The following is a 72,089-nucleotide window of genomic DNA, read 5'->3' as shown; positions in this document are numbered from 1 at the left end:
AAAAAATAGAAACCTTCAGACTGCGGTATTTTATTTCAGATTGCTGTGAAAGGTCTGTCTCAGTCCTTGCACACTGCACACCATTTTACATGTACAGATGTATTTTTAATAGGAAACACTGGGGTTTCCATTTTGCGTGTGCTTCCAGCCATGCTAATTGTCTTGCTATTTTCTCTTTCAGTGAACTACATGAAGGATAGTGTATTCTAATTTTCTGTAAAATACGTAAGAAAAATACTTAAGAATCCCTGTATCATTAAAAAACCCCAAACATTTCTGAATGCAGAAAAAATATAGAATATAAGCCTTGAAGGCTCAAAATCATAGACAAATAAAAAAGACACAAACACAGATGACAACAACCTCATGTACATGTGTTGGCCTAATAAAATGTTTTATCTTTTCTATATCCCTCCATCTCCTTTAAAAAACAACAGGATATTTAAGGCTCTGTCACAATTTTAAAATAGTCTGTTTGGTTATGGTGGGTTTGACTGAAGGGAAAGGATTGTTTTTCGAAGTTTATTGCAGAAAAATTACATTGTTGCTCATCTGTAGTCAGCTGGAATACAACTCCATACATTCCTTATCGTTATGTCTGCCAACTGACGGGTATACAGGCTCAGTGGCAAGTCACAGTCTTCTCTCCTCTCCATTTCTTGTTGTTTTTTTTACAATAGTGTTATTCCAAGATGTTTTTGCAGTCATGAAGGGGCCATGTCTGTAATGATATACGATTTTTATAATCTTTTCCCAAGACCTTTCATTTACTTACGTTTAAGACCAGGGGTCTAACTTCAGTCTGTGTTTTTCCATGTTAAATAACTAAGGCTGAGGTCTCTATTTCAGTATTATGAGCAGACTAGAATTTTATCATTATACTGCCATGACTAAATAAAATCTACAGAATGATCTTGATCTGTTTTGAGAAGAAAGTTTAAGAAATTGCAAGTGTCAGTTGTACCAGCGGGTGAAGCATTACGGCAACACAATGTTTTTTAAATTTTCCATGCACACAAAACAGTAACACTCCTCACAATACACAGTTTCAAGGTTTGAGTGATTTTTGCTTTGCTATTGAGTTGTAATAAACTATTTTGTAATCTTTCTTAAATTTTATCTGGATGCTCAGGAAATCTTCAGTGAAATTGGAAGCCTGATACTTCTTCAAATGTCATAAATATATGGTACATATAACAAATTCTCAAAAAGAACAGTGTTAATAACAACTAAACACTGATCACAGTATTCCAATACTTAAAGGCTGGCTATAAAGAGGACAGAGGCTCTCTCTTCACAAGGAGCTACAAGCAGAAGACAAGGGGCAATGGGTACAAGTTGCACTGGGAGAGGTTTCATCTCGACGTAAGAAAAATTTTTTTACAGCAAGAACAATCAATTACTGGAACAACCTCCCCAGGGATGTGGTAGAGTCCCCATCGCTGGAGGTTTTCAAGATGCAGTTGGACAGTGTGCTGGATAATCTCATCTAGGCTCCCTTTCCCATGAAAGGCTAGACCAGGTGATCTTTCAAGGTCCCTCCCAACCCAGGCTATTCTATGATTCTATGATTCAATCAAAGCTTACTTTGAGTTTTACATTGAATATTTAAATTCCACACAAGGCCACATTGTGCGTTAGAGAGGGTATGAGCAACAACTGAGAGGATTCAGTCTGGCTGCAGAGATGCTAATGCTCTTAAGAAACAAGGTCCAAAGATCCTTCCTATCTCAACATAGAAACAGAGTGAAATGAAGAAAATGATGTAACTTAAAATAATACTTTTCTTATGGATAAATATTAAGGGCTTTCTTGGCCTCTGTGTGCTTGACCTAGACAGAGAAGGTGTCAATTCTATGTTCACATTACATCTGAGACAGCTGGCCTCCAAAGCAATTTGAACACGTAGCATATTCTGGATAGCTGGCATCTCATGTCCATATTGACCTTATGGGCAACTGATGCTCAGTTTGAATTTTGGAACATTACAGATCCCAGCTATCTTTTCAGTCCTCACCATTGGTCTTTTCTAGCAGGAAGGCATGCCAGACTGTCTTGTCCTTCTGGAGTGGGTTACAGGGCAGCAGCACACAGAGAGTTTAGATGGAGGCTGTTGGGCCAGACAAAGAGCAAAAACCAGTTTGGGTATTTTGCACATGGATAGTGTTTTCATGGGGACCAAGGGTGCTCCTGGAGGGCAGATAAAGTGGATGAGGAACTTGGATTTGATCCTGGTAGTTTTCTAACATAGAGATGTAGAAGTAGGCAATGATTCTTACCTTAAGCTGAGGTTGAACTTCCTATTTTTATCTGGAGGAGTAAGGGAGCTAGGGAAGAGAGGAAAGGCTGGTTTTCAAAGGTAAAGTAGGATTTCTCTTAAAGCAAAACTAATTTTAAAATAGCAGAAGTGCATTGTTTGGAGTTAAAACTGTAATACTGAGCATCTAAAATTACAAATGCTAGATCTTTCTAACTAATGAGTCTATATTTAAAAATTTTTATAAATCTTTATAAATAGGAATTTTTTTGATGACTCCACCCTACCACTATTTTACATTTGCCCTTGCCCTTCCACGATCCACCTTCCTGGTCTAGTGTCTGTTGTGTTTCTTGATGGCACTTGAACAGCCAGCCAATCAGTTGACTTCCATCCCTCCCCACTTGCAAAGTAGTTCTTAAAGACTATGGAAGGCCTTCACACAGGGGGATGGGAGGTATCTCGTCTTCAGGTGGGCAGACCAAACACTACCTCTGTCAGTGTAAATATTCCCTTTTACTTCAGTGGCCTTTGTACAACTCCGTAGGATGGACATACCAACAATGCTCATGGAAGTTGAGCTTATTTTCAATGGCTTCTAATTTCTTTCCTTTTCCTGAAGACTATGTTACTCACCTATATTTATACACGTATTTAGAAGACCACATATGTAGCTTTGTAAGCTGTAAATGTTCTTTCTTCTCTTCTTTACTTTTTTTTTTCTTACTTAGCAATTGCAAGCACACTGCAAGAAGACAGACTAAGGCATGAAAGATGAGGAAGGAAAAGATGTTTGCTGTGATCCAGCTGACAGTCGTGCAATTAAACTGCCAGGAAAAAAAATACATGCTTTAGTTGTCTAAAGAATGGTTTCAAGCCAAGCACATTTTGTACTGCACATTCAAGGAAGTAATTAGCATATCTGGCATTGTAATAGCTTAGGTGATGGGCAACAAGATATTAGTCACTGCAAATAGCTGCAGTAGGGGACTAAAGTACATTACATGGACGGTTGTTTGACACCATTTATCTGAGGAGAAAGAACATATAAATGTATCTAAATAAATTAGAATGCAAAATTATGTTTCTCCTTCCTTTTGAAAACAGGATTAAATTTATTGAAATAATTTTTACATGCTTGCCTTACATTGCCTTGTTTATTTTTTTAGAATAAATGGGCTGAGGACAGTGGGTAGTCACAGATCTCCTAGCCTGTGCATTAGCCCATCCTCTCTAGGGGAGCAGCAGAGATGGGGATTACTGTATCTGAGTCCATGCTTTGCAGTGATGATATAGACAAATCCAGTCTATCCAAAATATCATTTTGTTTGTGTAGGACCCCATGTTCCTTAGATAAGAAACAATTCATCTGAATCAGTTAACCATGAAAATACAGGTGTAATACAAGATCCAGTGTGGAGTAATGTCAAGGTAAGGAAATTGTTGCAAGGAACTACGCTCAGGTCCCAAGTCTCAGTGGCAGCCGGGAGGCAAGTCAGCCTCTGTACTCACACTGGACAGCCTGAGATCAAGGACAACCACATTATTTTTGTCTGGTAGGAAAAAAACCAAAACACAACAGAAGTCAAACTGTCAAAAGGAAATTCTTGCCTGGGGTCCTGTCTTCTTTCCAAGTATTGCCCTCCATAAATTTTCCACTGAGGGTAATTATTTGAGTCTTCAAAAACTCTGTGTCCCCCTCTGTATCCTACTCAAGGATAGCACATGCTCAGCTAACACAATATCAATGGCAGATCTGATACATAGCACTAAGTAGGTGTCAGCTCAGATGTGGCAGCAAGTTCGGAATTAAATTATCCATCAGCACTCACTAGATGGGTCTCTGTAAAAGTAAGGTCACAACTGGATAGCAGTCCTTTGTGCATTGCAGATACTAACAAAAGCTCATTGCTAAAATAGCACTGTTGATATAGAGGCCTTGATGTTGGCCCATGGCTGTAAAATGTGCATATCACCTTTTACAAGATGCTAATCTTGGATAAAACTTGCCATAGACTAAGTGGTAGAAAGGACCTATCAAACACTTCTATATCCAGGAATGTAGAGATTTTTTTTTTTCAGCTACAAAAAAAAAATAATCTGATTTTAGGCACACAGTGAAATGTCAACTGTGATTATCAAGATTACTACTGTAAGCAAGTATCCAAAGGCTAATTGTAGAAAATGGCTAACGCAGCATATTACCTACATCTGTTATTGATTATGTGAAGAAACTCTGGGTATATATGGGGGTCTGAAGAAGGCATCCAAGGGGGATATGTTTACTTTTCCTAAGTCTCTCAAAAGGTATCAAATCAGTTTAGCTGTTTGTCAGAGCACTCGTTTTCATATTATTGACCAAATCAGACTAGATCAAATTGAACGTCGGTAGTCTTAGGTACAGTGTTCTTGGACTAGTCATCTATTGGGAATCTATCTGTATCGTTAACTAGTAGTTGTTGGCACAAATGGTAGTATTTTTTGTGGAGAAACACAGACATAGAACTGAAGACTTGCAGGTGGAATTACAGTTTATATGTAAGGAGGAACCACAGGGGAAATTTAATCCTCTTCAGGGGAAAAATTCTCTTCAGAAAGGATTGCATTCTTTTTTATTTCTCAAGAACTTCTCTCCTCCTGCTGTTTTTATTTTGATTTTTTTTTGGCTCTCTGCTACAGTTTATGCTTTATAAATTGGCAGTGGGAATACTGCATGCTTCCAGATTCTCACTACTGCAAATGTTCTCATTGTTCATTCAAGAATTAATCCTGCATCTGGAATACAGTTATACTCCTATTCCTAGCCCAGGTAGCCACTGTGGACCGAACTATTCAGCTTTTCACTAATGACGTGTACAAAAGTATTATGACTTGCTCTGAATATTAGGACATGTTCAAATATACATAGTCCTTGTGGCTGGGGTCTCTCCTGGAAGAGCATGGCATGACCGAAAGATGTGGGGTGCTGTCCTGAAATAATTGATTTGGGTGCTGTCACTGGGGTCTGTTCATATTAAAGATGATTGTCCCACTGCTTTGTCCCAGGCCCTCTCTGGGACATCCTCTCTGGGATGGCACAAAATCCTTTCTACTGTAGTCAGAGATAAATGGGCATTTTGTACATATATAAATGTCTGTACAAACTGTAACACGAGAGGCAGGCTGAAGGAGTTTTTTTTGCTTGCTCTATTTTTTTTGAGCCTATAGAATGACTTTTGAACTTTTTCAAGTAATACATGGGTAAATCTCAAATAATTATTTGCTGTTATGATGCCACATTACCAAATCATATATTACCCATGGCTAGTATTAAATTCTGCTGGTTTAAGGTTTCTGGGTTTGTTGGGGGTTATGGTTTTTTTTCTGGTTGAGCTGCCTAAAGTGATCATCTTATAATCTGTAATCTACACTGCTTCCACATATAGTTGCTTTGGTGCAACTTAGCAGGTGAAATTGGTCACTGCTGTTTGAGTTGGTGGAGGCACCACCAGGTATGCTAGCTGGCAACTAGTTCCATACTATGTGCTGTGCCCAGGAGCTTATTTTTAAGCTAAACTTAAATTCAATCTTTTTGCAGGATTCTTTTACAGTGAAAAAATTAGTGAAAAGTAAAAAAGTGTAAGAAGAAAAGCGATAACAAAAAGTATTCAAAATGTCTTCAGTGACTGAAGTACACACGTGAATATAGGAGTTAGCATAAGTTAAGCCTATCTGCCAACAGTGTCAGCATAAGTAGACAGGGTTTAGTTAGCCCCTTAGAAACAGGGAGTAGCTTAGTCATAAGAGACAGGAGTAACTTAAGCATAAACTATCTGTTATTCACTGTGAATGCTGCAAAGGTGTCAAGACCCTTTGAGACAAGCAGATCATGAGCATCACTGGTGGTAGCAGCCAGTTGTGGGGTCTAAGTGTAAGAATGAGTCAACTAAGGATGAAGTATTCCCTATGCCATCCCGTAACGCTTGATGCCTGGAGTCACTGGGGAAGAGACTAGTAAAAAGGCAGAAGAAAGGCCATGTCTGTAATAGTCAGGTCTACAATTTTCATGTCCAATCTTCTGAGATTTACTGTATAGGAAGCTTCAGAATCATTTTAATGGAAACAAACAGATTGTTCTAAGCATGTATGTGTGAAATGAAGAAAACATGGTTATTTGTTAGTAACAAGCAGTTTGTCATTATGTTAAATGAGACGGAAAAAAGGAGTTTGAAAGAGATTGTTCAGCTGTGGCTTTTGTTCAGTTTCGACAAAGTAAACGATTCTTTAAACAGCAAGAGGTCACAAAGAACATGGGATATAAGTATCACACATTTAGAAATCAACATGCACTGCTCAACGTTGTCAGAGTGTGGGGACAAGTAGAGGAAAACCCAGTCACTAGTTATGGTGATGGTTTGATTTTACACATATATTCTCAGAAAATGAAGGAATGATTTCTTCATCCTAATTACAGCATGACACAAGTTACCTTCATCTACATGTGCCTATTAGGTGACTGTAGTGCATGAGGAAATGTACAGGACAGCCAGCCTTGTCCTGGTAGTGTTCCCAAGTTTAGACACAAGGGAAGATGGAGCAAAGGGAAAAGGAAAATTTTCCTTTTTCTGTGACAAAGGGGGAAGAAGCTACTTTTATATTTGTTAAATAAGTGCTCAGCAGGTTGAGGAATATGAAGTTGATGCAGCTGAGGGAGGCAATGGAGGACTGAGGGGCTTCAGAGGCTGCCACTGTGAGAAATAGTTTCAGACCCTCAGGGATAAGCAGAACAGGAACTATTTGTCCAGGAGGTGGGTAGGACAGGGAATGAATAAGAGAACCTTGGCTCTGCTCACACTCTCTACAGCTCAGGACGCTTAATACTGCCTTTCATAAAAAAGGAGCTATCCTGCAAACTCTTGCACGTGATCTCTCTAATAACCCAGCCAGCAAATCCTTAGCTTTAGTTGCCATATTTCTTCAAAAGTGAAGGAAACTGCAGAATTTTCAGGAGTGTAAATGCAGTACTCCCAATCCAAATAGTCACAAATTCACAGGACTACTTAAAACTGTACGTGGTATGTACTTGTGGGTGGTGAATGTAAACATTTACACATATCTGAATTAGTAGTCTTCCAGGTATGCTTCAGTTGCACTTTCAAATTTATGGCACAATAATAATGATAACATTTGCTTTAATAAAAGCCTCAAAGTTAGCACCTTCTTGTGGGGCCAAAGGCTGTGGTTTTGGGAAACAAAACAAAACCAAACCGTCAGAACAAATACTGTAGGATTCCTAAGAAACCTGACATATCTAGCAACTCCCAGTTCAAAAGGACCAGGTCTGTGTTTTCATTTATACCTTGTACAGACAAAAGCCCTATACCAAGGTTAAAAGAAAGGCTATGGTAATCTTGACAGACAATAATTAAATCTATCAGTTTGCAAATCCTTTACAGATTGTATACAACAGCCAGTGCTCTGTGTCAGTGCACCAGAGCTCCTCAGAAACAAGGACTGAACAATGTTGGCTTGGCCTTGCTCATCACAGAGAGCTTTTGTTTTGGAACCAGTCAGGACTGCAAACTGTAATGAATCCACCTGCATATTCAGAAACTCTCCTTTGGATGCAGAGAACAAGAGCACTCCTCTTCCAGGGGAAACTACATCCTTTTTCATCACCATGGAGAGATGTTATATCTTTTTGTATAGCTCATTTGTTTCTCTGGAAGGCATAGTTATATTAGAATCAAAATGTTTGCAATTTGAACGTATGGTCCAAAATAAGAAGTTTCATTGGTTTATTAAATCCAAATAATACAAAGTGACACTAAACTCTCAAAGTAATTTGTCTGACTGCTGTCACCAAGCATTGCTACTGAAGATGCGTCCTGGTTTCAGCTGGAATAAAGTTAATTTTCTTCCTAGTGGCTGGTATAGTGCTGTGTTTTGGATTTAGGATGAGAATACTGTTGATAACCCACTGATGTTTTAGTTGTTGCTAAGCAGCGTTTTTACTAAGTAAAGGACTTTTCAGCTTTTCATACTGCCTTGCCAGTGGACGCTGGGAGTGCACAAGAACCTGGGAAGGGACACAGCAAGGACAGCTGACCCAAATGAACCAAAGGGGTATTCCATACCATATGACATCATGCCGACTATATAAGTGAGAGCAAGCAGCTGTGTGGTGCTTAGTTGCCAGCTGGGGTTAAACCATGACAAGATGGATGATAAAACTCATTGAGTTTTTCTGTTTCCTAGGTAAACAGCTGAAGGAAATGTGTCTGTGTTCCTCTATTCTAGCCCCAGGGCATTTTGATTAATATTGACATCATCAAGCCTTGTGCCAGTGGACCAAAAGACAAATAATGTATTCCGGTGACTAATCCAATACTGACAGCAGCAGGCAGCCTGTATTCAGCACAGAAAAATATTTTTAGTGGATTTCTCCTGAGCCTAGGACTGAAGCCAGCACTTGGCAAGAGTCATCACTCACCAGACAATCAGCTGTAACTCTGAAAGCTTTTGAAGATATGAAACAATATATTCTTACTCTTCAGCATCTCACCTTGCACAATCAGTTTTAAAGATAGCTCCGTTTTTTAATTCAACTTCTTTGGACAAAACAATTATTTAGAAATCTGCCAGTCTGCAGTGTTGAGCACATGAAGTTGTATGAACAAAACCAAGCAACACCAGCTGTGGTACACTTACAGAATCAAACCTGCATGACTTTCACCAGAATTTTGTGCGTTCCATTTCCCTCCCTTTCCCTTCCCCTTCCCCTTTTTTGCTGACTCCTTGTCATTCTTGTTAGGTTGGAAGTGTCGTTTAAGAAGAGCAGATACTGATGGGCAAGGCAGATAGTCACCCTTGCAACTGAAAATTATGTTGGTGGGAGACAACGTGCTTCTGGGATGTGCTGGTGGGACTCTGCTTTTGCGTGGAATAGAGGAGTTGGGCGTAGCCGGTTGCTTTGAGAAGAGGACATGGTCTTGCTTACACAGTAGAGGAAGATAGACCAGCATCCCACAGTACCTTCTACAAGTGCTGTATGTCGGGGCTGCAGTCATTCGGAGGAAAGTGGGGGTTTCATGTCATGTTCTTCCTGCTCGTGCAGGTAGGGAGGTAGAGGAGACAGGAAAAGGGCTAAGCTTTGGCTTTTTTGAAGTATCATTTCAAATGGAAATTACCTGGGTTGAGGAGAGTCGCCACATGTGCTTTCCTTCCTGAAGCAAAAAGAGAAGCCATGAAGACAGTGAAATGTCACAGATTACACTTACTTCCCCAGGCCGATCCTGGATTTTGTAAGTTCTGCCCCTGGGGAGAGAAGCGAGCCTCCGTCCAGTCACCTAAATATCAACCATGAAGGGTGAAGGAAAGGACCTGATTGAATGCAGAAGGCTTTTGGGTGACGTGCCTGAAAGGGAACAATACCATAGTTCCTTCCAGTACAATCCCACAGCTTGCTGTAATAGGGTCTCTAGCTGAAACAACAAAGAAATTCATATTCATTGGGAAACAGGAAAGAATCTAGATGTGAGCTTCCTAGCCACATGTACTATTCCGGAGGCAGGAGAAAAAAATAAACACTTTAAAAGAATTTAATTTCATAATATGCTTACACATGCAGCATGCACTTTTAAAACATTACTTACAGATTTTCAATTAGATTTCTGAAAGCTATGCTTGATATCATTTTACTTGAGTATGCAGGCTGTATTTGTCTGCATAATACAACTTAAATATCCAAATTCAATTAGAACTCAATGTAAATATTTAAATGCAATTATTACTAGCAGGTAAGCACTCAGATAAATATTACCAGACAACAGTGTCAGTCAAAATTACACGTAATTCACTGCACTTGGAAGACAATCAGAGTTTATATGAGCTTGCGAGTTCTTTATGCAATAAAATGGATACCAAAATTAGCTTGTATTACCACACTGTAGGCAGGTTATCACAATCAGCTAGCTAAGACCCCATGTGGCACTATGGATGGGTAGCGTCAGACAGCTTTCCTTCTCTCATTTGAAAGAATTAGAAACCAGGCTCTACTGCTATTCAGATAAATGGTTCTATCTGCCTGACTGACATTTGTTTTTCTGCTAGAAATATTTATGTGAAGTCACTTTAAAATCAGGCCAAGGGAACTAATGGGAGTCAGCTGAGAGCAACCAAACATTGTGCAGTTTGACAATACATTTTGTTTTCTTCTTCTTATCTATCTTGGAATTCTTCCGTCTGTCTCACCCCAAAGGCTGCTTCTCTGAAACATCCTGAATGGTGGTTGAATTTATGGTTATGCTGATCTCGTTAAGGAGCAGTTGTGCTGCAGCTAGAGCATGTGAACCAGTTTCTGCTGCCAGTGAAAATGTTTGTGAGACAATGAGAATGAACCCCGTGTTATTGCAGTGGGTGGTCATTTTGAATACATAAGTGATTTCATGGAGCTTGGGAAGAAGAGGAGGGAATATTTTTTCTGATGCTTGCCACTGTTGTATGCTTGTGTGCCGGCTTCAATTTTCAACCTTTAAACTTAGTGGATTGATTTTATCAGGTTTTAGGAATAAAGAACTGATCAACAGTTTAGGAATAATGTTTTAGGAATAAAGAACAGACATATATTTCATAGAACATCTACATCCACTTTTTAGCCAGCAGCCACAAATCCAAATCAAAGTTTTGCTACAATTTCCTACAATTTCCTCCTGTGAAACAATTCTCCTTCTGATTGTACACACAGAAGAAACCAAGCTGCCAATTCCCCATGCTAGTGAGCTGCGTGGAGGTGATGCTCTCCAGCCAGGTGGTTCCCATGCCCACCTCACCAGTTAGAAGGCCTGGCATTATTTGTCTAAATCTCAGCACATTTAAGTCAGAAGCACGATCCACAAAGGAAAATCAGTGAGAAATTGCTTGATGCTGTCCCTCTGGATACCTTCCAGGTTTGGGAGGTTGGCTGCTGTGTTGGTCAGGGCTCCGGCCTTAAGGACCTGGGCATGGGTACTTTTCTGTCTGGGTGTAATTTGTTAGTGATGAGGAAGGTGGTGGATGACTGAGACGGTTAGCTAGCTCGTTTCAGACTGACTTGGTATCAGAGGGATTGTAGCAGGATGTTTCCTTAACAAAACCTATTTCATGGTTTTTAATTCAGGGATGTCCAAAACTGGTAGTTATGACTCGGTTTTAACAAGCTGGCTTTAACAAACATATCTTAAAGAACAAAGCTAAAGGGCAGAGAATTTTATTAGGCAGGTTTCTTTGTGGACTTAATGGACACAGAGCTCAGAAATGAAGAGCTCAAATGTCAAGAATTCCCAAATGTAAATTCTAAGTTAAATAAAATCTAAATGAGCCATACTTCTGTTAGTTTCATCTATATTTAAGTACAAAACCATTATCATTTTTCAGTATCTTTAGGATTTTTTTTGTACTATTGACAAAATTAATATCCAATGAGTAAAACACAATCAGCTTTGCATAAAACATGTCTACCCAATCCCACTATTGCAAAGACTTTACAAATAATTCGGGTTTATATAACATCACATATGATATTTAACATGTAAAATCTCAGATCTTGACTTGATTCTTGACTCGCAGTGAGTGCTTCATAAGAGCCAACTTTACAGAAAGTCTTCTTCAGTCACTCCAAAGAAAATTTTGATCCTCAAAGGCTCTATGTTTGAAATTCTGTTACAGTTGGGACAGGCAAGAAACTCTTGTCAATCTCACTTACTCTTTGGAGCAAAGCAATTTTCTTCACCATTTTCCTTGAGAAACAGCATTAGAGCAAAGAGAATTTATTTTGAAAACTGACAGAAATAGAAATGGGAAACTGTGGCTGGTCATCTTAACTGGAAATGCACTACTCCATGGGATGTATGACACTGACACAAAGAGAACCGCTATTTTTTGAAAAGGTGTAGTGTGAAGCCTAAGGACATAAAAAATATATGCTGGACAAGGCAAAAAAGCACCTGAGCAGGAGAGAGTATGCTCACCAATTCAGCAGAAGAGCTTAAGCTGTGATTGCTGCATTTTAAAATTCTGAAAGGGAGAGTAATTGAGCAAGTTAAGCATGGTGGGCACGTTAAGCAAAATCAGTGCATGTGCAAACAGAGCACTTGCACTGCTCCTAAAATACCACCTTCAGAACATGACAAGTGGTAAAGATTTCTGTCTTTATACTGCCATAGACTTAAAGCTTTTAAAATAATCTGTTTTGTATGACTGTAACCACCATTGTGATCAACAGCTGCATACAAGCAGCACAGAGAATGGAGTTCATGCAGAACCTTTTGTTCTAAAAATACATGCGTCTGCCATTTGAGTTAAACAACAGATTCTGTTATCTACAACAGTAGCAGCAGGAGGGCTTTTATTCAACTTTCAGAATGACATAGTAGGCAATATTATGAGAAAATAATATTTCTGTTTCCTTATCTGAACCAATGTGTCTTAGCAGGATAAGAGGGCACTATATATATTTTTTTTTTTTAAATTTGTTTTCTGCCTCCATATGCATAACAGCTTTTCCTTTGGGATACTCTCATATATTCCATGCAAAGTTCACGTTCATCTAAAGGAATGGTAGTTTTGTGGCCTAAAAGATAGGAGATGTGGATTCAGTTCTGATCCCAGATTTTCTCTGCATCATTTTTAATGTTGTGGTAATAGTGTGCATTGGCTGAGACAGAGTGCTCTTCTCTGCATGTAAGAATATTTAATAATCTGTGAAATTATATCGTGTTTGTTTTTCACTGGGCTAAAGGGTAGAAGAGTGTGACTTTTTACAGGAGCCATTCTCCTCTCCTGAAGTCAATAGGATGTAACCGTTGCAGTGTATTTCTGAGGCAAGCTGGAAAGGGAGGCGACAGCCACCAAAAGTCTCCCCCAAACCACAAGGTTGTCCGAAAACACATGGCAGTCTGGAAAAGCCGTATCATGGTGCATCACGAGCCCTTCCACTTGCAGGAGAGGGGTAGGGGCAAAGCATCCCACTGTGCAGCACAGCCCGAGCCCCACGCTGGGGCCAGGGGGGACGTGGCACTGCAGAAGGGGGAGACACCTGTACCACCAGTCGGACCCCCTCCCCACACAGCCTGAACTGGGGAGCTGAGGAGAAACCACCACACTGCCCTGCAGAACAGCCATTGCTTGCTTCTGGAGCGGAGCAGAACTAAGAGAAAGGCTAAATCTCTCAGAGCTTTTTTTGCCCTCCTTTCTTCTCCTCTTTTCCTGACAAATTGCTCCTGGTTTCCCTCCTGGCTTTTGCACCATTTTAAGTTGCATGTTCTCCAGCTCCTCTGTGGGCTAGTAAATTCGATTATTGTAAGGAATGCAGAAACATTCAGGAATGATTGAAGTGGAAGGATTAGGACTTTAAGAGGTAATTATATTGCACAGACCGCAATGAAATCCTAGAGAAGTTGGCATTGCTTCTATGTGAATTACAGCTAATTTTCCAAAATAAACTACACTACTCATAATCATCAGAACCCATCCCTCTAATGAAAATGAGTATTTTATATATTAAAGAGGAAATATGAGGATTAAAGGCAAAGGCAAACTGGAATGGCATTATCCTTGCTAGATAAAGACAAGCAGTTTTTCAATGAAAACGGAATCTTTCAATCACAGATGTAAACCGAGCCCTGAATTGAAGCAAAGAACAGAATTGCCTTTAATATCTTAGCAGAAATTTGACTTTGGATAGATTAATGTTCAGCCAGCAGAGATCAGAAACAGGATTGGAACCTCAATACTATATATCTAATTTCACTTCAGCAGAATTACAAAAGCCTGCCAAGGGGCAATTGCATATATGTTGAACTTGGATACTATTTTTCTCCAGACAATATTCTCCAGTGCTGCGGATATACTACAGTGGTGTTTTTTCAAATTTTTTTATCAGATGGAATAAAGCAGCTGGTAGAATGAAAAAAGATCACATCCAGCTGAAACGGAACACTTGCAGCTTAGGTTTCCTCTTTAAACAGTACTGTCCTGCTAAGTGCCAACAAAGTATTTGACATGCTTGACCCTGTCTACACTGGATCATCATTGCTTCATAAGGTGTTGTCATTAGCACCAATTCAATTTAAACAGAAGGCTGCTCTTCCCACCCGTGGAAACGAAAATGAACTGATTTTTCTGTTTTCGACTTGGTCTTAAGGCATCAAGCCAATGGGAACACATTGTAGGTACACAAGGAATGTGGGCATGGAAAAGGGAGAGCATGAATAGGAAAAGATGATCTCTGCAATTATAACCCACTGACCTCTATTTACTTTTGAACAGTTTGCTTTTGTAAGAAAGACAAAAAAATGAATAATTTTAATCACTTTATTTCTTGTTCAAAATACATATGAAACAATTAGAATAAAATTATTTCAAATGAGTTCTTTTTCTTGTCTTTTTTAATATAAAATTATCACAAACTGTACACTTCATAACATCTTTTGAGGTTTCATTGTTACATATTTTTTTCAGAACTGACAAATAGATTCACACTTTCTAGAGAATACATTGTAAAAATACTGAAATGTGTTACAGCTCTCAAAGGCTAGTGCAAAAAAACCCCATTTACTATCAGTAGTACAATTTTATGCTGTCAAGTTTCACAAATGGCCATTTAGCGCATACAAAAAGCCAGTAACACAAGTTCAAAAAGTTTTGTTTTCTTGTCTCTATAACGCAGAAGCCAAGGATATTGACTTGAACAATGGCTAGGTATCAAATCACAGACTTCATTTAAAAAGTCACATCATGAACACTGAATAAAGGGTACTAAAACAGTCAGGTATTTAATATTAGATCTTGGTCAGCCAACACCACATAGCAAGAAGAGACAAAATCTTAGAAGAACTCTGCAGTTCTTTGTAAGCTACATAGACTTGGCAACATTTCTGATCTAATCATAAAGATTATTTGAAAGGTAGGGAGTTCTGTTAGAGTTTGGGCCAGTTAGGGCCTAATCCAGAACCCCACATTGTCACAGCAAAGATGCTTATTCTGACAGGCATTGTATTGGGTGCTTTCTTTTAATATTTCAAAATAGTAAGTGATTAAATATTGAGTGGTTTTGGTTGTTTGGTTTGGTTTGTTGTTTTTTTTTTCAGCTGTCAATGTTTCCTGTGGCCAGGAACTCCAACATAACTTCCTACCTTTTGAAGCATACACTCTGGAGAATGCCTTCCCCACAAACAAGCATATACTAGAAAAACATAATGTTCCGTGCTGAAGAAAAGATGTGGCTAATTTCTATCTTCCACTCCCCCCCGCTTCAGTTCTCGTGAGGAGCGTGCTGAAGCCGGTCGGCTTGACCACAGTGCGGACTACAAGCTCATGAGGAGAAAGGAGAAGTTTTGGGGACTCCCCTTGCAGCGGCTAGAGGAGCGTCTGGCTGGCACGCAGAGGAGCCAGCGCTGCTGTCCTGCTGCCCAAGGTGGCGAGGACTGGGCGAGAGCAGGACAGTGAAGAAATGCAATTTGGCTTTGCCCGCTCTCGTCTGGGCTAGCGTGGCTATGCTAGCGTGGAGGGTGCTGAGATGTGCTTTTAGCATAGACTAGCCGTGAGGCTCCCCACATCATTCCTAGCCAGCAACGCACCTGAGCGGCTGCTCTGCTCAGGGTGCGTGCCCAAGCCATCGTGACTTCACAGGGACTCGATTCGCAGGTCACATTTTAAAAAAATTTCACATGGTTTGCTGAACAAAGGCCCTCACGATCTCCACCAGAAAGGGGAGAAAGCACAAGTCAGAAGTGCGTCTCCAGATCAGGACACCAATAGTGCCTACTCGTAGGGTAGAGAACTAGCTATATCCCATCCTTAGACATGTGCATTTAAGTCCAATGTATCCTACTGAGACTACTCACCTAAACAGAGAAGAATAGAAAGAATTTAGACTCACACTTGGAAGAAAAAGAAACAAGAAACAATATGAAATATATATCTATACTTTTTCCTTTCCTTGAGAAATAGTTTTCTATTTATTTAACAAAAGTAAATTTTGTTCAATATTTTTTCCATAGAAATATAGAGTGAAAAGAAGTGCTTTATATCTTATGTGCAACAGGACTATCTAAATGTTACATATTAAAGGTTTACTCTATACACACACCCTCTGAGCTTCAATAGCAAGATGGAATCATGTGGAAAACTGTAGGCCACTATTAAAAAGGAAAAATCCAGTAAAAATATCTCTGACTTCTAAGCCTGACTACAGAGACCAGACATTTTTATTTACCAAATCAGGCAGCTGAGGCTTGTATTTCTTACTGATATTAGTAAAATCAGCATTTGCAATAATAGTTCATACCCTAGAGATACACTGAAGACTTTTAATATAGTCCGAATTGTCAGCAAGCCACAAACATCCATGATGGATATAAGAGAAGTCATTCTGCTTGCCTTGAGACTCCTTACTGGGCTCATTTCATAAGATGCTACGATACATCATCACATGCAACCTGGTGCAAAGCCAACTGAAATCAATAGCAGTGCTCCTGCCCGATTTCAGTGGTGGGCTGGTCAAGTACGTAATGCTGTGCTTTGAAATGAAATGACATATTAAAAAGGCCTACAGAGTAATTTTGCTGGATATATTTAATGGTCTATTGCCATGATATTAAAAAAATATTTTCATTTTAATTAACACAAGAACAATTGCCATATAAAGTAGCAAGTGGTAGACCTAAAAGAAAGATCCTTTTGAAAGCGTGTTGTAAATCTTGTAAATTGGAAATAAGGTAGTGAATAGATTTTGGTAAGCTTTTGTAGTAATGCAAAATATATAAATGTGTATTGTTAAAACTACACCTTAAAAGGCTGAAATGAATCACTTTTTTTGTGCTATATTATTTCAATAAATATCAAAGCTACATTAGATACATTTACCATTTTGTGTTTTTCTTGAGATAGCCCAAAAAAGGGAGGTGAAGTATTCTAATTCTATTTAAAAAAAAGAAAAAAAAAAATCACAGAAAAAGAAAAATGTCCTTTCGTCAGCATCTTTGTATTTTGCTGCCACAGATATTTTTGCTAAAAGACTTTTTAAATTTTTTTTTTTTTGCATTAATGTTATTTTCAGTGCATGAGTAGATTGGTACTTTAGTACCACTTTTTGCCCTGCTAGAGATTAAATTATAAAGTTTTGTCTTAAGAAAAATTTAATTTTTAACAACAGTACAGAAAACAAGGCAAAAATCTCGAAAAGATGCCTTGGAATAATTTGAAATCTCCTTTCTCAGAACAGATTTCTTATTATCAAGCCCTCTCTAGGTAGGACTGCTCTTTGACTTCACAGGCTGTCCTGTTTCTGGAGGGCATGCAGAATCAGACCCAAGATTTTAGAGGTTAATCCGCAGAGCTTCTCTGAAACCTGGCTACGACCTACAATTGTCTGTCTGCTACTGGCAAGTAGCTAAAGTGCAATAGTGCCAGGCTTCCTTTCAGAGAAATACAGAAAAGGTCTGGCTGTGCAGATTCAGCTGCTGGCTAAGATAAAGCTATACTTTTTCATTAGTGATTTTGATTCTCTGGCCCAAAGTTACCTTGGTAGACTAAGAACTGAAAAGGTTGTAGCTTTAAATAAATGAATCAAGTTCTTTTGCTATAAGGATAATTAAGATCATTAAACACTTATACTACATAAAGCTTGAAAGAAATAAATATAAGAGTGTAAAGTGCTCTTTGGAGAGTCTACGTAATCTCCTTTTTTCATTTTTTGTGGTAGCCAAATCTCCCTTTACATAAAGAAGAAAGACACACCCATCCACACATACCCATTTGCCAAAAATAATTACAGCTGGCAATTCTGTCTTGTTCAACTATGCAGTCATTTCCCTCATAACTATTATTATGCAATTAAGCCTCAGAAAACCGTGGTGAGGGAAGTAATGGTCCTCTATTGATCACTCTGATTTTCAGTAAGAGGCAGCCACTCCCAGGGTGAAACAATCACAGTACACCCAGTACTATGTGACAATTTTGGACAAAGGAATAAGAATTCATTATTCAGCTGAACCTCCATGAATGGGAAGAACAGGAGGGGATGGGATTTGGCTGAAACATCCGTTCCAGGACCGTGTTCACACACAAAGACCTGTGGGATATTAAGTGAGAAATACACCATAATTATGACTTCAGTTTTGTGAGTCATTCGAGAATTAGCACCTGCAACAGCACAATGACTCGTCCACCATTGTGTGACATTACTTTAGGCTTGACTTGAAAACAAAACCAGTACCTTGTGTATCACAGCAGCATTTTCAGAGGTGTTTCCTACTGGTAATTCAAGTACTGATTGTCAGAAGCTTTAAAAATGTGAAGAGGTGACATTATATAAAAATTATTTTTCACCTATTGGAAATTTTCAAACTTATGCCAGGTGCGAATAAATAGGAGGCTATTACAGCATCTAGAGAGGAATGCGTCTGAGCACATGCTGGCAATATTGCCTTTTTTGCCTCAGTTATGCTGCAGAAGAAACACTGGAGGGGGAGGATGTGCCATGAGCAACTACCAGTGCTCTTTGCACTGAGAATCCTCTGGGATCAGGATCTCTGAAGTTGTCATGAAACAGCTGTAGCCTCATCCTTGCCTTGGTCTGTCTTCAGTTCTCTTTTCATGTCAGGCTTCCTGACTTCACCTATCCAGGGGAGAGGCAGGATTTCACAATTCTCCTGTAATTATGCTCTGGCGTACTGTCTGTGTCTGTCTGTAGTAATTGTGGTAACCCAGTCTGAATGGATTTGCTTTTCTTTCAGGTAGTCTGTGAATACTCCACTTCATTAAAAACAGAATGTTATTTAAATACTTAAGCTTAAATATGTAAACTTAAATATTTCAGATAAATGGATTTGAAAATAACAGTCTATATGCACATCTAGCCTGCCTTAATCTTTCCCATCCATTAATGGGAGAGTAACCCAGCCTAATTTCTCTGTAAACTGTAGCAACACCTTGCATCTCAGCCTGCTCAGACGTAACTCTTGTCTGTTCTGAAACAGAACTCTTGATCTTTCCTATGCTTTTTTTCCTATGCCTGCTTGGGCTTTCACCATTTTAGATGAGATGCATTTTTCAGATTGGCTGTAGCATCGGTAGAATCTCCCAGGCCACCAGGATGGACATTAATGTTTTGTAAATCTCACTTTCTTCTAAGAGGCACTCCCTTATCAAATGTTTTCTGCCTGTTCTTTTTTCCCCTACAGCCTACTTATTGAACTCACCTAATTCAAGACCAATAACCAAGTCAACATATTGTATTCATAAATTATTACAGAGCAGCTTCACTTTCATCACAGCAGCTATGTGACCTCCTGCAGATCTAACTTCCAGAGCGCACTGTCTTGACTTACGTGTCAGGGAGTCAGTATGTCTTTCCCACTGGAGAAAGCTTTGGTACTCTGATAACCTGTAAAACCTGTATTTATATTTATTAGTTATATTTTGACAATGTCTTCACTAGTGCTAACACAGTTCACCAACATGGGCTTAGCAACACAGAGTACTGTACAAAATGTCCTCCCTTGGATCAGTAAGGCACCAGCGCTTGTCCTTCATATCATCAAAGTGAATAGTCCTCATGACAGTACAGTGCAAAGCTTTAATTGATTTTTCCTGTTCTGCAAATTTAACACGCTTTGTGCCTTTCCAGAGGCATTCTCCTTTCTGAGCCAGTAAAGAAGAGGTTTCCCAGCAACAGCAACATTGTAGAGGTACTATCAGATAAAACATAAAATCACAGCCCTGAGCACTTGCTATCATCAAGCATCCCCTAGCACTGAGCACAAGATTGAAGGTGTTAGTTCCATTTTCCTGGCCAGATTCCTCTGTGATATTTAAATCCCACCTGCAGCTTCACCTTCTCTTAGAGTTCCAGCTCTTGGTTTCCTGCGTGCTGTTAAAAACCTGCCAGTTCCCAGCTGGGGCTGAGGAAAAGGGGAATTGGGCAGGAGATATTTATTCATTTGGACGAGTACACAAAAGACACTTTTTGAAGTTAAGGTATTATTTGCCTTGGAAATGGCAAATGGCTGTGATCAGCACCTCAATTAACTCCTATGCCTAATGCTGACTCTTCTTCAGGAACACCCCCTTTTCTTCCTACTTTACAGTATAGAAAGAAAGGACAAGTGATATGAATATTGTAATGATTATCAGTTTTGAAAGGAGGCTTTTCATTTCAGAGTGTTTGCAGTTGCACTGAATAACTATGTGTCTACTGCCACATTTTCCTTTGTCTTTCTTAGCTCTGCAGTCTGCTCTGTGCTGTGATTTAGCTATTTTCTAACACCAGAGAGCTCAGTTTAGACTGGCAAGCCTCGGAGGCTAAGTGAAAGTGAATCTTGAGCAAAGGGTTAAACTGAGTCTCAGCTGTGGTGTGAATGAGAGAGGAAACTTTCCATCAAATCATGCATTAATATTCCTGTCATATATACTATATTTTATCCATATTTTGGATGGTCTAACATATTATATGAGCTTTGTCCAGAAGTCACCTCACTGTCTAATTAACATATAAGTCATATTTTAACACCTACAGAATTTTCAAGCATGTTCATTTGTAGAAATAAAGTCATATGAACTTTTCAGGTCAAGGAACTGTCAGTCAGTACAGATTTGTCCAGTATTTATCACAAACTGAAACATACTTCTGATTAGGCGCGGATGTTCTGTTGTAATAGAAGTGCTAAATAATAATGATTAAACATTTTGCAAGTGCAAATACTAGTATGTGCAAATCTAGGTTTTTGCATGCTCTAATAAGTTGGTTTTCAAATTTTACAGGCACATTTATGGATCTCTGAAAAAGTTGGCATTTTCAGCAGGAGGAGAACTCTGTTACTGAGTTCTAAAATAGTTATTCACCCTTCTTTTAAATGTTTACACACTTTAAAAATACAGTCAAATGATTTCAGATGTATAAAGCTTGTTAAATTAATGGAGTGTAATAAAAAGTTAGTACATATAAAAGTTTATAAGATACAAGCAGTTAATTGATTAAAAAGATATAGCAAAATAACCTTGGAACTACACTACCATGTATTTGTTGTGCATCATCATGTTAAAAACTTTCAAAAGGATTACATGGAAGCCAATTATAAAAATGAAAATAGGAGAAATGGATGGATCAAATAAGTCTTTTTTGGAAACTTAAAGTTTTCTTAATATTGCTCAAAAAATGCATCCATAGAAAGAGATTGGAAAGTAATTGCTTTTTCCCTTGGAAAAAAACAACCCAGTGAAAACATTTCATGTTTGCTCAAAATTTTCTTCAACAATATTGAATGGGGTTGTGATTCTTTAAGAAATATGTATAGTTTCATTACTTAAACATAAGGAGTCAAAACAATTCCATATATTGAATAAGAAATTCTGCAGGGGGACTTTTGTCCTGATATACTAAGGTTTCTTTTATCTTACTGGTTCTGGCCACCTTCTCTGTCCCTGACCAATATACATATCCCTGAGATATGTATATTGCTCTTTTAGTGCTTGCTAGAAGCAAAAAACCCACCAGGATTGCTGATTTCTAAATGTCTGATGATCATAAGGGACTGTGGAGAAGGGAAGTTACTTCTCTGCCAGCTCTTTGTAGAATGAAAATGAGCGATGTAGCTCTGCTACACCTTTTGGTCAAGACCCCACAGGTTCATATTACTACTTTCTTAAGGCCAGGAGTCAGCTTTCAGCACTGCAGACAAGAGTAAGGGTCAGGTCTCTGCTGCTTGACCCCAAGCCTGATACAGACAAAGGTGCTGGGGAAAGAGACGGTTACTTGCTGGGAGAGCGAGGGGAAGGGTGCTATCAGCAAAATTATACAATACGGTGATCTGACATCGAGATCACGGAGTACAATATGTGCCTTAGATCTTATTGAGCATATGCTCACCTATGCTACTGTCTGCAGTGCCACTAGAATCCTAAATCTACCGGTGGTTCAGGGTCCTACTTAACATTTTGCATAGACCTAATAACAATTTTATGGTTGCTTAGAGCAAATCTAATGGTCCCTGAAAACTTATTTAATGTGGGGAAGGGAAACAATTGCTTGAAAACAATATTTACCCAAAAGACTGGAATGGCTCATTAGATACATTTGTATGTGGGCTTTTTCACTTTACAGTGCATTATTGAAAATAAATACAAAAATTTAACAGCTCCCCTGGAACCACTTAATCCATCATGTACTTTTTCTGTACAGTTCTGTGGTTTACTGTTGTGAATGTATAAAAAAGCTCTGCAGTGCAAAATACAATTCTTATTAAGTACTGTTACTGTTTCCAGTAAATCATTTCAATAAAAATAACTCAGGCTTTTAGGAATGTGAGTTTTTCAAACTGTTGTAAAATTACTACAATATATTTTACACCAACCATTTGCCAGATTCGATTTTGCTCAAATTAGGCTAATGTTTGTGATATGGCAGAAATATGGATAAACAACAAAAAAATATTCAGGATGGGAGCATGGAGTTTATAACTTCTCCAAAGTAAAATATTTTAAATTTCTTAATAAAGAGATATCTAAAGCAACATATTAATTGACTAAAACTGTGCTAAGCTTTTACTCAGTGCTTCTGTGATTATGCTCAGAGAGTAACTTGTGAACCAGGCTCTAAAGCCAATGGGTTGGTTATATTAAATAAATACCCAGTCTTGTGAGAGAGCTAAGAAAGCAGTAGAAAAAAACCTAAAAAATATAATCTTTTGCATAAATTCCATTAATTACTGATAAGGGACTAAAAATAATTAATTAGGGGATCATTTTGGAAGTTAGATGTCCTAATAATTTTGCAGACTGATTTCTCCTAGATGCAGAGCACCCATAAATCAAGTTTAGACACAGAAGTCATTCACTATGTTATTAACAATAACAAAAATAACACAACAAGAGGGCACAAACTGAGCTATTATTCCTTTGGTGTTTGACAACAATTTAAATCTGAGAAAATGAATCTTGAAATACCTTACTACTTATGATGAAACATATAGGATACTCATAGAGAACAATGAAATATTTAAAAAGATGCCGCTCATTGCTGAACACTTATGCTACATTTGATTGTGAAATTGTTAGCTTTTTGGATATTAGGTGCAAAAAAGTGCAAAGAATATTTAGTTAACTGTTACAGTACCACATTACAAAAAGTATTTTCTAGGCCACAAAGGCCACCGCTGATATAATTTATATTAAGATAAATGTATACACAAAATAGTTTTTCAATCTCCACATACATATATCTATCTCTGTTTCTATATCAACCTTGCAAAATCATGATGAAAATGATCTAGGCCACAGAATCTCGTGGTGAGAACAATGATGGGAGGAAAAAAAACCCACAGAAGAGAGATTGTTCTCCTGCTTAAAAAATTACTCACCCAGAGCAAATGGAGGAATGAAATTCTGCAAGGCTGCTCTGTATTTATGGTGATGAAAATACAATCTTGAGCAGGGAGGATCAGTGTACAGCATTACCAACCCTCTCTGGGAAAAACTATGTCTGTCTAGATGCCATGAATAGCAATCTGGAGCAGACATTCGAAAACTTGGGCTGGAGCCTTTTTTTTTTTTTTAATTTGTAAAGAATGTCTGAAAGATGTATTTATTTGTTTGCTTGCTTGCTATGTATGTAGGCACAGAAGGCAAGGTATAAAACCTGCCTCTTTTTTTTGCCTTAGAAACACCTGCAACGTTAAGACCAGCATTCCTAACCTTCCTGGAGCAGTTGAGACACTTCAAGGCATATTTCACTGTCTTAGAGATTAGTTCGTGGAATGGGGGGACTGGATCTTCATAAACGTATTCTGTGTCACCAGCCCAAACTAACCAAGCTAAAACGGTTCTTCAGAAGGCTATCTAAATTGCCTTTTCCCTTCATAACTGATTAATTCTCACAAATTCTTCCCTTATCATAAATCAATCTTCCATTGACATTTTTCTTGTGTATGACACTTTTCTTCTGTTTTGGAAAATACTATCTTCTCAGTTTTCTTTATACATGACAAAGATACAAACAGAGCCATCACCTCAACTTTTTTCTAGTTGCAGTTCAGCTTTCAAAATCTCAGTCCCAATCATGCAGTCTTTGCCATGGTCTTTGCAGAAAGAAAAAAAAAACAGAAAAAAGAAAAGAAGAAACTAACTATCTGATTGAGGTAAGCTGCAGTGTTAAAAAGAGCTAAATCCACAAAATAATATGTAGGTCTCTTCCAGTTTTTAAAGCAGCTCACTTCAGCCAATACTTTTTGCATTTGCTGTCACTGTATATTCTAATAAATGAGTTTATGAGTTTATAAAATTGCTACATTTCAAGTTCTCTCTCCATATATTGACACAAAACATATCTCAAATTCATATTTAGCATATAATTCTAGAGACATCCAGCCAGGGACCAGAAACTATTCCACTTGAGCTATGCACTTGCTCAAAATAACTTCAGAGAAACCTAATACCGTCACATTAAATCAAGAATCAGAAAAATGTTGTGTGCAACTGCAGTTTTGGCCAATTTTTTGAAGAGCTAAAACGTGTTAAATCAATCCCTTTACTTCAGAGCATTCTCTTATCTACAGTCTGACCTGCGTCAAGACCAAGCAAGGACTGCATGATGCCAGCAGCAAATGGGCTGCTCCAAAGGGGCTGGATGCACCTCATCAGGAGACACCTACATCTCCGTGGAGCTGCATCAACTTCCACACAACTCATTGCAGACACATTAGCTTTCCACAACGATACCCGTACGTGCGCTGGTCAGTGCCACGCAGAGACATCCGAGCCAGCTCTTCATCAGCCGGTGGGCAGCTGGAGCAAAACGGCCACTGAGTACAGCCCCCGGCCCGGGCGCACTGCCTGGGTGTTTCGCTGGACAGGCTAACGAGTTCTCGCAGGGGCAGCAGGCATCTTGATTGCTGGAAGATTATAACTGCATAGATCCAGTTGTAAGACCTGTTCCATTAAGGCTGAACTAAAACCCAGTGAAGCCGGTAGGGTCTTTCCCATCGGCTTCAGTGGGCTTTTGATCAGCCCTTCCTCCCTGCCCAAGGAATGAACTGATTTTCCAAAACTCAAAACATGACAACAGTTGTTTTTTCATGCAACAGTCAGTTTGAAGTGTTATCTTGAGAAGTCATACAGGATTTAGTGCAATTTAGAAGAAATTTACTACATAAGCTATATATGACTATTTGTTCTCTCTCAAAAGAATTAGGTGTTACAAGCTGCAGTGGTTTTGAATTGCTTAAGGGATTTTTTTTCTGATTTCTTTGTCTATGCAAAGATATAGGTCATATCAAAACACTGCTTGGATATGACACTGGACATAGGCCAGCGAGAAAAGAGGTGAATGAATTCGTATGAGGAAGGGTTATATTTGGCTCAAGTCAACTTCATTCATACATTAAGAAATTATTATAAACTGTAATATAAGACTTAGAATAGGAAAAATGTATTTTAATAAAAAAATATGGATACAGTTCATCTGCGGAAGCCAAACCTTCTGTTTATGTAGATGTGAGCTACAAGGGAGCTTTGGACACTGAACACGATGAATCCACTCTTGTTCCCTAGGGCGTAAGCGGTGGTTTTGGTGATGAACAAGATCCCTGGCTATCAAAACTGGTTGCTCGGCCAGGTAACTGCAAGAAAAGTGTTAGTTTTACAAATGTCGTCATATCTGGCTGTGCATCACACTCATTTCAGAGGATGAAAGACTCCCTCAAAGAAGAACACAAATCACATCTAGACCCTTTCTGGATCAAAGTCTCTTGCAGAACTAATAATGGAAAGACAATTCCTAAAACGACTTCCTAAAAATGCTTCTGACTCATTTCACAGGAGTGGGTTTATTTCACCAATCAGGGATCGTACCTCTGCCTCCAAACTTACATAATTCAGAGAGCTGAACCTCTAAAAAGAGGCTTCTCTGCTGCATTGACTCAGTTTCCTTGCCCTCACACTCTTCTGTAGGTGTTTTACTGAAGCCTTGCTCTTGGGCTTTTTCTGCCTCTCACTGGACATGCTGTGCAGCCATGTGCTACACCATGGGGAAACCTAATGGACCGTGATACCTCAGACCGCAACTCATTTTTCTACAGAGATTGCTTTTGGGAAGGGCTAAACAGTGTGTCCTCTGTGTCCCAGAACAGGGCCTGCTGCTTCTTGAAGCTTCGATATGCATCTTTCTGAATCCAAAGCTGTGAGCATTTTGCACGCAGAAAACCGGTAAGATGTGGCCACAGCAGGTTGAAGAGAGACCAAGCCCAGGCACTTGTACGTATAATCCCCCATGCATTTGAATAAACTTCCAAAAAGTGTCTGTTTGAGTAACTCTGAAGGTACCTGCCCGTATGTTGCCTCAATTTAGCCTAATTAGCAGGCCAGTTTCAGATTAATTTTTTTTGCAACATAACTATTCGTGTTAAAGGTTTTTGAATAGGAAATGATTGCTTTAGAAATACTTGCAAATGGTCTCTTCTAAGTGGATGTAAGCTGCTTATCATAACCTCTGGAAATTTTAAATGTCTTAATTTAATCTTACAATACTGTCAGCACATCATGGAAACGTTTGAAATGGCACATTTAAGTAATCAATAAACCCATGCAACTAGATTTAGGTTGTGTTAAGGATCTTATAGCTGCTCCATAGATGCTGCACTGATTTTCATGATTCTCAGAAGCACCTAAGTGTGAGAGAGACAAAAAAATTCAATATACTGAGAAGGAGAAAATTTCACTACTTCTTACCTCTACCAGTGGATGCCAGTGAGTTATTGGTTTACGTGGGTAAGCCAACATTTCATTCCAATGATCTCTTCCAAGCCCTTCAGCATCAATTCCTGTCCGACATACCCCAATGACCTCATTGTGCCCTACTCTGAGAATTGCAGAGAGGCAGAATTTTTTTTAATAAAAATAGTTTTAATAACATCTGATGTATAATTCTGTTTACTGGTTTAGTGCAGCACAGAATACATGCCCAAAGTTTTCACATTATTTATTACAGATATTAGTTTTAGTGGTAGTATAGTAATATTAAGTTCTGTAATGGTAGCATCAAAAACCTCCAGCCACTACCAGAGTGCTTCTAGCAGTTATAAAATAGCAATGAAAACTTAACCCTTGCCATTAAAATGTTACAACTCAAAAAACATAAGGATAGAAAAGGACCATAATGCACCAAATTATCTAGAAGAAAAGCATGCTTAAATTTTGTGGGAGAGGAAGGTGAAGGAAAATGGTAGGGAATACATTTCCTGCTGCAAATCCTTCAGACATCATTTCACACTATATTTCCCAGCTCTAACTGCTGTGGTCATTGGAACTTCAGTCAAAAATGTGAAAAGCAAGAGGCATAGCTGTAATAGGCTATACCTTAATACTTCATACTCCTGGAAGTGCCATAGACTTGTTGAGGGACTCCAGAAAGTAATTTTCTCTACGTGGCCTATATGTACCTTAGAATAATGTTTCCTAACTTCCTCTTAGCAAATGCTTTGAAAGGAGCAACTAAAGAGGACTGGCAGTATGCAAATTGCTGTGCTCTTCTGCCCCTAATGGCATCACAGTGCCCCTTTCACATCTGACTGAGAAAGTCTTCCTGACAGAAGTTGGAGGATGATCAGAAATCTGATGGCAAGGAAAAACAATTTGAAGATTCGTTTTACTAAATTGGACTTTCACTGTTTATTTGCCCTGCAATCTCAGGAGCTCATTACTAATAGCACTTGAATGAAGCAGACTTGGCTCGGGCATGTTTCTGTCAGTCAGTGTCTAGTTTAACCTGCACTCCTTGAGCCACTCTAAGCAGGATTCTCTTTCTGTCAATTCTAGGTGAGGACACAGATAATTGAGGCTCAGGTATGTTATCAGTGAGGGCTAAACCCAAAGGTTACAAAGCTTCTTTATTGAGTCAACCTAAGAATTAATTATGACTTAATTCAATGAGGTAATTAACATCTAATTCTTTTTTAATCATCCAAATTTCCTTTGATTTCAAATACCTGCCATTTAAATAGAAATTAGAGGTGTGAGGGTCTTTTTTAAACTGGGAGACATACCTGATTTATAAAGCTTTTACATAGTCCGGCCACCAGATGGGGACAGAAATGTATGCCAAGGCTAGTGGCCCGTAAGAAGATTGAGCCATGTTTCTTCCTCATCACAGTTAAAATGGCCTGAGCTCTAAAAGGTGTCGAAGCTTTAAACCTTTTCAGGAAAAGACCCAAAGGCTTTATCTTTTGTGACACTGAACCTACTTGAAAGTTCAAGGAGGTGGAAAGCAGTCGTTTGCAATGATCAAGTAACTTCTCGCAGAAGATTAATGGTCAGAAAGCAAACTGTGCTTACCGATCGTAATCCATCACTGCAATGGAGAGGCTGACCTGGTCCACATTCTCTGGAGGGATATCAAAGATGATGGCCTCGTTATAAACGGGATTGAGCGTGTTCTTCTTCGTGGTCGTTTTCCGCTTTTTCAGTCTTCGACCCTCACACATCAGTGACACTTTGACATATGGATCTGAGTAACAGATAATCAGTTGTGTGCATTTGGACTCAAAGTCATTCAAATGTGTAGCATAAAAGCAATATTTTCTTGTCGGAATGTCATATTGAGAAGACAAAAAATTAGAAAGATTTTAATGACCCTGGCAAACACTGCTTTCAATGCGCTGTCAATGCAAAGGAAAGGTGTAGGCATTCTGAGCAGACATGCTGACTGCCAGACCAAAGATAGCCAGTAGATCTGAACAGGGCCTGTACCCATTCTCCTGCTACTTCCATTTCACAACCATGTTAAACACACAAAACCCCAAGGAGTTCTTATTTGTCCCCTTCCTGAATAGACTCTGCCTTGTTATTTAAAAGAGAGGTAGATTCACCTGATGCGCCAGTTATATCCATTGCTTTGAGATTCCTACATTTGATGACTGTTAATGTCATTCTCCCAGCAGTAGGCAAATAACAAAGGGAAAACATGATCTCACCCAAATCTATGCTTTCCTGAAAAAGAAAAGCAATGATTAGAAATCTGACCATCCTGCAAACAGTTCCGTTCAGATCATGCAAAATTTAGAATTCCTTTTTTAACATGGAGAGACTTCTTTTGCAGCCTCAGATGCTTTTGAAGAGGTCACAAACAATTTTCGGAAATTATTTCTATATTTCTTATTTTTATAAAATATGGAAAGAATGCCAACAGGATAATATTTTAGTGACAGGATCTAGAATTACTAAACTGAGAAATTAAAACAAAAGCAGAGCCAAAACTTTCTGGATTCCTGATATGCTTGTGTTGAATCCACACAAATGAATTCACACAGTCTGCTGAATGTAGAATGTCAAGTTCTGCTCTTGAAAAATCTCAGACTCCCTCATCCCCAACAGAAGGAAATCTGGTAGGATATTTAGATCACACACATTTACATGCCTATTAGCCACTGGAATTCATGTAGGAGATTTATTTCTGCACAAAGGTATGCATACGAAAGGTTTATGCTATCTAAGTGCTTTGAAAAGAAGAATGCACTTGTAAAAGTTGCTAGCTTTATTGCTCTTACTGTGCTTTGAGGGGTTGTTCTGTTCTAGAAGAAAAGCAAAGTAAAGGAGTAGCACCTACAACTTCCCCGGCTTAACAGCAGCTTTTTGGAGGATGATATACTCAGAAAGATGGATAAGGTCCATATGAACCTTACTAATCCTCATAAAGAGATGGTTTCTATGTTGAGACAATGTGCTGTGAATTCATGCAATATGATGTTGCTATACAGTTCAGATGGTACAACACTTGAGAAATGTAATCTAAGGAAGAGAAGTTCCTTCCGTTCTTATTTTTTTTCTCTTCTCACAATTATATAATTATCCAAATACCACAAAAGTTTAGTTGTTGAGATGTTAGTTATGTTCTGAATTGTTCCTGTTTTTGTAAGATTTTAAATAGACGCCCCCCAAAAAGCCCAAAGAAAATTGCATATTAAGAACAACTCAGGATTTTTAAATATGAGCTTGTAAGGAGTGTGTAAGGAAGTCACTTCTGTAAGGCAGCCACTCTCAAGCATGCTCATGTGATCTCAAAGGACTTTTTTTGACTACTACTAAAAAAGCTTATTTTTAATATCTCAGCTTTAATATTTTATCTGTCAAACCTACAGCTACCCTGAGAGTATAAAATTTGTTTGAGAACTGCTGGATTTATGGTACAGCTGTTCTAGCATCAGAAGGCAAGCATGATGTATTTTTAAATGATATGTACTAAAATAATGATTGCTGTGTAGATGACAAATACATTACTTATAGTTATGAGACAGACTGGGGCTTCTTGTTCACATTTTTCAGTTGTGTATATGAACAGTTTTATTGACTTCCTTTGGGTTAATACTCTGTCTAAATTGAAACAGGTACTTCAGATCTTTCTTGAGTAAAGATGGACTTAATCACATGCTTCAAGGTTTTTGTTTTGTTTTGTTGTTTTTTTTCCCCTGCATTGCAGACTTTATATTGAAGAATGCAGTTTTCAAATAGCTTTGAATTCTTTGTTGCACTGTTAATAAAATATTGACTTTTGTGTACGTTGGTCAATTCACATGTTCAGTCATTTTGCTGGGATTCTGTTCTGAGAATTAATAGATTGATAAGCATACACTTGAACATATGCTGTGGGCAAATTTCATGCTTGTCAGGATTTCAGATTTCTCAGGATTTCAAAATGATTTAGCTCATTCAGTCCACATAGGATAAATACAGCTATTTGACATCTCCTTAGCCCAACCCCTTACTTTGCCACACAGAGCACAGAATTTTGGGCCACAGAGTACATTAACAAACTCACTTTCTGTTTCAGAAAATACAAATAAAACTTGAACAGATTAAGTGTAATTCTTTCACTCATTTGTTAAAGTGGCAAGTGCTCTCTCTATATTTTACGTTTTTTGTCATATCTGAAATCCGGTTTAAGCGCAGCTTCTGTTACTAGCATTACTTTCTGAATTCAGAGTCTGATTGTTGTTCCTCATATCCATATGTCAAAGACATCTCACTCTTGTTTGAAAAGGAAGTATAGTTCCCCCACATCTGGTGCTTCAAAGTTTAAGGCCTATGTTGATAGAGGGGTTGAAGATGGGTTTGATCATAAAACACAGTGGGCAGCTCATAAAAAGGACTAATTCTTCCTTCTTCAGAGAGAGGACTTGTGTAGGTGAATAGGGAAAAAATAATTTTGGCAAGATGGAGTATGAACTTGAATATTCTATTATTTCTTTTTGAAGAGAAATTGGATAGACACTCAAAGGTTTGGTTGAGCTCAAACGATAAACAAGAATACAGACAGGACTATTTACCATGACTTAAATACTTTAAAAGAAGCGTTGCTCAAAATACTTGCAAAACTCCATATGGTGGTTACTCTACCGCACTTTTTTGAAGCGCAGAGAAAAGCATCAGTGTTTAACAAAATGGCAACCATTTGAGGCTTATGCTCAGTCCTTTTTCTTTCCTTTCTGAACACCGCGTACTGAAGTTACATTGAAAAAGAGCTTGGAAAATCCCCTGCAATCAAACCCAGTGTTTCTGACCATGCAATGAATAAGCAAGATGCCTTAATGCAAAAATAAATACTTGGACAACAAATAAAGGGAAGCTTTACGCTCTGCACAGCAGACTGTCCAAGGGGCAGATGTATTGAAGTTACCAGAGCGCTGTAACCTGTGTACTGACTACTGAGCTTGAAGTGGTAAGGGATGGTTTTACGATTGGGAAAAGGCTTTCTACCACTCCACTGTTTATGCAGGCATTTTCTAACACCTGTGACCTATACCTGGAAAAAATGTGGCTTCTGCTGCCCTGAAATGTCTGATTTTCTTATTGTTGAACAATACTCATGTTGCTCTATGCACTATTTCAATAGATAAATTCTACAGTAGTCTAGAATAGGTATTATTTCAAATAAACACTCTTGTCTATATCAGAGACATTTATGAATCACTCATTGTAAGATCAAAGGGCTAGAAATAAAATTAGTAGTTACCCTGCACTAGTCCGTAGACACCATTTAACTCTTCCTGGTGGAGAGAACTGGCTGTCACAGAGTGCCACCAAAGACCAGGAGTTCCCACGGTCCTCAGATTGAGTTAAAGCACAAGTTCCTTCGGAATCCTTTAAACAACTCTGATGATTTTATCTTTTTGATTTAATTTGGTACTACTTCTGGCATCTGATGTTTGTTGACAGTTTTGTAGACAGTGTCTTTTTGGTTAGTAAGGAATAGAAAGTCCTAGTACTTTTAATCAGTTTCTACTCTGAGTATCTGCCAAGATTGGTGGTCTTCATATTTGACTGAACTATATTTTGTTAGGACCTCTACAAGTCACAAGGCAACTGGGGATTAAGATATTAAAATGCATCACTAAAATAAATATTCTTTGGAAATCAATCACACAGGGTGAAGCCCAAGACTAACTAACTTTTAAATGTTCTTTTGAAAGATTAAGATTAATATTATGCATATATTTATACGATAGTATCAGAGACTGGGTATTGGGATATCACCATTCCCCCCACCCACCCACACACACTCTTTTTTTGTTAGCTTGAGCACCAGAGGTTCATGAATTTGGAGCTGAAAACACCGGTTCAGACCTAGATAATGAACAAATTAAGGCTCAGCATTTAAACTTCTCATGGCAGTCTTTGTCTACCACATTGATTATCATGAGTGACATTTTAAAATGCCCTGGATCCTAAGTATTATTGATTTTAATTGAGATTTAAAAATAGGATTTAAATTACTTCAAGATCCCAGTGCTCTAGAAAATTTGTATTTTTCCCACTTTATAATACACTAGATAATTAAGTTCACACAAGTCATCTGACAGGAACCCGTCAGTACAACAAATCTGAGGAAGCCAAGGCACAGACTGCCCTCAACAATCATGTCTGCAGTACAGTCCATCTCAAACAAAATGCAGCTCAGAAGACACAAGCCTGGACTTAGTGGTTGCCATTCATGCATATTTTTAACTATGCTTCGGATTCTCTTACATGTATCATATTAAGTAACTCCCATGAAATTTTTTCTCTTTCCTATGCCTATTTTGAATTTTCTTTCTTCTTCTTAAATTAAACTTAGATTTCATTTAACAGCTAGCTTTACAGGTGCTCATAATGATTCCCCCCCACTGACTACCAATAACGGATACAGAAAAAACAGCATCAAGCACAGCTGCACTAATGCAAAAGGAAGAATTTGTTGGTACTGAATAGCTCTTCTTCTTTTATTTCTCTTTTGTGTACACAAGCCATCATACAGAACGAAGGAACTGGACTAGTGGTAAGCGCTATACCAGCTTCAGTTATTTTTATGGCTTCCAGTTTACCTCACTATCCAATCCATTTGCTGATATGGCAATGGTACAACAGAATAAAACAAAGAAAACACCAATCTCAAATGCATATGTCAGCTATTCAGATGAATATGGATTTTTTTAGCTACAGAATGTAGATTCTTCAAATAGCGAAATTCTCACCCCACACAAGCTGCCACACCTGAGTGGATGTGCTAGTAATTTTTTCCATTAGGTTACCAAGGATCTGTCCACATTCCCTGCTTTATGGGCTCTTGGGAAATCAGTCCAGGGGTTGGCAAAGTCAGATGAAAAAAGGTCCGTATTCTATTTTTTTTTGTTATCAGACCCAATGGACACCAGTGCTCTCATTTTCACACTTATGCCTGTAGAATCATAGAATTATCATAGAATCATGGAATGGTTTGGGTTGGAAGTGATGTTAAAGATCACCTAGTTCCAACCCCCTGCCATGGGCAGGGACACCTTCCACTAGACCAGGTTGCTCAAAGCCCCATCCAACCTGGCCTTGAACACTGCCAGGGATGGGGAACCCACAGCTTCTCTGAGCAACCTGTTCCAGTGTCTAACCACCCTCACAGTGAAGAATTTCTTCCTAATATCTAATCTAAATCTACTCTCTTTCAGTTTAAAACCATTACTCCTCATCCTATCACTACAATCCCTGTTAAAGAGTCCCTCCCCATCTTTAGGTGCTGGCAGGCTGCTATAAGGTCTCCCCGGAGCCTTCTCTTCTCCAGGCTGAACAACCCCAACTCTCTCAGCCTGTCTTCATAGGAGAGGTGCTCCAGCCCTCTGATCATCTTGGTGGCCCTCCTCTGGACTCGGTCTAACAGGTCCATGTCCTTCTTATGTTGGGGGCCCCAGAGCTGGACGCAGAACTGCAGGTGGGGGCTCACCAGAGGGGAGCAGAGTAGAAGTAGCAGCGTTCTACAGAGGCTGTGCTCCCTACTCACAATATGGATAAACAGGGGAGGGATGTGAGGAGAAGTCTGAAGCCCTTGCAGGGGAGCATCAATCACCCTGATTGACTTTTTAGAACTGTTGTTGCTGGAGAAAGCTTTGCTGTCCCTTACTCCAATTAATTCTCCCAGTTGTTTCCATTAAATTCAATAGAAGAGACAACTTTTAGCTAGGAACCTCCACAAATTCAGTGAGGAAGTTAGAGAACCTTCCATGTTCAGGGTAGTTTCTTCTCACATATTACCACCCATAATCCTGAAATGAATAGGAGAAATTATTTACTGACTATACTGACAGCGTAAGAACTTCCATAGTTTCCCTCCTATAATCCCAGACCTTAACTGATTTCCTATGCCAGCCGGAGTGAAAAGCTTATAGGGAGCTGATATATGAAATAAAGTGTCATCTTTGCATCTTTTTTTGATCACAAATGAACTCTAGGCCTTTTTTTTATGGATGCTTGTTTCTTCTTCTTTTCCACTTGTTTTTCAAGTTTTGCAAATCAAACAAAATCTTAAAAGAGCAACTTGCTATGGATTCTTACAATGAGCTATGTAAATGTTACTGGAACTAAAAAATTTATACACTTTTATTGTTACTAGTGTGTCATTAATTTTCATGGTTAAAATGCAAGTATTTGCATAATTAATACTGCATTAGAAAAGAAATCCCCTCAAAACTTCCTTGTTGTTACTTTCATTATCATTCAGATTATCATAATCCACAGTAAGTAATAATTTTTATTCTTAATATCAATTTTAATATCCAGAAATACTTTCCAATTAATTGTAATTTAAATGATGTTTTAAAGATTGAATGTGAGAGTAGCATAGCAAAAATACTAAGGTTGGCAGATATTTATTTTGTACTTGTTTCCTAAACAAAACATTTGCAAATTTTTTTCTCTTCATTTGCCTGCTGTATTTTGAGCAAGCATCTGTATTAACTAATAATAATTTTCTAGATATCAAAGAAGTTATTCAGGCATTTACATTCCTAGACTTTTAACTGTTTCCTTTAGTCACCCTGAAAATTGCTTTTCTGCATAGTATGCAAGTTTAAAGAAAAATGCATTGGCTAACCTTTGGATTACTTGAATACTGCAGTAAGGTAATTCCCCCAAAGGGCAGATTTTTCTCTCTCTCTTTTTCTTGTTCCGTTTAGAAGCATATTATGTGTATTCCTGCTTTCCAATAAAAACTACTGACCTCAAGCTTCAAGAATCAGGGATAAAATAAAACATAATGATAAATGTTGGGGGTTGGATGGAAAGAAAAGAAGAGGGAAACCTGTCCCCTCAGACAGTTAGCTAAGACTGTATTAAGACATTTCTGATTTTGAAGTATAGATCAAGAGTTAAAAGAATGATAGGAGAGAGCAGTGCAGAAATCTACTAGTCTGTCTGTTCTCTCATCTATGCATTTAGAATTTGATGGTATTTACGCTATCACAGAAATTGTCAAAAGCTACATGAAGCTCAAACTGGAGAGCTAATTCTACCAGCTCTCAGGGGGATTTTCCTTTGGAAACCTTGTCCCCACAGCTAATATTTATTTTCCTCTCCTGTCATTCTTTGCATGTCAAATCCAGCTCTTTTTCTTCCTCCCAGCACCACTTATTGATTGAGCTGTTGTCCTGGGAAATGAATCAATGAGGTTTGTGTTTGTTCTTGCCTCTGTGGAAGACAGTATGGAAGCTGTAATGACTGTGTCTTTCGCGTGTGGAGGCTTCATACTTGTTTTCACCCGCCATCCTGATTGCTCTGGGTAAGCGCAGCTGCTGATTGCAGCCCTGATTGCACAGAGAGGACTCCCTGAGATAGCACGCTGGGTCCAGCAGGTTGAACGCTCTCAACAGCACCCCGGGAAGCCTCCTGGGTGCTTCTTTTGTCACTCCCTCCGTACATAACCATCTGTCTTGCGCACCAGGGGGGTAGTTTCATCTTGCCAGGCAGCGAGGAAGCCCATTCCTGCTTCAGAACAGCTGAGAACGGAGGTACTTCTGTGAACTAACCATGGCATCTACCGTCACGTGAACGAACCAAAATGGATGGGGCTTCCCGTAGAAAGATGCTCTTCCAAAGCAGCAATGCCTGGACTGCAAAGAGACTATCTGCAGTGAGAAACTCAGAGGGCACTTAGGGCACAGCAGGTCAGTCAAGCCGTGCTCCTTAGCGTAGCTACTAGGGGACCACCTGGACACAGAGATATTAACTTCCCTTGAGGAAACCATATTCTTTGTTCATCTAATATTTCTTACTTTTAAGGTGTACTGGAAGTAGTAGTTTGCCTCTAGCAAGGCAGAATATTTCAATAATTTTTCATTTCAAATGAAAAGAAATATTCAATAATAATAGAAACCTTCCTCACTTTCAGGAACTGGACAGAAACCCACCCTTTGTTCATCATCTTTTCTAGTTATCACCCAGACCTACAGCACTCCCAAACCTAAAGGAAAAACCTCAACATGTTTCCTGTAAAGACTGACACAGAGTATTCTCTCATCTACTCAGAAGCAGGTGATCACATGAATCCTTTCTATCACTGGCCCTGAGTAGAAATGACAAGTGCCAGCTATTCTTGGCTTTAAAGGGGCTGTTCCCATTATAGAGATGATAAATGTTTCTATACTGACAAGCCTTTACTCTTTCACACCTATTTAACATTGTGTTAAAGCTTTTATGTACCTTCCCAGAAACACTAACAGCCTAAGTCCATTCTGACGAGGATGGCTAACTGTAGGGCATAGTCCACTACATTGCTGGTGATAAAACATTTCCTGATAGTGCTGCTCTTTGAACGCTAGAAAATAGGACAATCCTTATAATGTGGCCTCAAAGTTTGACTATCATTAAGACTTATCTTTGTCAGCTCTACACCACTGTTGCCTTACTCAGAGTAAGGTCTAGTGTGCCAGTTTTTATGTACTTATGAAACAGCAAACTATGGAGATTTCCAAAGCAATCAATCAATTTAAAAAGTGTAATAGGAAGTTACTAAACTTTTACATCCAGAAAGTGTTAGATCACAAGAGGTGGTCTTTTTGTCGAATCAATTTTACAACACTGAATATTTGCACTCAAGTGCTTGTTAGCATTTCCAATAAATGAGTTTCCTTTTTTTTAAAGTATGCAGTATATTTTGATAGCAACAAAACCTCAGAAATGTATGCAAAACTCACAAGCACTTCGCAAAACCAGAAGCTAGATATGTTGACTAAACAATCCATTTGATATTACTTGTTTCTCTCATGTTATGAATTAATTTCCTGAAGTGTATTAAGAATTACAGTATTCCAATATACTGAACAACCTTCACAGGTGGTCCAAAGCTGCCTCTTGAGTTTTTCTTTTTTTTTTAATTAATCAACCAAACAGAAGTAAAGGATGGATTATTTATTGAAAATTCAATCATCCATGTATAAGCAAAATTTAGGGATATTAATACTATCAGATATTGAGGATACTTTTTTTCCACAACTGATTTTACACCAAATTTACCTTGATAATTTAACATTAAGAAAGGAAAATGCTTTAGCACTTACAACAGGTACATGCTACATATTACACAATAGCTGTAGGTTTTCAACACAACATATAAGAGAGAAACAATGATATGAATGAAAAATTAAAGAAACAAAATACAAACTACAAAAGATAATAAATATCAACGGTTGAAAACTGTAAGAATAAAAATGAGCGTGTGTGTGTGCCAATCCCACACTTCTATAAAATAGTTTCAAATTACTATTATGAGCAAAAAAAGGTATTCAAACTGTAGATTCCCACAGAGTCATTGGTTTTACGGCCAAAAGGACTCAGTGCAACCATCCAGTCTGCTTTTCCCCAGACTGTATTTCCTGTACCAAATAAAAACTATTTATGGATGTGCCAGCAAATCTTTTTAAAAATGATGTTAACTACTGACAGAGTCTTTGCATAGCAGAGAATCTCCTGATGTCCAGTGGTAACTTCCTTCACTGGTAAAATGTTGCAGCGCATTTCTTTGGTAAATCTGTTTAGTAGGTCTTCAACTCTGAGACTGCAGAGCCTTGTGTCATAAAAATAGGTTCTTTCCAAGCAGGTAATAGGAATGATTTTTACCCTCACTCTACCTTCTGAATAGAAAATTTCTGACTATGGAAGAAATGTAAAAGACTCAAAGCTGAAGAGAGGCTACTTCTGCTGTGTTTTTTAAGTTTTGGACCAATCCTTTGATGTATCATGTCTACTATTTTCTACCATCTATCATTTAGCAACACCATGAGCAAATCACTGGGTGTAGGAAGCATGTCTGAACAAAAGACTGAAAAAATTCACAGAACATGCAACAAAACAGAGCAGAGGTGAAGAAGGAAAAAGCATAAGAGAAATATATTTGCAGAATGGCATCTTGGTTCCTATGCTCTACTGTGTAAGTAAGGACCTTCCCACTGAGACAGCCAGTTTGTTTTTTAAAGATTCTTTATGAACACCAAAGCATGTTTGCCTGGAGTACAGTTACTTTTCACTAACTGTAGAACCAGCTGGATCTTTTTTTTCAACGCTTAATCGAAGTCCAGTTGACTCTGGCAAGCATTAGTTAGTTATTTAATTGCTAGTTAGTGACTTTGGTAAACTTTAGAACTGGTGTTTAAGACTATGATTTCCCATAGATTAACATCTTATGCACTGTTTATTCCTGTGCAGGATTGTCTCCCTCATCTTACAGTTTCTGAAATGGCAGAACTAGAAAACTTTATTACTAACCAATTTTAATCTACATGAAACAGCTGAAGTAAAACACAAGGCAGCACACTGCACATATACTAACAGGACATTGTATAGGAGGGTTTCATTTTGCTAGGAAAAATCAATTCTATCAGTTTCTTACATAATTTTCTGAGAATAGTGTAAGGCTTGTGAAAGCTGATGCGGCCACTCAATACTAGAAGATACCTCAATTTTATGTGTTTATTGTTAATGGTTAAAGTGGAGGCAACTTATTCACACACGCAGAATACTGTAAACTATACTGGCTGAAAGGCTGAAACCCCAAAACTTCATGCTTTCTCTTAAACTTCATACATAGTGAAACACCAGCAGAGTGAATTAAGCACTATAACTGCATGAGGAAGAGACTTGTATTAGAATTCAGCACCAAGATTAGCAAACATTTTCATCCAGATGTATATCAGTATCTCTCCCAACTGCATAATTTGGTATGGCATTTCAATCTGCTCAAGACCAGTGATAAACAGTCCAGGGATTCTAATTTGCTGAAACCATTCTAGTTATCAGCTAAAAATCTCACACACACACCTGTTGCAAAGGACCAATGAGCATTTAAATCATTACTGAAGTATTACAGATAATATCAAAGCTAGAATAAATTAAAAAAAATTGTTACTGGGCTATTATTCCAAGACCTTAAACACAGATCTAATTTTAAGCTTGAGAACACAGTGCTTAAATTTACCTGAAATCTGAGCTTGATCACACTAAGCATACACAGATGCGGTTCTCTGGAGGTGTGCTGGAGGCTGTTCAGACTAGTTTGGTAGATGCAGCAGTCAAAATAAATAGCTGTTTTTGTGAATTCAAATTTAAAAACTGTCTCCACTATGCTCTGCTCCCTAATATTTCTCCTTCCTTAGGAAACACATTGCTTATGCTCAGACTGATGAGGAAATACCAGTCCTTTGTCCTCCTAGTCATGCAGTCCTAGACTTCCTTATCTAGCAGGTATGAACAGCATGAAAACATTTGGGAAAAGAGGCATGAGAAGTCTCTGGCTCTATTGAAGGGATGGTATGAAGCTTCTGTCACCGAAGTCTACTGCTGCTCTGTCCTCTGCTCATCCCTGATGTGGAAAACCCGTCCATACTCAAACCCAGGGATGACTCAGACTGTTTTGAATATCTCCACAGAACAAGAGATGGAAAAACTTCTATAAATAGCATAATAGTTAAAAAACCACCAAAATCAAAACCCCAGACCAAAACATTTCATATTCCCCCCCGCCTCCAAATTCCAGCCAAGGAAGATGAGTTTGGATTTCAAGGTTAATAAAGACAATGTTTGGAGACTTGCGGTTTTCCCACTGGTAGCCTGTCATCCATCCTGTCATCCATGCACAGGTCTCCTTTTCTTGCTTGTAACAATAAACAAATAATTTATATTTCCTAACTGTACTTGTTTGTGCCTCTTGAATTTTGCTAGTAACCAGCAGCAACACAGATACATCTACTGGGGATCCTAAGCACAGGGCAGCCAGCAATGAACATTTCAGACATCAAGCATTTTTAGCCTCTCTCTCTTCCTTCACAAGATTCCCAACTTATGAAAAACTGCTAACAAGAGCAGGATGGGCCCTGTTCCTCAATAGATGGTCATTTTGAAGGACAGGGTATTTTGCTTACAGGAAAATGTTAATTGTTCTTGTTAAGCAGTGACTTTGTGATGTACTATTTAATTAATAAACCTAATTTACTTTTGCACAGTGAGCCATAAGGGTGACGGTATGTTCCCAGAAGATTTTTTAGTAATTAAATTTTATAGCTTCCTAAGCATCTTATTCTCTATGCTCAAAGGAAAATATTTTCAACTTTTTTTTTTTTTTTTTCTTCCAGACTCTGCTGATAAACAGGATGCTCTGCCACGAACTACAAATAGAAATGAAAATATCACATTAATGGTTTTGGAACACATTACTTACTGTGGTGGCACAGTGGATGTCTTTCCATACATTGGCTTCCCTGGAGAGATCTGAGACTTCAAAAAGGTTATCAAGAATAACTTCCCCAATCATGTCATGTCTAGAAAATCTGTCAAAATCATAAACACTGAAATGCAATTTCCTGTTGCTGAGTTGATCATAGGCTACAGGAAACTGAAAGGTTTCATCAAAGACAGGATTTAATGTCTTTCTGTGAACTCGTGTCTGAAACTTCTTTTTCCTGTCTGGAAGCAGATAAATCTTAACGTAGGGGTCGGATGTTCCTGTGAAGTCTTTAGCAGGCAGATCCAAGGCTTTGACAATTGTGACAGCCAGAAGTTCATTCTCATAATCATACCGGAGAGTGAAGTTAAGTTTTCCACATGTTTTCACATCTTCTTGTTGCCCATCAGAATCCACAGACTTCTGTTTGTAGAGTTCCGGTTTTATTCTCCCAATGCTGGTTGTTGTCTCTCCCCTTTGCAAAATCGGATCTGTTCCCATGTTAAAATCAACACTGGACACCTGCATCTGCCTTGGCAAGTGCCTCCTGAAAGAATTGTGCCTGCACACATACACACACACACACACACACAAAACGAGCCATGGTTATCTCCGGGAAAAGACCTGGCTATTACGAAGTAGAAAATACAAGAAGACCAAATTAGTAAGGGTTCCTCTCTTTAAAATAATTTTAAAATAAGCCCCCACAAATGTTTTGCAAGTGTTAAAACATCCTTGAGAGGAAACGATCATTCAGAATGAACTTCTTGGCCTGAGGGACACCCAGTGTCCTGGCAATACATATATTTATAACTTTGTTTTCAGGCTATGGACCTGAAACTGAATTCAGGTTCTTTCACAGAACAAGATGACAGTGCCAACATTGTTTGATCCCACTGTGCTAGGGCCTGAGTACAGTGTAGTCAGGCTGGAAAAAAATAACTTGCAGAATTTTCATCGGTACTTCCTGGGTTTTGGAGGCATTCTTTGGTGTTTTTTTCCAATTAAATATTTACCAAGCTTCACAATGATCACTGTGAAAGGTGCCTGAAAAGGCCATGTAGACCTACATCTGGAGGTTTTCAGCATAGTGCTTTGCCATCCTACAACATTTTATATACAACTGCTTGGTATTTGCTACCCTGAGGTACAGGCTGCCTCCTCCAATCATACTGGGAACATTTTGTTCTGGCTGCAATACATTTTAAAGTTTTGGTCAACATTTTTCTGTGATAGGTTTTTTTCCTTCTGTTCTCACACTCTGCTGCGGAGTGTATTAGAAAGCTGATTCCTGTGCTCCTAGCAAGAAACAGTATGTTTAAATCCTTGTAATTCTGAATACACTGTTGCATAAGCCTATGTATTTATGGGCTTATCTTGACTCATGGACATGAATGGAAATTTGTGCCTTTCCTACTAAGAGTGAAATCAATGCCTGGCATGCCATACAGCCTTAAAGTAGTATAAAAACACTGGTCAAAAAGGTTCATAGAATTAATCATCAGCAGATGCCTTTATGACCACCCTGTCCAGTTTGATTTTTGGACATTTTCACATTTCCCTGGTACTTCACTACCCCAACAATCTGTACTGGAAAAGCTCACTACCTCCTCCTGTGAGCATACTTAGTTGCCATTAAAAAACAATTTAATTGTCAGAATTTCCTCTGCTTTTTGCAATCAATTGCTTATTAATGCCAACTGCAGCCTTGCCTTATTGCTTGGTTTCCCTGTGGTGTTGTGTTCTGAAAACAAGAGGTGTCACAGCTGTGTGTTTCTTTCTTTAAATCAGAAATGCAAATTGTCCATTTGAAAGCAACCAGGACTCATTTCATAGATATTTGTATTTTTGCTGTAAGTGAAGTGGTTGCAGAAGGCATGAAGCACAAAACTACCGCAGTTCAGCTGAGCAGAGATACAAGAGGGTAATCTGCAGCCATTAAATAATAGACAAGAACGTTTCCCCTTTAGACTGTTTCAGGACTGCTAGGTGCAGGGAGCAGCCCCAGCGTAACGCAGGAATAGGTGGGGGAGAACTTCATATTCTGCATTTGAAGTAGCTCCAAAAAATCCAGGTGTTTTGATCTCAAATTTAGATGAATAATACACCCTCTTGCAACACGTTCTACCCTTTCTTTTTTTTACAGACAGACAAGCTGCAAGATTTTCTTTTCAACATTAAAACTCCCTGAATTCATCATATACAATGTCCACATTGGAATGGAGTGAGGAGTGGAAAGGCCCTAACGAGTCAGAAAAGTACAATATTGTTCTCAGGGAGTTTCAGGGCTGTCCTTGTGCCTTTGTCCTCTGAGAAGTCCAGCCTTGTAGGTGGGCTAAACACAGGGAAGGAACTGAACTCCACCCAAAATGTAGTGGCTACAGACGTTTGGGCATGCAGCAGTTTAGGCGCTGGCTCTCTAGGATTTTTGTCTCATAATGATAAGTCTGGGAAGACCTGCGCTACTGCTACTTCTCTCTGTGCTAATGAAACGTGTGCAGGTAGGTCTTCCTGAGTGCTCCTCACACCTGCAGCTGTAGCACTGAGATGCCCAGACCATCATGTTCAAACCCTGCTGTAGGCAAGCAGTGGAGATAACTGCCATGCAGGGGAAACAGTGACGACGCTGACTGTATGGCATTTCCAGTTTGAGTGAAAACAGATACAGGACAAATTCTCTTTTCCTTGACTTCTCTTGCATTTATGAAGATCTGGATTAATACTTGTAAAAGTGACATATAAAAAAAAATCTATTATTTCTAAGGTACCAACTTTCTTTCAAATTTTCAAGCTTTATGCATGTAAGATCCCCCAGTGAAACCACTGTTGCGAGATGTCACTAAGTAAAGCAGTGCAGCCATATGACTGTTCCCTGTGGGAACCAGCAGCGCTTTTGCTCTAGTAAGCGAAGTCCTAATTACATAGCGCCTAGTATCTGTTCTGAGTCACAGCATTTCACCAAGATAGCTAATTGGTCTGTTAATTATTAAGATGCTTCGTTGTTGTCATGGCAACATATTTATCTTCCTTTGTTCTGCAATAACAAAGGGATTAATGACTGTGATAATGAAGTACAAGGATGTCAGGCAACCAGGTTGTGAAAATGCAGTGAAGCTACTAACATGTGCAAATCCAGGTATTTGGACCTCTACTGGCTCTTACACATAGCACTGCTATAATAGACATGCCTTCCATAATTTAGAACAAATAAATTTTGAGTGACAGCAAATCTGTATGTAAATCTCTAATATAAAATTGTGCTGGCATAGGAATAATGATAGCATGAAGCTGATTTCTAACTCAGTAAGACTGCCATAGGTATGACAAAAGAGAAGGATAGGATGCTGATTTATATGACTAGAGATGTATAAAGGGTGGCTCTGGTCTAGCTTTCCCAGATGACATTAGACTAATCTTTTGGACCAAATCCAGGAAAGGACACCAGCACTTGTGGTATTTAGACAGAACAGGGGCTGCTGTCTCCTCCTTGCAATCACTGAAGTCAACAGAGCTGCCTGTTTTTCTTTAACCTTAACATTCCCAAGCACCTCACTTTTGCCTTTGTAGCTTCTGGGAACCAACTTACTCTTTGCAGAGCTGAATGACAAGCTCCTCTCCCACCTAATGATAAAGAGCAAAAAGCATGTCCTTTGAAAATAGAGGTGAACATTTGAATAAAGGAACATTCTAGAAGCAATAAACTATATTACAGAATACTTTCACAAAGTACTGGGAAGAGTGGTTCTCATAACACAGAGCAAAAATGTTTGTAAATGAACACCACTGATGCAGGACTTCTATCATAGTTTACTGGTTAATTGGGATCAAGGACTAAAGAGATTTTTTTTTTCTTTTAACAAGCGGGTCTTTTCATAGTATCAGGAACTATGAAAATGATATAGTTCCAATTAAGCAGAAATGCATCATTTCCCTACACTAACATGTCTCCATGTTAAATGTACAGTTTATAAAAAGTGATCAGGCACATTTTATTATTGCTCTGAATAGCTTCTTAAAACCCTTATGCTTCAATTATGATGACTTAGTATGATTCCATTTCTTTTATTAAGAGCTGATGGCTGCATGAACCTATCACAGAACTGGTTACAACCCTTTTATTAGCCCCAGCTCAGGTGAGATCAGTGTAGAGGACAGCAAACATTTCTCTTGGATCCTTTGTCAGTAGAATACATTTAGGAGATGGTGCATTTGGATCGCTCAGGACTCCTGAGTACAACGAAGCAGTGGTGGGCCAAAGATGGTGCAAGAGAAAGTTATGCTACCTCTGTGTCTGCTAATGGCTCCCCTTTACTTAGAGGTCCCCAGTGAAGGACACCAGCGTCAGGTTTTAGTCATTTTGTGATCCAACATTCTGCAACACATTGGAGGAGTACCCCAGAAAGCTGGTTTAAATGTCCAGCCTTCATCTCGTACGTGATATTCTTGGCAGCAATAATTAATATGTGCTGTCAGAAGGTTAAGACTCCCTTAAGGCAGGCAGAGGTACTGAAAAAATGCATTTACAAACACAGAAAGGACTATTTCTGGGTAACTTTGTAGCAAGGGTGCAGACTTTTTCAGCCAACTGTAAAGGAAGGTGATCTCTCCAAACACCCTGCTATTAATTGGCTATGGTGGGACAATCAGGGTTACTCAAAGCAAAGGAACTGTCCCTCTTAGGAAAGATTTAACCCTCATACTCTAGAGACGATAAAAAGAAAAAGCTCCCTTACAAAGTTACCAACATATGCAGAAAGAGTAGGATTGATGGCAGGTTTTAATTTTGTAAATCTGTCCTTGGCTTCACAGATATTTTATATGCATTTAGATCCCAGTCCAAATCACTCTAGAGGTCTGTGGGAATATTTTCACAGCCTGAAGTAGCTCTGGATCATGTCCCTGGAACTTCTTTCTTCCCCTATAATACCACAGGGACTACTCAAGTCCATTTGCCAGCCAGCTATTTCTTGTCTGTTAGGAAGTCAGACAGTCTGATTGCCTACAGATGTACCTCTTGGTACATGATGGATAAAACTCTTCCAATTAATATCCTATTAGGTAATAACAATTGTGTAATATCACTGTCATGCTAAGCTGTATCAATTTTGGTCCCTCTGTATTTAGTATAACAGTTACAATTTTAAAGTAGTCATCCCAGTAATTTGGAAACATTCCTCAGAGTGGCTTGGATACCGTGCTCCCTGTCTTAGCAGATGGATACAATAGCTAGAGCCAGGCACAGCCAGGGCAATGTGGCTTAAAGCCAGCTGTACAGTCTCATAATTCAGGAGATGGTTCAGCTGCTAAAGTCAGTTAGACCTTCCCCGGCTGGAGTGCTCACATTTCTGGGAGCCTCCTGTGGTTGCCTGCTGGCTCTGCCACGCTGTTGGGATAGCTGGAAAAAGCACTTCAGCACTCGCCACCGCAATGAGCGCACTGAGCTGGCAAGATGCTGTCTTAGGGACTCACAGGCGGCCAGCAAAGTAGGTGCGCACTAAATGTAAAGTGCGTGTCTTCTCCAATCTTGTGCCTCCGATGATTATTGTGAATGTGAGCCTTTTTTTTTTTTCCTTTGGTAGCATGTGTTCATTTAGCAAATGGTTTATTGGGGGAAAGCTACTTCCTATACAGTATTTGCATTCTAACTTATGGCATTATGCAATACTTCAGGTGCCACCTTTAGCCTTCATTTTCCCATTCATTGTTTATAGAACATTCCCCTTTCTTTATGTAGAAAGTGATCTTTGCAGTTCACTGTTTGTTTTCCATGCATTAAATTTGCTGACAGTATTTGAAGAAAATCCTGTTTGAAACTATAGGTTGCTGCACACGTCTTCACTAATTTTTAATATAAAGCAGTATGTAAGACAAAAGAAAAGTTTGTGTTGTGCATTTTAATACAAAAGAAATGACTTCAGGAATACTACATGCTTGTTATTTAGTTAAAGATCTATACTTTAGAAATTTTTACTACTCTATACTAAAGATCTATAGAATCTGTACTGCTTTAAGATCAGTCCGTAAGAATCTACATTCTTAGACTGGGATTTTAATTCCTTTATAAGTGGCAAACCAAGTCTTAAAGAAATGTGCCATCAACAATGAACCTGACATTTATTTAGTGGAAAGGGAAACTTTCATCTGCAAAAGCAACTGCTGTATCTATAAAACATATCTCGGCAAATAGCTAGACTTGCAGTACTGAAATGGATTTTCCTATCCACAAAACCTAACATGAAAACGCTTAAAGTAGCAACGTATGTATTTACAAAGTAGTAGAAGATGTTGATTTGATCTTCATATGTTAAAATAATGATGTAACTGAAGGTACACTGCATGTTTCAGAGCATTCTGTTCAAAGGACACTGAGGCTTTGCCTTCCCATGACTGCTGTTTTGCCCATAACTGCTAAGAAGTCAGTGAATAATCCAGGATCGTGGAAATTTTCAGCAGAGCGTTCTGGCTCTACCCGTTTCCATGAACGCGAGTGCCCCTGACTTACCTTGATGACGATGTGGGCTCGGTGATCTGCCTCTGCATGCGTGCATGTCTGATCAGATGTTCTTTCAGTGCGTTCTGGACCTCTGCTGGTATATCAGGTGAAGTGTGGCTAATTTTCAATGCAGCTTCAAGTACCTTTGTTGTAGGTTTCCCATTTTCTTTAACTTCCTTTTTCTCACTGGTCTCAAAAACCTCCGTAGGAGCACTGGAGTTGCTCTGAGGGACATTACTGGGATTGGAAGTGAGAGGTTTGCTTCTCCAGCAGGGCCAGCACAACTTCCAAAAGACAAAAAGTGAGACTACCAGCAAGGCGAGCCCGCAGAAGCTGACGACTACTGCTAACAGACTGACTGAGATGTCTGCAAGGAATTAGAAACAAAGATCACCATGACAGACAAACATTGAGAGAAAAAAAAATTAAAAATGGCACAGGTAAGGAGATAGAAACATTTTGATCATTATCTTGTGTAGAGCTTTAAAGTCCTATTTAATGGTTTGGGGGTTTTGTTTGTTTGTTTGTTGGTTTGTTGGTTTTTGGTTTTTTTTTTATACCTAAGCCTGTACCTTTAAAATGCTATCATTCTCTGATATCTATTTCACAAATACTCCATTAATTGTTGTTCAGGCCAGGGGCCAGTATCTGTACCACTATCCACGCACTCAGTCAGACTTCTCAGGAAGTAAGGGACTACCCAAACGGTCCCAAATACTCATGGCCGTTGCTGTCAAAAGGTGTCTGCTCAGGAACACATCTTGCTGAAAAAGTTAAACCACAGTCAACATTTTCTGTAAGTCCGCATGAAGATGGACCAGTTCTAAACCACCAGGGTGATACACAAATTTCTTCAAGGCTTGCCCAACTTTTGACTATGTGTGCTAACTGCTTCAGAAACATGTTAAAACTTAAAGTTTAAGTGGCATAGAGACAGGATATAAACTGTCATAAATAAGAAACTTCCAAGGTTAAATCTTAAGCTCTGGATCAAGACTGTGTTACACTGAGACAGCACATATACATCTGTATCTGAAATTCTGCTCTGAAAATGCAGCTGGTTTCAGAATACACTATACAGCACCCTGAGTTATACAGAGACCATACAGTACACTTAGCTACCCCTGCTGCCCCATATTTGACTTTTTCTGCCACAATTAGTTAGCATATCCAATAGCACGGCCAAAGATAGGAGAACAGATTTCATACCAATGAAATTCTGTGAACAGACTTATATTTTAGGAGATGGTGGATCACCAGAAATGCCAGTTGAGCCCTAATTAGGAGTTTTATTCTATGTGACATATTTCAGTTTGATTTTTCCAGTATCATGTAATATTATAAAATACAACTAAAAAAATCCCTTTCCTTTCAAAAAGAGCCTTTGGTATGCTTTCAAAGTATTCAATAAACCCTACTTAAATGTCCCTCAAGTAATAGCTGCTGCTGCTTGTTACAATAAGTTTTGACAGTTTAACAGATAATATTTTGTATCCATAGCTCCAAGCTATAGGCTACTAAACTGAATCAGTGGAAAAGTGCAACCAGAGTTTGAGCATATTTTTTCTACAGGATCCTCTAGGTATGTATTAGCTCCATGGAACAGTATGTACCTCACAGGTCCCTTTGAGAGATGAAGATTCCAGTAGAAAACTTGGGAATGTTTTCTTTATTAATATATAATATCCAGATACATTTTCCAGTAACAAACACTGAACTTAAGGCCCATTCAGCATGAAAATGTGTGAGAGTAGCAAAAGGAAATGGAAAATGTTTGTAGTCTGGAGGTTTGAAAGATACTGTTCTGCTCAACCTTACTTCATATACGTCCTGGCCAGTGTCAGGGGGGAATTGGCAGAGGATGTGTTTCTTGATGTAAAGAGTTTGGCACAAGCAGCTGCCCTGCCTTGAACAGAAGTATGCCTCCTTGACCATTTCGTGCCAGTCCTGAGAAAGGCATCCTCCTTTTCTGCCTGTAGTTAAATGTCAAAATGTAGCCTTTGGAATATGCATGTCCGCTTAATGAGAAATTAATATGGCAAATTCTGACTTAAGATGCTTCCATAAAATGAATGGTTGCATAATTATATCTAATAATAATGTAACACAAGATGCAAACGATACTTTTGCATATGATCTTTCTAGATAATTTATTCCCAGTAGGGATTATTAGGCTATTTGTTTTAATCTACTGTTTACCCTGATATCCTTCCTGAGCCCAGTAATTTTTACTCGGCTTGTGCATGTTCTGCAGCAGACTGTCCTATCCTGACAACAAGAGAAGACATCAAGAGATGCTGAGTTTACAGCTTGTTTCAATGGTTAATCACTTTGTTGCAAATTTGTATTTCTGATTCGTACTTTTGTAGTTCTAATTTACAGTCATTGCTTCTTTCATGTCTTTGTATGAAAGATTAAAAGATACGATATGCTTCATAAGACATGCCTATACAAAATACAAATAAAATAAACCATGCCAGGAAACAAACAGGACTTGAAACTCAATTGCCTATACCAGTCCCTGGAATGGTTTTAAACTGGGCCAGCTGATGCCCTCCCAGCCAATTCGTGGGCATGGAAAAGGAATTAGAGTAGGCCAATGATCACTCTTAATAGGTGGTTTGGATGTGGTCCTTCTGTTTCAGCACATGACAGACTTGAATAGCATAGAAAGAGGCTCTTACATGCAAGTTGGCCTCAGTGCCAGAGAATGGGCTGTGGTGGGTTGACCCTGGCTGGACACCAGGAGCCACCAAAGCTGCTCTATCAGTCCCCCTCCTGAGCTGGACAGGGGGAGAGAAAATATAACAAAAGGCTCCATGGGTTGAGATAAGGACAGGGAAAGATCACTCAGCAATTACTGACATGGGCAAATTAGACTTGACGTGGGGAAAAAAATAATTTAATTTATTACCAATCAAATCAGAGTAGGATAATGAGAAATAAAACCCAAATCTTAAAACACCTTCCTCCCACCCCTCCCTTCTTCCTGGGCTTTACTCCTGATTTTCTCTACCTCCTCCCTGCCAGCAGTGCACAGGGATGGAATGGGGTTTACAGTCAGTTCATCACACATTGTCTCTGCCACTTCATCCTCTTCAGGGGCAGGATTCTTCACACTCTTCCCCTGCTCCAGTGTGGGGTCCCTCCCACAGGAGACAGTCCTCCATGAACAACTTCGATGTGAGTCCTTCCCCTGGGCTACAGTTCTTCATGAACTCCAGCGTGGGTCCCCTGCAGGGTCACAAGTCCTGCCAGAAAACCTGCTCCAGCGTGGGCTCCTCTCTCCACGGGGCCACAGGTCCTGCCAGGAGCCTGCTCCAGCACAGGCTTCCCACGGGGTCACAGCCTCCTTTGGGCACCCACCTGCTCCAGCGTGGGGTCCTCCCCGGGCTGCAGGTGGAGATCTGCTCCCCCGTGGACCTCCCTGGGCTGCAGGGGGACAGCCTGCCTCACCAGGGTCTTCCCCACGGGCTGCAGGGGAATCTCTGCTCCGGCGCCTGGAGCACCTCCTGCCCTCCTTTTTCACTGATCTGGGGGTCACACATGTTCTCACTCCTCTCTTCAGCTGCAGTTGCATAGGTTTTTTTCCCTCTTTCTTAAATCTATTATCCCAGAGGTGCTACCACTGTCGCTGATGGGCTCGGCCTTGGCCAGCAGCGGGTCCGTCATAGAGCCGGCTGGCATTGGCTCCGTCGCACATGAGGGAAGCTTCCAGCAGCTTCTTACAGAAGCCACCCCTGTAACCCCTCTGCTACCAAAACCTTGCCATGCAAACCCAATACATAGTCATAACTGAATTTAATATATTAATACAGAGGTATGCCCCACTGGAGGAACTTTTATGATAAATTGAACAAGCTGAATTTCAATCAAGCTGGACAAAATATTTTTCCATTCTCGAAGCCTGACAAAAAGTAGAACTCTTGAAAATGTTGATGATCTACCAGAAATAAAAAAAAAAAGAAAACAAAAAGCAATTCAATTTGGGGTCATTTGCAATATTTCCAGCTCACTTTAGAGATGGCTGGCATAATTAGGTTACATTTTGAGAGGAAGGCTTCTAGAACTGAAGATTGTTGTTTTTTTTTTTTTTCATTTAAAAAACTTGAAACAGGATGTTTTAACAACTTTGAAACCGCTGGAAACATTTCAACACCAGAAATATGAAAATTGATTCCTTCCAGCAGAGTTTCAATTTGATAAATAGATACTACCAGTTGAAAAACATTCCATCAAAGCATTTCTAGCCAATTCTGTTTTAAGTTTTTCACTGCAAGACATTTTTCAAGCCTTCAGATAACTTGGTTTCTCCTTTCAACACCTACTCCTGTACTTCAACTTTCTCTAAGCTTTTTTCTGTTCCATTAAACTATTTCAAATTCTAAGTCACTCCTAAAACCTTTACAGAAAGTGTAAGTTTTATAGCTCTAAAATAATCACATGGAACATCTGAAATCTCAAGAATGGAGAAAAGGAGCTAATTCTACAAATAGTTGTACAAATTATAGTCTCAATTTTTGCTATTTTACTAATAAACAACCTCACATATTGTACTTCATAATACAACAAATACTTAAACAGAACCATGAAATATTTTAATTGCCAGGAATTTGACCAAAAAATAGTTCATTACAAAGAAAAGTATTTAATTACATTTACTGCCATAATTGCTAAAAAGCAATCCGTATGCCATAATAATTGACATAAAAAGCATATTGCTTCACTTCCTCACTTCTGACAGTCACTCAGTTGAGCAAGTATGAGAGATTTGCTGTTACGTGAAGACTGAAATCATCTGTAGAAAAGCAGTCAACGGGAGCTTCCCAGCCCCTTTGCCTGTTAGACTGGATATGTCTCTTACATTACCTTTTTATAGGAAGTTTGGTTTAAGAATACAAAACATTAAGAGACAGTTCTGCAGACTAGGAGTTTCTTCACATCCCTGCCAAAGAAATCTGGTTGAGAAGGAAAATGGGTTCTGAAGGATGGATGTGTCATCAGACCAGGGTTGCACTTCACATATATAAGTATTATTTAAAGACGTAGAACTGGTGACAAATTCAAAGACTGCCTCAGTTTTTAGAGGCAGAAGAAGATATACTCACTCTGCTGGGACAATGTTAATCGCCAACACTGTAAACGATGTTCTCACTAGTCTCTGGTATGAAGGAAGAGAAAAACCATCTTGAACTACAAGCAGTTGTTTGACTACTCTTTTTCTGAAATGGTAATTGCAGCTTGTCTTCAATGCTACACATTTGCACAGAACTGGACATCTTTCCGAATATTCATCTGGACATGTAGCATTATGCTTTTGCCATTCCTGTTCTCATGCTGGGTAAAATCAGCAATATGAAGAAGAACCTCTTTCTCACATAATCCCTTCTGATTAGTGGGAAATCTTCCAGCGACTTCAGTGGAGTTACCATTTCACTCATGGTGATCTTCCTTTACTGACCCCTGTCCTTAATGTCATCTTCATAGTCTTGATAGAATTTCATAACTGAAAGAAAGTATCGTGTTTCCTGATGGCTTTCCATTTAAAACTACTCTTTCAAGATATGGAATTTTGGACAATTTTATATTTCTCATTTGAGAAAGGCATGTCTGTTTTGGAAGTGAGTGAATTCTATTTATCTCAAAATCTCTCTACATTTTTTATAAATATCCTCAGAAACATTTCCACCATAAGAGGTTCCTTGATAGCTAGTCTTTCATATTAGGCAAGTACTTCAGAAACATTCCTATCTTTTTTCTGGATGCTAGGGAATGTTTTGAGCAGTAGTTTCGGTACTATGGCTTCCAACAATTTGTTGTTTGAAACTTACCTCAGAAAAGTTCTGCCCACGAATCCATTTGCAAGCATGCACATTGGCAGATTTCCATTTCCAAACCAAATTAAGTTCATTTACATTTTAGTTAGTGCCCTGACAGTATGTGCCCCTTGATGCTTAACTTTGGAAAAACATACTCCACAAACCCATGATCTTGAATGGAGAGAGAGACCAGATAGTGCTGTGACATAGCTGCCCATGTTTATAAGGGGCAGGCACGTGTCTGATGTGGACCATACTAAAGAAAACGTATTCTTGCCAGCAAAGGAATAGGGGGAGAGGAACACCTGGGAAAAAAGGGAATTATATTCTCTTTTAACCCACCTCTTCATCTATATCTTGGTTCTCTTAAATATTTAAAGTACAATGTTTCTGTAACTTTTTTCAAACATATTTTTCCTTAACTTTTAATTTGTTCTCTTGTTCATCAACTGTAAGGAACTTCACCCTTTCCATAGTGACCACTCTAAGGGGAACTCTTGTGTCTGGAAAATCAGGAGTCAGCTCAATCAGATAAATTATTCTCTCTGATCTTCTAGGATTTGGCAGGAAGCACTCTAATAGCTTTTATAATAGCTTTTTTATAATAAGCGATTATAAAAGGTCTGGGTCCAATAAATCTCCCTTATCTCCACGTATATAAACCAGTTGGTCCATCCCATCATTTCTGCTGTTCAGTTTTCCCTGGGGAAATTTGAAGAACATAAAAAGTTGCTGGTGTTCATTTTTACTTGGCATTAGCAGATCTTCCACAATTACCTCTGTTTCATCCAAATCCCTGCAGATGGGGATATAATGCTTTAGTGTGCCTCAGAAAGTGGCAAATGCAGAGTCTTGTATTTTCTCTCATAACCTGAACCTGTCAGAACACCCAAATTACTTAAATTTCAAACAGCAAAAATAGCCTTTCACTTAAAGTATTTGTATCACTTAATATGATCTCCTCTCCTGCTCTCATGGAGAAACATACTTTGAAGGTCTTCCTCAAATCTTTTGAGTCTAGCTCTATTGTGAATGTGTTCCCTCCTAGGCTGTTAATTCAGTCTGATGTCTGAATTTGTTCAAAACAGCCATCACCATCTACCGGCTGGTGTATCACTTCTTAATGCTAACTGGACTCTGTGGTAGCATGTTTCTTGACAGTGAGGGAATCCAATGAAGTCAGGTATCACTGTGATTTACTACATGATTACAGCACATAAAATTATTAATCTCTTGTCAAAATCATTTTATCTAAGTTATATATTAATGCGTCTGATAATCTATATCTGTCCAACCACAAATGGAACACCCTCTTTTGCCATTTCAAACTCCATGTACAGGACTTCAGATTATGTGACATACAGCAGATACAAGGTATTTCCCAAAAGCTCATTAGCCTTCTTCTAGACCACATTACCTTCTGTTTTCCAAAAATCAGAAGGAATTTGCCACAACAGCTGTATATTCATGAGCCTCAGTACATGATTTGTGAGCTGTATGTAACTAGAGAAGATGGCTTCCACTTCTGCCTGACTAGGTCATCGTGTTTTGCCTGCAGTGTAGGAAGCAAAAGATGTTGCACTGAACATTGGCCTCTCCTCTGTAACACACCAAATGTAAATTATTTGTCTCCACTTCCAAGGCTTTTTCTGGCCTACCTACTTTTCTACTTGTTAACTCTCACTTAATCTCAATAGGAAGTAATTCCCATCTCTGCTCAACCCATGTCTGCCCGCTTGCCTTCCATTAAACGAAAACCCAGCTTTGGGCTTGGTCCCATGCTGCTCTCCCACTTGTGAGGAAGTCTCTGTGAGCATCTGCAAGAAACTCTCATTATCCTCTTTCAGACAAGAAAATGAAATGAAAACACATCATAAGCCCACTAGACTGCCATTAATCATAAACATACCATAGCTGTAACAAGGTTCATGCAGCTCAAGTGTCATTTTTGAATTGTCATGGTTATGTTTATTCTTACCCAGCATTATATAATGAACATCTCACACATGACGAGACCCAGCAAAACACTGTGTCTCTTTATCTTCATCATTACAGATTTGTCCTCCAGCTGTTCTAAATGTTTCTGTACTTCTCATCTGTATTTCTTTGCAAAATGTGTATGGAGGAGGATTCTTTCATGAAACTCGTTTTTACTGTGTATCGCTGCTGTCTGCATGTTGAGCACTTCTGCATTGTTGTGACTGCCTTCACATTTCCTGTAAATAAATCTGGTCTCTGTGGTATGTTTACCCCTCTGTTCTGCCTTTATGCTGCTGAATGAGATGCATTTCTGGTTTTCACAGCTTGCTAACACTGATTTTGTTAAGCATATTTTTCAGTAAACTGGCACTTTCCCCCCCCAAACCATATTTCTCTCTGGTAATAACTTTGTTCTGCCCAGGTGATGAGCTGTATCGTAAATAATTTGATTGGCCTGTTAACTGTCCAAATGTTTATTATTTAATTTTATCACATTTCTCTGTAACAGAATGCTCAATTGTTTCACAGAACAGCTACTTTCTCATGAAGAAAAATGTTCCTTTCTTGTATGACAGTCCTACACTGATTGCAGTAGTCTTCACATTCATTCAAGCCATGTCTGGTCCCCTTCATGCTCACTTTGGCACAGTTGAGAAGAGCTTGCAAGGACGCTATTGGATAAATCTGTTCTTTCCACCCCCTAAATGCATCCAGGCAGTGTAAGCATACCTACAGCTTATACTCTGTGCGTGTGTGCAATGGTTCATGCACACATGCATGTTTAAAGGAACGAGGACTAAATGTAAACCATCAGCTGCCATCAGCAGGTTGAGAGCTGTCAGGGAAGCAGCCGACAGCCAACAGGAGACTCATGCCAGGTACAGCAGGAGGACCCAAGGCATTAGTCTTCAGGGAAGAGCGAGGCTGTATTACAGAATGGCTATGCGCAGGATGCTCCAGTGTTTTCTTCCTCCCTCTATACTTCTACAGTAAACTGTCAATCAGGGGTAGGGTTAGAAACTTGGTAGGTTAAACTTTTATGTTAATAAAATACTTGTGAGTAGAATATTTAGAGGAGTAACAGATGATCCTGTAGATGCTGATGCTCTTTGCATGGTCAACATAAATTCATTGTCGGACAAGCAAAAGAGCAAGAGCAAACACGGCTCTCTAGAACTCTTTACCCACTCTAGATGGCTAAAATATGCCCTCCTGGCAGGAAAGCAGCTCTGTTCTAAACATCGATTCCCTGTGAGAACTGATAATAAGATAGTGAAGTTCTGCAGGACCAACAGGTCTAAAAAAAGGCAAAGACAGCAGAAAGTGCCCACCATTTGCAGAGGACATGCAACGAATTTTAAACATGTGTCCCTAGAGCAGGATGCCAAAGCTCCTTTCATTATACTCTATGCAATTGGCTTAACCTTCAGAAATGCTCCCAACTGGGACTTTGATGTGCTTGGTTCCTTTGAAAATGAGGAGGGATGCTTAACTGGTAAAAATGAATTAGAGTCCTTTATTAATCAGATAACCTGAGTCAAAATGCAGGTATAACCAAGCTGCATATATGAATTTTGGACACTTTAGAAAATAATGTACTTGGATTAGAGATAAATTTTGTTAGGTGCAGTCCTGCACATCCAGCTCCCATTTATTTTCCACCTGAACTCTTCCTATTAGTTGACAAACATCTTAATCTTCTTGCCTAAATCTACTGGAAATAAAGGAGGTGTAAAATAAAAAGAAAACAGTTGCACAACTAATTCAGCATTTTGCCAAAAATGTTATAACCTTCAGAAGAAAGCTCACATAGTCATATAACTATATAAAGGTACCATAAATATAAACAGCTTCCTAATCTTTTCACTTGAACAATCCCCCGAGATGAGAGAATTAATAGTCCTTGTAATTACCAGGGCAGAAAATGTAACAGCAGATGTCTATCTTCACTAATTGTCTAAAAATCTTAGACATTTACAGAATTATTTATCTCACTAAGATTCTCTGCTGTGAGTTCCATAGATTAATTATCCATTACACTAAATATGATTACCCCTTCTTGACCCAAGCAGTGAGCAGTAATTGAGGGTCCTAAGGTGATGGTGTCACTGAGATGGTATCGCTGAGAGGAAAAAGCTATTGAATAATCAGTCACTTCTTTGATATAATCCTGTTGGTCCACAAAGAATGTCCAAACTCTTATTTCTCTGAGAATAAGAATAATCAAACACATGGAGGTTGATTTTTTGGTTAGCAGCAAACCTGAATAGCTCTCCTTTCTGCTTGTTGTACTCTGCCTTCCCAAAGCCAAACTCTCCATTTTTTGTTCTGCCTGTGTCTCTGGCTCCCTCTTCTTTGTGTTTGATTCTGTTATCCTTGTTATGCTTCTTTCTCATACCTAGACACTTACACTAACAAAAAAATCAGTACGCAGCCTTTCTGGTTGTCAGTGAAACTTCTTGGGTCACGAGGTCAATACTGTCTCATATTTTGCTTTGAGCCTGTGATTGGGTGGTGCACCTTTTGTCTTAACTAGCTGATTGCTCCGAGAAGCTTGGCTGCTTTTCATGGTCTAGCTGAACAGAATGCAATCATCACACCCACCAACATAACCATATCACAGCAGTTCTAGTTGCCTTTTTTAATGTTTTCAACTTCTAGAGCATATTTTTATTCTTGTATTAAATAGAAACGCTCTGCTTTCCTTTTTACCATCTACTGTTTTACTTTCCAAAATGTTTCTTGCACTATTCTTTTCTTTCCCAATATGGGTCTCCTCATCTTTTTAGACTTATTTCCTCAAATGAAATCTCATTAGTGATTATTGCCTATGCTACCTTTGTGACACTTTTAGGTATCTTCTTTTTGAGATGAGGAAAACTGAATGAAGCCACCATTTAAAGAGCAACTATACTATCCCTGTATAGCCAGCTATTATAATTTTTTCTTTTCTCTCCTCTTTATACCGTCTCCTGGACTATTTGTTTTTTGGGTTTTGATTGAAAGTTTAGCTGTGATTCTGTAACATAACAACATACAATAATAAACCATTATTCTGTAATAACCCTCTCACGGTCTTTTATCTTCTCCCCATCATCCAGAACTCCAGATACACCCCAAGTATCTTCTTACTCTTACTACAGTAGTTTCTACTCCACACACTTCAGTGCTTGTTGCAGGAGCTAATTCCCAACACACTGCTACAGCTGGAGCCCCAGGGAGCACATAACTGAACTAGTTCCATGATGCATGTCACCCGGCGTGGGCATACGCTGGGAAAGTGCTTCCAGCATCATCAGTCGGGACATAGAGCAAAACTGATAGGGCTAAATAGCCATTCCTCCTCTGTACCATACAGCTGCAGCTGCGTGACACCAGAACTGGGCAGAACTCACTCAGCCACAGAAGGGTATGGCTACATGATATGGATTCACACCAAATGCTACCACGCTATGTATGAGACACAGATATTTCAGGAAAACACAAATATTTATGGCTTCTTTCTCAGAGTGACGATGGAGAACACTTATTGTTTCTACCTTTAATGAACAGGAACTACGGATGTTCAACACTGTGGACAACATTAACTTTATCCATAGAGATAAGGAACTCTACGTGCATTTGAAGATCAGAAGAGATATGGCATGGTTCACCTTTCAATGACTGCATTTCCCTCAGCCTAAACTGTGTTTACAGACTTTCAGTTCATAAAATTGATGTGAGTGATATTTATCTTGTCTATCCAAGTGTTTACATATTAAAATATTGTCAATTATCAACAATGACTGTGTGCCTGTTCGTCCACTGGAGAAAGAAAGTATTAGTATATGCTCTTTAGCAGTGTTATTAATGAGACAATGTTTAATAAAATGTGTGTGCCAATAAAGTTGGCACCCATCATCTAATAATGGTTTCCTTTTAAGGAGGAAAAAGTGAGATTTAGGAACTCAGCTGAGATGTGGGACCCAGTGGTTCAAGCCCCTGGTCTGTTGTCAGTTTTTTTCTAATCCAACAATTGCAAGGTAGTTAGGGTTTACAAATGAAAAACCAAGAAGATCGTTGACTTTGAAGAAATGCCTAAAACAAAGCTTCTGTTACTGTACACAATGCAGTATCAAGGCAGTGTTGAAGATGCACATTTTCTAAACAGCCTTGTGGGACATTTTTGTTTCCTTCCCATCTCACCTGTTTATACCTCAACTTTGTTTTTATATGACACCTTATACTGACTACCCGTGCAGTACTTTCTGAAAATCATATAGAGAAAATAACCTTTTCAGAGCCCAATTTTCCAGGCTCCTTAGCGTCATTTTATTTTCATGCAACCTTCTACCATTCGGACCACGACAATTAACACCGTACGCGATCCGAACATACTCGGTAGCTGGCATTTACAAAGCACAACAATCCCACGATCCGTGCTGGTGGAAGCACGTTACAACCCCCGTGCCTCCCATGCCCTGCTGCCCCACCGGGCCGGGCTGGGTCGGGTCGCCCCCCCCCCCCAGCTGCCCCGCCTGCTTTCACCCACTGGAAACTCACAAAACCCTGGGACAACCATGCAGGTTACCACGGTCTGAAAGAAGAACCACTCCTCTTTCAGACAAGACTCTTTTGTTCTGAGATGCTACAAATAACCCGGAATTTGCAGTAAAATCTGTGGGCATTAGAAGAAAAGAAAAGAAAAAAAACAAAAAAAGTAACAGCTGCGGCGGTAGCACCAGCGCAGCTGGGGCACATGCTGAGGACCTGCTGCTTTTCATGACTTGGTGTTAATTTATTTAATTTGCACTGTACGCTTGGTAGTTGTTGGCCATGATGCAAGCTGTCCATTTGCATTTATGGACAGACAGAATAGGTTATCAATCCCTTCTGGCAGAAATGAAGCACGGAACTTAGACTAATTTTCAAGCCCCGTCCTAAAAACAAGTACCATGGAAAGCAAGGGGTCCGGAGGGTACTGTACAGAATAACGTAGAAGTGCAGAGCCGGTTCCGAAAGATCCTGACAATCCAGAAATCAGTCACCAACGATACCACCGTTAGGAGTCAAAATCTAGGTTTCGACCCCGACAATTTTTCTGGTTTCGGAATATCTGAATTAACCCGAATTCCCCCCCCCACACCCCTAATTTTCCTGCACGAGTCCCGGAGCGGACCGGAGGGCTGCCCTGACTCTCCAGGATCTCCCCGGCTGTCAGAAAGCTCTCCCGCCTCCCCCAGCGATTAACGCCGGGGATGTAAAACCACCTCAACCCCCGCTCAGGAAGCGCCGGGCGCTCCGTCAAGTTTCACCGCAGGTTTACTCCGAGCGGCGCCTTCGCTCCCAGCTCCCTCCCCAGCCCGGGCTGTGCCCCCCAAACCCACCTTCCGCCCGCAGCCGGGCCGGCTGCCCGCCCTCCCCGCCGCCCCCCGCGGAGCCGCCCGGCCGCCTCGATCCCCCCCTTTCCCCCCCGCATCTCCGCGCAACCTGTTGCCGCCGCCAGCCGTCTGCCCGGCGCCAGGGACGGCAGGACGGCTGGGGAAAGAGAGAGGAGACAGGGCGCAAACCGCTCCCGGCCAGCCCGTCGCGGGGGGGGGGGGAACGCTGCCCACCCGCGACAAGGACATCCGACGCGGCGGGGCTCGCCGGTCGGGCGGCGATTTGTCTCCTTTCGGCGCCTCTCGGTGCTCCCCCGTCCCCTGCGCCCGTTTCCCCGTCCCCCCCCCCGGGGCGCTGGCCCCCCAACCCCAGGCGGCGGCTCGGCGGTCCCGGCGCTTGCCTCGCTGCTTCCCGGGAGAACTCGGCGGGCTGCGAGAGGGAGACGATTTTAAAGCGGGCCGTGGGGCTGCTCCCCCCCGACACACACCCCGTCCGCCCCCTCCGCACGCAGGGAAGGCAAAGGAAAAAGTTGCGCTCTCCGGCCGCCCACGCCGGCGCTGCCCGCCCCGCGGCGGCAGGACGGGCCCGGCGGGCAGCCGGGGACCGGGGAGCGGAGGGGGGGGCCGGTGTATCGGTACCTGTGCCGCCGATGCCCTGGCGGGCTGTCTCCAGGGGGAAGATGCCGGCGCACTTCTCCCGCTCCACCTGCCCGCCCAGGCAGAGCTCCGAGATGATCTGCAGCGCCTTGTGGCAGAGGCTGCCCACGCCGTCCTCCGCGGGGAAACTCATCTTCTGCCCCCCCCCCGCCCCCCCTCCAACGGCCGCCCGCTAGCCCATGGCCGGAGCGGGACCGGCTCCGCGCCCGACCCGCGCAGCCTCCCGCGGGGAGCGGAGCGGCGGCAGCGGCGGGCGCGGCGCGAGTGAACCGAAGAAGTAGTGAAGGGGGGGGGGGGGGGAGACAAAAAAAAAAAGGGGGGGGGGAGGGAAAAAAATAAAAAAGAGGGGGGGGGATAACCATCCACTTAGCAACGCCTTTTGTGCCTAGCGGGCTTCGGTAGGCGGCTCGGCCAATGGCAGCCCGGCGCGGGGGGGCGCAGGTGGCGGGGGGGCTGCTCGAGTCCCCCGGGGAAAGTTTTGCTCCACGGCCCGGCGAGGGGCGGCGGCGCCCGGGCCCACTCCCGGGGTGACGGCGCCGGGGGGAGCGCGGCGGGGCGGAGCGGGGCGGGCGGCCTCGGTGCGGGGCTGCGCGGGGCCGAGGAGGGGAGCGGGGAGGTGCGGGGGTGCCGGCGGGAGGAGTGCTGCCCCTCTGCCCAGGGCAGGAGCCCCCAGCCCCGCGGAGCGGCGGCGGCAGCGGTGCGCTTCGTGCGGGGCTACTCGGTGGCTCATCGCGCCGGGAGGACGAAGCGGAGTTTGTTCGGCACCGCTCCGGTCGTTTTCCCCGGAACGCTATTTCTTAGGTGACCTGGGCAGTGTCGTCTTCAGTACGGTCTGCCGAGCAACTTCAGATAACTTCATTAACCGAGTCACCATCTCCACTTTTCAGCAGCAGAGTTACGGAATAGTTGACTTCGGCTATTTGTTTAACTTGTAAAGGAGTTAGAGTAACCTTACGATTGTCCCCTCTGTTTCCTCAACAAGTTCTGTAAAGTTGGGGTTCTTTGTAGGTAAAAAAGTTCCAGGTACTGCATGTGCTTGAACATACTTGTAAAAATCAGTACAGCTTATACTGCTGGTGGTTATTTCACTTAGTGGCTGCATAGCCGGACAAGACTTAAGCTGTTAATCTGTTAATATACTTACTGCAATTCTGATACATTTTTATATTTGTGAAGAAAAATGCTTCTTCTTCGATGGCATATGTATGTCTTTCAATACTTAATTCTGATTAGGCACAGTTGAAAGGAAGTCTGCTAGCAGTTTAACAGCACTGCCTGTAGTCTGCTGCTAGGGTGTCTCGGTTTCATAAGCATGAGGAGTTAACTTGTACGCTGCTGTGCTTTTTTTCCTCCAGGTTTCAATTTTTTTATCTGTACCTGAAAATTAATAACTCTCTCTAACAAACTGCAAAGTTTAACATTGGAAAACTTTATAACCACCAATCAATAACTGTAAATTATGAAATATTACAGAAATGTGTATTCCAGTTTTAATTCTGAAATCCTGTACTTTACATAGTATGGATACTTGTAAAAAACACAAGATGATACTTCTAAAAATCAGCCACTTGGCATTTTGAAGGTTCATGCATTTATGCATATGAATTCATACACATGTATTTTTCAAAGTCATAGGGAAGTAATAGCCTCTGTTGTACACAAACTGTAACATCAAGAGAAATTCTGATCCATAATGCTTTTTCACAGATATAGCAGGTATTTCAGAAGTACTGGATGCTACTAAAGAAATCATTCCCCGTTCAGTGCGTTTCCTGAGATTAGCATTGTCAAAACTCTGTGTTATTTCTGCAAAGTGTTCTGACAAATCCTAGAATGTTTAGACTGTAACTAGTCAGGGCACAGAACTGTGTAGTACTATTTGAAGACTCATTTAACCCTCATAGGGACCTAAATCTGTATAATTATCTCATGAAAATAGGCCTGCTAGCAATAAAAAGGTATGTACATATTTTCATTACAGTGAAGGCAACTGATGCCTACCTCCAGACTTATTATGAACATATTTACTGTTCATGTGACATTTACAGTCCTGTTCCCAAAATTCTGTCATGCACCACCAACTAATAATTAAGCAGTCTGTTTATCTTTGAGACATATTCAGAACTCTAGCAGAAGCTAACAGAAGATACATATACAGACTGATGAAGGAAGGGTCTTAAACAGAAGTTGGTTTTAATGAGGCAAAGGACTGCATTTAAAGGCTGAAACCTAAGCTCTTCTATTGCTGAACCTTTCTACAGACTGTCCTTGTGCCCATGGATGTATCACAGTCCATGAGTGAAATTTTTTGTCTCTGTTACTGTTAGTTACTGGCAGTTTTGCCATTGATTATAATAGAGTCAAACTTTCACACATAGATCAGTTTGCTACCCTGCTTATTTACTTATTGTCCTGATTTCAGCTGGGATAGAGTTAATTTTCTTTCTAGTAGCTGGTATAGTGTTATGTTTTGGATTTAGTATGAGAAGAATGTTGATAACACACTGATGTTTTCAGTTGTTGCTAAGTAGTGTTTAGACTAAGTCAAGGATTTTTCAGCTTCTCATGCCTTGCCAGCAAGAAGGCTGAAGGGGCACAAGAAGTTGGGAGGGGACACAGCCAGGACAGCTGACCCCAACTGGCCAACAGGGTATTCCATACCAGGTGACATCATGCCCAGTATATACACTGGGGGGAGTTAGCCAGGGGGGGAGGATCGCTGCTTGGGAACTAACTGGGCATCAGTTGGTGAGTGGTGAGCAATGGCATTGTGCATCACTTTTTTTGTATGTTCCAATCCTTTTATTATTACTATTGTAATTTTATTATTGTTATTATTATCATTATTATTTTCCTCCTTTCTGTCCTATTAAACTGTCTTTATCTCAACCCACGAGTTTTACTTTTTTTTTTTTCATGATTGTCTTCCCCCTCCCACTGAGGGGGGGGGAGTGAGCAAGTGGCTGTGTGGTGCTTAGTTGCTGGTGGGGTTAAGCCACGACACTTATGTAGTGAGACTTTGGTACATTCTTATATTGTTCACCTTTGCACACAAGAACTTCATTTCAGTGAACATCATACCACCTTATTACTATTACTGTTGATAGTATTCATAAGTACATAGATACAGAAAAGCACAGATGGGTATATTCTACATTAGTAGTTTCAAAAAAACATCTGAGGACTGAGATTTTCAGGTAGATGTCTGGAGACATCTCTCTTAGCTGTCCTAAGTACTTTAAAAATTGCTTTTAGGTATACAGAAAATACCAGCCACAGTAACTAGTATCACTGTATCTTTATCAAATGCATCACCATCTAAATCCACTTCTTCAGTAAGTAGCATGAACATAAACTAGTTTCACTAGGAGGTGGATGATTCTGCTGGTGAGATATGCTGACAATCTTGTCCTAAACCAGATCCAGACATCTTTTATTGTTGGGGTCAAGTTACTGATGACGGAAGTTCTTCACTTTTGCATCGAGGAGTTTAATCTAAAAAGTGAATTCAGATTAGGATTCATGGCATTTTTCACCAATGTGTTCTTTCAGTGGAAAGCTACTTTTTCTGCATATGAAAGGATATAAAAGCTTGTTTGCTAGCTTCAGCTCCCACTGCTTGGTTTTTCAATAGCCTGGGAGTTTTTAGATGAATATGCAGTTGCATTGTGTGCCCTTGTATCCGCAAAGACCATTTCCCCTTTGGAAGTGCTCTTAGGCTGTCTCACCACATGTGATTTGTTAGAACACAGTGGACTCATGCCTCATAGGTTCCAGCTGCTGGGATCACACCAGACCTTATCCACTCTTGGTATGCTGGCTGCTTGTCATTAGCAAGTTCATACTGGCTTGACTGATTTCTGTTGATTGACATTGACTAAGGGAGAAAATTTCCTTTTTTTCACATTAATTGCATGTATTCACATCCTCATATTGTCTATGCAATATTCAACCAGCGGTTAGGGTACTATACTTTGGACAAGAAAAACATGGGCTAAATACATAGTTTTGTAAGATGAATCTTTAACAAACACTGTGTTAGGATTTTGAAGTTTAGTCAAAATGGGTAGCCTAAAGGCAGATAAGGTTCAGACGTCTGTCAGACTTGAGCTGCATTACTAAGTGTAAGGCCAGAAATTACCTGTTGTAAATGAGTGAAGGCCTAGTAATTTGCAAAGGAAGAATGGGCTGGTCTAGTAGCAAGTCAAAAGTACTCTCTCTGCTGCAGGTGATGATAAGCAGGTGTAAGAATAGCCGTAGTAATGGTATACTCCACACTTCATAGCTTTTGACCTCTTTCTGAAGTGAATTTCTGTCTGAAATTCAGCTAGAGTGGCAGTGTACAATGCCAAAGACATCTGCAACAGAAAGTAGTCTCTGACTGCACTTGTAGCCATGCTTGCAAGCAGAGGCTGGCTCTAAGCGTACTGCTAGGCAGGGTCAAAGGAAGGCTTTGTAGGTACACTCAGGGAGAGCCATGATTTGCTCTCGACTTGTGCAGTCTTCAACAGCTCCCCCCTGTGCTTCTTGTACATCATGCCTGCTCACTTTTTCGCATAAGGACTCTCTCTGTATTTTTAACAAGATGGCACCCAGGTCTTAGCTGGAACCTTCAAGTATTTCTGTATCTTTTTACCGCAGCTGAGAGTCTGGCCTTGGTCTCTTGATTTAGAGTTGAATGAAGGTACCAAAAAAGCAACAGAGTTGGGGGAAAAGAAACATTTCAGCATTCAGCTTTTAAGAAGCTATGAGTAGAAGAAGAAAGTGAAAACACAGGTTACAAATACAGTTTTTGTAAAAAAATTACAAATTCAATTTTTTTCCTGATAGCATCTCCTTAACTTTTAAATCCCTGTTAAACAGCAAAATAAAGCCTGAAACATTAAAGATTGCTTTACTCTAGCTGCATATTTTTAACCCTCTAATTTTGAGTAAGTGCCTTTCACTCCCAATGTTAAAAAAAAGAGGGAGAGAGCTGTCTGACAGGCATTATTACAGTTATACAGCAATCCAGGAGACAGTCGACACGGAACGTTCCTAACCTGCAAATTAGAGAGGAAGGGTGCCATGAGCTGTGTAAAGGTGCTCATAATAACAGACTGAAACATTATGTCAGCTGGATATGGGAACGCTGCTGTTCTTTGCATCCTAATTGAATGAAGATGAGATCATTTTGGTCAGAATTGGGCCTCCGCTCATGAGGTAAAAGGCTAGCACAGGAATCCAACGCATGAAATCACACCCTTCCTTCTTGTGACATGAAAAGGTAACTGCCTGACATCATTTTGTCATCAGAGCAAACATTGAATAGATTGGGAGAGAGCTTCCAGCTTTTTGAATGTTCAGAACAGCCTCTTTGGAAGAGGACCGAGGCCTCATGGCTACAGCAGCGAAGGGCCACAGTGTGAATTCTCATTTTCCAACAGTCTTCAGGCTGTCCCTGGGACTTTGAGGAAGAGTCTTAATTTCTCTGAGTTACAAACTATAACATGAGTTCAGTAACTCTTTTTGGTATCCTTTATTTGTCTTGTCTATGTAAGGTTTGAACACTTATGAACAGGAACCCTATTTTAGTTTTAGAAGTAATACAAAAGAGTTTAAATTTCCTTTTTTCTACCATTCTTCTCAATTTCCTCTTCTCACTTCAATACTTTCATAGTACCTGGTACAATTTAGCCCTCATCTGGGTTGCTTTTTCCAACTTCTAATTCACTATGAATAAAAACCATAACCACAAAGAGACACCCCCCCCCCCCCCATTTGGTCTAAACAGATGCTTCCTTGATTTTCAGAAATGCTGAGCAATGATTACTTTATTTTTTTCCTCTTAATTTGGTGTAGTTGATACATAAGTCTATAAGTCTGAGCAAAGAGAGTCCTACAGGACCTGCACAGACAGCTGAAGCAACTTTTGAGAGTCAGCAGAAAATAACGTTTGCACCTTTGTGGAAATGTTTCTTGAAAGATGTATGGCATGGAATAATTTATGGAGATTTAGTATGTTATAATTCTTTGAGAATAATTGGTTAGGGACAGAGGGCAAAGTGATTACTATTCTATTTTATTTCAAATCATGCTTTGTAAGTGATACATGGGATGGGGAAGTTTTTGGTGCCTCAGAGTCCAGAATCCACTGTGAATTGTTGTTTGCTTTTCAGCTACTAGCTGGTAATTAAATAAAATAGGTTTGTTTTTTTTTTTTTTTTTTTTTCTGCAAAGTATAGTCTTTTGTGCGTCTATTCAAGCAGAAGGAATAGTGAAGCAATCGATCGGGAAGCCAGCAGGTCCCAAGAGCTCATCCTGGCCATCTGGGGGAATGGCTGTGTGGTCTGGCACACCATTTGCCCCCTATGTAGATTTTAAGGCCTGCCTTAACTTTAGGCATGCCTAAGCAGTTATGTGCAAAGGACCTGTGAACATTCATTGATTAATGACCACATAATGAACAAGTATCTTGCTGCCAGGGTGTGGGAAGGGCCTGCAGCTCGCTGAGGCCCATGGAGCCTGGAGCCCGGCAGCCAGGGCCTGTCCCACCTCCCGGCCAGGAGCAGGGCAGCCGGGGGGGCACTGGGGGCAGCCCCGGCCCTGGGCATGTGGCACCTTCATGGGGACGGGGATGGGCTGAGGCTGGGCCAGGACGTGGGGCCAGCACGGTGGGGCCCATGGCCGGGCAGGGCAGGGCTGTGGAGAGCTGGAGACCGGCCCTGCTGCGGTGTCACTGGGACGGGGACTGATGGGCCCAGGGGCTGAAATGGAGTCCTGGGCCATAGGTGGGATGAGGGGAGCTCCAGAGCACGGGCAGGGGTGGTCTGGCCTGGCAGTGCCCTCAGGGCCCTGACAGTTGATACGTAAAAGGTCATAATTATTATGAGATGGAAGTAAACGGTGCTTAGAAAACCTCATCTGGCTAATCTTCAGTCCTAAATGGCGTGAGACAGTGGTTGAAGACATCCTGCCCTGTGAGGAGGTGGCTCCAGACTGGTGACAGACAGTGGAGCAAGGTGGCAGTGACTCCCGTTGTGTGATGGCTAATTACATGTTGGAAGAGGTGAGAAGAGCGGTCCGGAGACAGTTTCCTCCTCTGATTTTTTTTTTTTTTCACCAGATAAAGTATTTTTGAGGCTAATAAGCCTTTTTTATCTGCCATTTCTCAGTTGAAGGGCTTCCTTGTCTCTGCTCTGTGACAACTGGCTGTACCACCTGCATCACACAGCCTCTCATTTTTATTGTTTTTTGCCTACTTTTTGAAACAGAAGAAAGGCAAGGCCACAGAGAGAAAATGTGTTCTAGCATGTGTGTGTGACATGGTACCTTAAAAAGAAATATTCTATTGAATGGTAGCATGTTAACGATTTCTGTTGCCTTTTTTCTTCCTATTACATTCCGTTCTTTCTCTTAGTTTCACTTATTGAGGAATGAGGTTGTGACTGGCATTTGAGAGGTTTCTTCAGCTGTGGATAAGAAGTCATGCTCAAATAATGTCCAGATTTGTGAAGTAGGTGGGTTTGAAGAGCCCAGAATAATAGAATAATGATTTTTTTCTTTGTCAGCAGACTTTTCAAAGTTTTTCCTCAAAGTCAGCTTCCTCATAATACTCTGTCTCTGGTAATACAAGCCAACCATAAACCTTGGTGAAATAGGTATGTTTTGCTACTAGAATAGTTCAATGCAGCCAGATTTTGCTGATTAATTTGGGCTATTCATCTGCATCTAATGAATTTATGTCTCTGTGTGCCTTCTAGTGAGATGGCTATGAGCATGCTCCTTATTGATTTCCAAAAGTTATTATCAACCTGAACCCAGACACAAGTAGTTTGGTGATTATAATTTTTTTTCTGGTTTTGTTCCTCTGTGTTTGATCATTTCATGGTACAGTGCCTCCTATAACAGCTCCAAATTTTGTTTCCGATTTATTTCATTAAAATCCTGATAAATTAAGGATTTTGTGGCCCATTATGTTGTATCCCCCTCTCACAGCAACACTCTTTGGTGAATGTATTATAAGGTCCTAACGGAGCAGTACAAAACTCACTGAAATAATTTGTGGTAGTGCAAATATAGCAAAAACATTTGTTTTGAAGGACTACACTCTTCTGCTGCAATACATTAAGACATCTCCTGTCTAAGCTAATTAGAATAAAATAGGTCAACTATTTATGAAATGAACACCTGTTCATCTAAGCTATCAATAGCCACTGAACAAAATTATTACATCTATATCAATCCTTTAGTTCCACATAATAGAAACAAATAATTACTACTCAGCATTGTCAAAAGAGTAAAGCTTCATGCTTTTAAAAGACACCAGCTCTGCCTTGACATTCATTCATGATAAATGAGCCTCATTTCAGCATTTGTTGAGTGGAGGAGACCTTTATCCTGTGACATTGTACTATTCCACTGTCATTATTTCTTAATTATCTCCATCAAAACTAGTTTGGAGCTTGGTATATGTTACTGGCCAAATCCAGCTTTGACTTAAGTGGGTACAATGCCATTTATTCACAACAGAAATTACGTCCATTTGTGTCAGGACTGAGCTTAATTCTCAGCTCTTAACCAGTGGCTCATGATTCACTCTTCTTGTTCACAGCAGATGCTGGAAAATGAACTCAGAAAACTAATTTTTACAATGAGAAGATGCCATTCAATACACACCTGTGGATCAGTCTCACCCTGCTATCTTCCTCCTCGTCACCTGCCCTTGTTCTGCTGGGGAAAAAGGAGAGCTGCCCTAACAGGGTGTCTGACATGTCCTACAAGCCACATTTGCTATTTGCCCAGTGAGCTATGTTCTTTGAAGGTCTGATGGTGGCAGCAGGAATGCAGTACTCCTTGGCCATCCTCAATCAAAGTGGTCCCCTTAGGTAATTAAAAATTAATCAGATTCTCCCTGCTGTGCTCAAGGCTTTTGTACTTTAACAACTGATGCTAGACCAACTTTGGCTAGACCATGGGACCATAGTAAAGTGCCCAATCATAAAGTGATGTATCATGTGCTGATTCTGAGACAGCCTGTTTCCCACCTAGGTCATGGTAAATAAATACTGTTAGGCTTAGAAGGATGTTTTCTATTCTCTAATAATTTGTAATTTAATTTTTTTCAGTGAGAGAAAGGAACTAATCTCTGGTAATTCTAATTGAAACAACTTCAATTTTGTGTAATCAGTCATTTCAGTGATTTCTTCCTCGCCCTTAATCACTGCTCTCCCTTTAGTTTACAGTCAGGGCAATAAACCAGAAACAATGCTCTAAGACAATGTGTTAGCACTGTGCAGAGACCTGTTTATGGGGTCTTTCATTAGCAAGCAGGGTGCAGTTGCTACTGACCAAAAAAATTGGTGGGGATGGGGGCTGGCAGTGTGCATGGTTTCCCAGAAGGGATGGGAAGGGAGCACAGAGGGCCATGGCATCAGTTTTTCCTCCAGCACTGACTGACAAAAAGGGGCAAGTCTGGTACATTGGAAGAAGCATGCTGCACCTCTTTGAAGGGTCATCTTTTCCCTTTCACTTGGCCTGAGGAAAGTCAGATTTGCTGGTGGACTCCTCCTTATACAATAGTTGTGGTTTTGCAAATGGCATAAATAAATGCCAGGAATGTTGATTCCCTCCACCCCACCCCAAACTCTGGTTACCCATCTTGAATTAATTATCATATCACAAAGTAAAATATTTACAAATTTCTTGATCTAGTCTGTGAGCATTGAGGAAACTGACAGCAGCAGAACCCGCCTATAAGTCACAGCTATTAATAATTGTGAAGGCTACATCGGGGCTATTTTATTTTAAGTGTACTATAATCCTTTTTTTTTTTACGCTTATGGAAAAAATAGATTTTTTCAGCTTGTTTGAATATTCTGTCACATTGGCCCACTACATGGATAGGAGTCCTGTGATGTATACAGAGATGTCAGAATGGATCAGGATATAGAATAGTATGCCCTTAGTAACAACTCAAGCTTGTAAACCAACATGTTTCAAATGTGGCTGTATCCTGAATATTCTTAGCAAGATTTCATATCAGGATTTCTAACTTGTCATTCAATCATTGTGTATATATATGAACAGCATTTAAATAAATAAATTCTGGTGAGGCACAAAGTTAAAGGGGTGGAAGCAGAGCCAAACATTCTTGCTAGTACACCTGAGTCTCTAAAACATGTGGTTCACTACCTTTCACAGGCAGCTTCTCTTGATATTTGGTCTCTGTGTCCTTACAGGAAGGTGTCATAATATGTATTTCATTCACAAAATAACTGTCTGAGAAGGAACATGACAGAGTTGTAGAGGATGCTTTACAATTTCAAAGTCCCTTAAGAAAATCTATACCTGCAAAATGGCACTCCTACATTTTTTCATAATTAGTTGTCACAAGAACTTTTTCTGTTAAAAACGTGAGCTTTTGCCAAATGGTTTACAATGCACACACTGAAAGGCAGTAAATATCATGATAAAATATTATAATGATGATCTGAATCAGTCATATATTAACTGACTGATAACAAACCTCTGG

General features: G+C 40.0%; 1 protein-coding gene across 1 annotated transcript; it reads right to left on the bottom strand.

Annotated features, from left to right (window-relative positions):
- Positions 1-25,815: 25,815 nt before the first annotated feature.
- Positions 25,816-61,709, bottom strand: SYT10 (synaptotagmin 10). Its single transcript, XM_075050871.1, has 7 exons — positions 61,559-61,709; positions 47,770-48,127; positions 41,265-41,829; positions 29,131-29,251; positions 28,598-28,769; positions 26,996-27,125; positions 25,816-25,887 (listed from the first exon to the last, which is right to left on the bottom strand). The coding sequence occupies exons 1-7, from the start codon at positions 61,707-61,709 to the stop codon at positions 25,816-25,818; spliced, it is 1,569 nt and encodes a 522-aa protein (XP_074906972.1).
- Between the last annotated feature and the right edge of the window lie 10,380 nt (positions 61,710-72,089).

The sequence above is a fragment of the Buteo buteo genome, chromosome 19 (assembly GCF_964188355.1).
Source record: "Buteo buteo chromosome 19, bButBut1.hap1.1, whole genome shotgun sequence".
Lineage (NCBI taxonomy): Eukaryota > Metazoa > Chordata > Aves > Accipitriformes > Accipitridae > Buteo > Buteo buteo.
Note: the sequence above shows the minus strand (reverse complement) of the source record. Positions and strands in the feature narration are given on the sequence as shown.

Excerpts from the sequence above, each read along its gene's own strand:
- SYT10 (XM_075050871.1), bottom strand. The coding sequence starts at position 61,709 with ATGAGTTTCCCCGCGGAGGACGGCGTGGGCAGCCTCTGCCACAAGGCG. Across the intron at positions 48,128-61,558 it reads CCAGGGCATCGGCGGCACAG|ACATCTCAGTCAGTCTGTTA; the intron begins GTACCGATACAC and ends AATTCCTTGCAG. Across the intron at positions 41,830-47,769 it reads GAGCCCACATCGTCATCAAG|GCACAATTCTTTCAGGAGGC; the intron begins GTAAGTCAGGGG and ends GTATGTGTGCAG.